The sequence below is a fragment of the Xenopus laevis genome, chromosome 8L (assembly GCF_017654675.1).
Source record: "Xenopus laevis strain J_2021 chromosome 8L, Xenopus_laevis_v10.1, whole genome shotgun sequence".
NCBI classification, from domain to species: Eukaryota; Metazoa; Chordata; class Amphibia; order Anura; family Pipidae; genus Xenopus; species Xenopus laevis.
Window position 1 is genome coordinate 123,688,381 of NC_054385.1, and position 72,089 is coordinate 123,760,469.

The 72,089-nt window shown below is 41.7% G+C and overlaps 2 protein-coding genes across 4 annotated transcripts; one reads left to right on the forward strand and one right to left on the reverse strand.

Annotated features, from left to right (window-relative positions):
- Positions 1 to 5,466: 5,466 nt before the first annotated feature.
- On the forward strand, positions 5,467 to 40,336 carry bcan.L (brevican L homeolog). Of its 3 annotated transcripts, none has more exons than XM_018228716.2 (14): positions 5,467 to 5,624; positions 24,416 to 24,500; positions 24,978 to 25,364; positions 25,942 to 26,116; positions 26,304 to 26,431; positions 28,061 to 28,354; positions 28,523 to 28,906; positions 29,411 to 30,724; positions 33,506 to 33,616; positions 35,098 to 35,256; positions 37,446 to 37,528; positions 37,731 to 37,875; positions 39,656 to 39,838; positions 40,023 to 40,331. In XM_018228716.2, exons 1-14 carry the CDS (start codon positions 5,619 to 5,621, stop codon positions 40,037 to 40,039), a joined length of 3,471 nt encoding a protein of 1,156 aa, XP_018084205.1. In that variant the 5' UTR covers positions 5,467 to 5,618; the 3' UTR covers positions 40,040 to 40,331.
- Positions 40,337 to 48,497: 8,161 nt separating this feature from the next.
- LOC108699118 (hyaluronan and proteoglycan link protein 2-like) lies at positions 48,498 to 51,020 on the reverse strand. The gene is made up of 3 exons (XM_041573980.1): positions 50,936 to 51,020; positions 48,902 to 49,255; positions 48,498 to 48,667 (listed from the first exon to the last, which is right to left on the reverse strand). The coding sequence occupies exons 1-3, from the start codon at positions 51,018 to 51,020 to the stop codon at positions 48,498 to 48,500; spliced, it is 609 nt and encodes a 202-aa protein (XP_041429914.1).
- Positions 51,021 to 72,089: the final 21,069 nt, after the last annotated feature.

A 72,089-nucleotide genomic window follows, 5' to 3' on the forward strand; every position in this document is an offset into this window, starting at 1 on the left:
GAACTAAAGCCATACTAAAGAAGTAGCTAGAAATGTTATACATTATGTTTTTGGCTTCTGTACCAGCCCAAGGCAACCACAGCCCTTTAGCAGTAAAGATCTGTGTCTCCAAAGATTCCGCAGTAGCTCCCCATCACAGACACTTTCCAAGATGGTGACCCCCTGTGACAAGTTTGAAGTCCTGGATCATTGCTGCTATTGACAAGCTGACACTTTAGGTTAGTGCAATAAGTTCATTATATAAAACATGGCTGTTTTACACATTTAAGGTTTAGTTCTCCTTTTAGCTAACTTTAAGTATGTAATAGAATGGCTAATTCTAAGAAGCTTTTCAATTGGTTTGCGCTTTTCTTCTGATTCTTTAGAGCTTTTAAAAGGGGGTCACTAACCCTATGTAAAAAAACAAATATTCTTTAAGGCTAAAAATGTATTGCTATTGCTACTTCTTATTACTCTTCTTTTTAGACAGGCCCTTTCCTATTCATTTTCCAGTCTCCTATTCAAATAAGTGCATGGTTGCTAGGGTAATTTGGACCCTAGCAACCACATGGTTGAAATTGTAAACTGGAGAGCCGTTGAATAAAAAGATAAATAACTCAAAAATCACAAATAATAGAACATGAAAACCAATTGCAAATTGTCTCAGAATATCCCTCTCTATATGATACCAAAATTCAACTCAAAGGTGAACAATCCCTTTAATACAAGAAACTGGGGATCATTAAGATGAGGCAGGCAGAGAATGGATTGAAGAGAGGGAGGAGGTCAAAGAGGCAAAATATATCTGGCCAGGTTTCTGTATGTAAAGGTTGGTGCAAATTTCTGATTGGTTGTTATAGGTTACTAGACCTAATGCAAAGTCTGGAACCTTTAATGTAGCTGGAAGATGATCTCTCCCTCCCACATATAAAATATTAACATTTTGCTGTAGCAGCCTCCAACATCATGAGCACCACCTTGTGGCTACTTCACATTACTATTGGTAAATTCCTTGTAATTAACAATAACCGTCCATGTAATTGCTGTAGAATGTGCTACATGTGCAATAAGAGTAACTACATTGATTGTGGAGTCACTGCTTGTACAGAGAGGTGAGATTAATATTGATCGGAATACATACAGCTCAGGAATTGCAAGGCGCTCATTTAATATTGCCACGGGCAAGTCATAAACAGCGTGGCTTGGGAAAATAATGGAGCTCTTTAGGCTGACTTACACGCATGAGCAAGTAGAAAGAATTTCAGTAGAACCTGACCCATTCTATTAGTGGTTATTAGACACATTAGTAATATACTACTTGTATATGTGCGAAGAATGCCTTTAAAGGGGTTGTTCAGCTTTAAATTAACTTTCAGTATGATGTAGCGAGCGGTATTCTGAGACAATTTGCAATTGGTTTTCATTTTTTATTATTTGTGGTTTTTGAGTTATTTAGCTTTTTATTCAGCAGCTCTCCTGTTTGCAAATTCAGCAATCTGGTTGCTGGGGTCCAAATTACCCTAGCAACCATGCATTGATTAGAATAAGAGACTAGAATATGAATAGGAGAGGGTCTGAATAGAAAGAGGAGTAATAAAAGTAGCAATAACACTACATGTGTAGCCTTACAGAGCATTTGTATTTTCGATGGGGTCGGTGAAAGGAGTAAAAAGAGAATTAAAAAAAGAGAAAATAGAAAAATGAAGGCCAATTGAAAAAGTTGCTTAGAATTAACCATTCCATAAATACTAAAAAAATAACTTACTCATGTGATCTAACACTTTTTTCCATCTGCAGGTCTGTTTCTAAGGACGATAGTATTCCTAGAAGGGCTGCCATCAGGCGGGCACTGGGGGGAACAATTGTTCCTGGCCCGGGGCTTCTAAATGTTAAGGGGGTCCAGCCGTGATGTGTTTCCTGGATTAGCTGCGCTCCCCTTGAGTCGCCGAAGTAGGAACCGCGAAGCGCCAATGTAGGAATCAAACGGCGCCGAAGCTGAAGCTGAAGTAGGAACAGAGCCAAAGCCGCCTCCAAAATAGGAGCTGAAGCCCGACTAAATTAGGAGCCACAACCACTGAAAGGAGCCATGGATAAATGCCAGGGCTTATTTTGACTCCCAGTCCAGACCTGGATGGTGGCCCTGATCTCTAGTATCCCATTACACCAATGTTACTGGACTACTAATTCCCAGCATCCTTCAAAATATAATCAAGCACCTGGGCTTGCTAAGCTTTGCGAACATCTAGGAACCCACAGTTAGAGGAGAACTAACCCCTAAAAATGAATGTGGCTAAAAATGCCATATTTTATATAGTGAACTTATTACACCAGCCTAAAGTTTCAGCTTGTCAATAGCAGCAATGATCCAGGACTTCAAACTTGTCACAGGGGGTCACCATCTTGGAAAGTGTCTGTGACACTCACATGCTCAGTGGGCTCTGATTGGCTGTTGAGAAGCTAAGCTTAGGGCTCGTCACTAATTATCCAGCAGAAAATGAGCTTCCCCTGTAATATAAGCTGATGCTACAGGTTTGCTGATTATTAAATTCTGATGCTAATTGCACTGGTTTCTGTGCTGCCATGTAGTAATTATCTGTATTAATTACTAATCAGCCTTATATTGTGACATTTCTATTCTATGTGTACTGTATATTGTGAGTAGGTCCCTAAGCTCAGTAAGTGACAGCAGCACAGAGCATGTGCAGTGAATCAGCAGAAAAGAAGATGGGGAGCTACTGGGGCATCTTTGGGGACACAGATCTTTACTGCTAAAGGGCTGTGGTTGCCTTGGGCTGGTACAGAAGCACAAAACATAATGTACAACGTTTCTACCTACTTCTTTAGTTAGACTTTAGTTCAGTAGACAGTTCAGTGTAAAAAAAAAAACCTGGTTAAAAAAATAGGCTGTGCAAAATAAAAAAAATGTTCCTAATATAGTTAGTTAGGCAAAAATGTAATGTATAAAGGCTGGAGTGACTGGATGTGTAACATAATAGCCAGAACACTACTTCCTGCTTTTCAGCTCTCTAACTCTGAGTTAGTCAGTGACTATAAGGGGGGCAACATGGGACATAACTGTTCAGTGAGTTTGCAATTGATCCTCAGCATTCAGCTCAGATTCAAAAGCAAACAGTTATGACCAATGTGCCCCCCCTAAAGTCAATGATTGGTTACTGCCTCGAAACCAAGAGAGCTAAAAAGCAGGAAGTAGTGTTCTGGCTATTATGTTAGACATCCAGTCACTCCAGCCTTTATACATTATATTTTTGGCTAACTAACTACCTGTATATTAGATACATTTTTTATTTTGCACAGCCTGTCTATTTACACAGGTTTTATTTTTGCACTGAAAAAAATAGGGCAACTCCTCTTCTTCCCCCTACAATGCTTTTGGATGGTCTCAAACTCAAAACCCCAGTACACAGAGAAATATTTGTAACCTCACATCACCATGTTGTCTAACATTTACAGTATTTGGTTCCTGTGCAGCTGAACATTGTACTTGATTTTTCTATTGGTCTATTACAAATTAAATCATCATTCTCAATTATCTCTTGGTAGAAACTGCAGCTAAATCATTTGCTGTGCATGTTGCTCATTTACATTTCGACCACTAGGGGGAAGACTATTCCAGCATTAAAGCTACTGAGAGAACAAAAAGAACAGGCAATCATCCATATGTTTTGATTGAAACGGCACGGTATAGTGTGTCAGTATATGTGCAATAAGCCATTACATTTGTGCAAGGTCAGATTGCCTGGTCCACTCATTTTACTACAGATTAGATTGTCAGGGCTGCTTTAAAGGTGTTGTTTGCCTTCAAATTAACTTTTAGTATGATGAAGAGAGGGATATCCTGAGACACTTTGCAACTGGTTTTTAAGTTTTATTATTTGTGGTTTTTTACTTATTTAGCTTTTTATTCTGTAGCTCTCCAGTCAACAATCTGGTTACTAGAGTCCAAATGACCCTAGCAACCATGCATTGATTTAAATAAGAGACTGGAATATGAATAGGAGAGGCCTGAATACAAAGATGAGTAATAAAAAGTAGCAATAACAATAAATGTGTAGCCTTACAGATTATTTGTTTTTTAGATGGGGTCAGTGACCCTCATTTGAAAGCTGGAAAGAGTCAGAAGGCAAATCATTCAATAACTATAGCGAATAAATAATGAAGAACAATTAAAATGTTGCTTAGAATTAGCCATTCTATAACATACTAAAAGTTAAAGGTAAGCCTTCCCTTTAAGGCAATGGGTGCCAGTGGCTTCCTTGCAGCTCCCCAAGGAATCATGGGATTTGTCTCACCCTACTTAATTCACATGCACAGATTTTGAGAATCACCTATATTTCTACCCTTAGCCAGGTTGAAGAAATGGCTGGATTGTAACTGGGCATTGTAAGTCGTCAAGGGACGTGATGAAAAATGGATTTTAGACAGGAGATTGACATCTCTTCCCTGTATGCATTAGGCCTGTCCGCTAGAATATCCTGGTAATAACCAAACTAATATAGTCAGGTTATTCTGGGGGAATGCTGGGGGAATTACATTTATCATGTCCAATCTATGTCCAATCAGAATTCTCATTGATGCTTAATACTCTGCCTCCAATGCTCTGTCTCCCTTTTTGTTTCTCTGCAGGTTCAAAGCCACCCCTTATCCATACCTCTCCCTTGTGCTGCCATTGCAACAGTCTTGGAGATCTTGATTGGAGGAGAGCTCACCCAATAAGCAAGGCATCAGTAATAGGACTAATGATAAAATTAAAGCCTCATATGTGTTTTTTTCTTGGTTGTCAAGGTTTTAGTGACCCCAGGCCCGGATTTGTGGAAAGGCCACCTAGGCCCGGGCCTAGGACGGCAGGACTTTAGGGGGGCAGCATGCTGCCCAACCACCCCCACATTGGTTCAAAAACACTGGGGATGTGCTGTAGATAAAATCATTTTTTAATTTTCAAAAACACTGGGGATGCGCTGTAGATAAAATCATTTTTTAATTTTCCCATGCACCAATCCCCATTGCTCTGGTCCAGATGATGAAAATTTGCACAAATAAAGGGCAGGAGACAGGGTTGAAGAAACGGCAGTGGGCCTAGGGGCACCCACTATGTAAATCCGCCCTGGGTGACCCCCATAACAACCATTTACCATTCTCTGCTAGAAAGAGCAACAACAGGAAGTCTTTTGAAAAGTTGCTTGGAATAGGTCCATCGATAACATACTAAAAGTTAATGTAAAGGTGAACTTCCCCTTTTAAATAAGGGATGAGCCTGAGTTTCGGAATACATTAATAATGGAGTTTCTGTAGAATATCGTATGGCAGAGGGAAAGAAAGGAATAGAGCTGTGCAAAACTGAGTGTCACAGTCAATGCAAGAGAATTCACACCCAAGCGAAGAAGGTTTGGTCAACATTCCTAGCGGCAGCACACTGAGAATTCCATAGAAAGTGGAAGCCTATAGGCCAGCGCAGAACAAGGAGAGGGTGGGTGTGAGAAGGCAGAGGGCACGTCTACTCAGCAAAAAGACCCTCACTGCTTATGTGGTCCCTGCTATTCATCTACAGACTCCAAGCCAACGGGGTGTCCGTCCAACCAGCCCTAACTAAGCACTGACTGAAGAGAGAGACTCCAGCCTTTATGGAGGTAAGGACAGTGCTGAGCTTGTTTGGTGACAATGTTTAAGGAGAACTCACACCAGACTGAATATTATTCGGGGATAAAGAAAGGGAAGGGTTCATGGTGCCTAGAGACTATGAGTGCCAGGGTGCTGAGCTTTATACAGGTCACACAAGTCACTCCTTCCAATATCCAAGAAGTAGGGGCTGCATTATTTATTAAGACATAAGTTACTAATTTAAAAAGAGCACATCGACTCACCCACACTTGCTTGCTATTGTTCATCAGAATACTAGAATCTAAGGCCTATTGGCCTTCCATAATGTCTGCAAGTCCTATGACTCAGGGATCTAGAGTTATATGGAGGCAGAAGTTGGGGCTAGAGGAGACTTTCAGCTCTGCACCTAAATGCTGCATCTTCTAAACAATACAGCAGCCCAATGAACTAATTAATGCATAATCTCTGCCAGGTGCTAAAGTCCCTCTTAAATTACTTTAAACCCAACTATTGACTTATGGGCTGTATGCCTCCTACTCATTTTACCAGGGTACTGTATCTTTAACTCTGGTCACTTGCCCAGTGTGGTCTAACTTCTATGCTCCCCCACCTTAAACTATGCTGGTAGGTAGGCATAATCTCCTTTACAGTGCTACACCAGTATTGGGGGCCTTCCAGACTTTGTCAGGTCCCCATTACTTATATAAAAGTGGGGCTGTCCCACCTATGGACTTCTGCTTCTGGTTTCTGCTCTATAAACTAATTAATGCAGAACATATGCCTGGTGCTTAAGCACCCCTTAAAATTACTTTAAACATAACTATTGGCTTCATGATCATATATGTGTGGGCTGTATGCCTCATGGTCATTTTACCAGGGTAAGTATCTGTACACTTGCTCAGTGGGGTATAACTTCTATGCTCCACCACCTTACATTGGTAGGTAGGCAGAATCTCCTTTACTGTGCTACACCAGTTTTGGGTACCTTGCAGACTTGGTCAGGTCTCATTACTTATATTATAGTAACATAGTAAATTAGGTTGAGAAAAAGACACACGTCCATCAAGTTCAACCTTGTAACTTTTTTTTTCCTGCCTAACTGCCAGTTTATCCAGAGGAAGGCAAAAAACCCATCTGAAGCCTCTCGAATTTGCCTCAGAGGGGAGAAAATTCCTTCTTGACTCCAAAATGGCAATCGGGCCAGTCCCTGGATCAACTTGTACTATGAGCTATCTCCCATATCCCTGTATTCCCTCACTTGCTAAACACCATCCAACCCCTTCTTATACCTATCTAATGTATCAGCCTGTACCACTGATTCAGGGAGACAATTCCACATCTTCACAACTCTCACTGTAACAAATCCCTTCCCAATATTTAGGTGGAACCTCTTTTCTTCTAATCAGAATGGGTGACCTTGTGTCAACTGGCAGGACCTACTGGTAAATAAAGCATTAGAGAGATTAGAGAGATTATTATATGATCCCCTTTTAATAGAGCTCAAGTCAATGGTGGCATTGCTTGCTACAGACAATTTTATGATCTATAAGGACTCCAAGCTCCTTTTCCATAATGGATTTGCCTAGTACAGTCCCATTAAGGGTTTAAGTGGATATTGTTACATCCCAGGTGCATGACTTTACATTTATCAACATTGAATCTCATTTGCCACTTAGCTGCCCAGATTGCCAGTTTGTCAAGATCCTGTTGCAATGATGCCACATAAGTGGGGACTATCCCACCTATGGACTTCTTCTGCTTCTGGTGTCCGCCCTATGAACTCACCAATATGGAATCTCTGCTTGCTGCTTAAGCCCCCTTAAAGACTTCAAACCCAACTTTTGGCTTCCTGTTCATATACAGTATGTATGGGCTGTATGGCTCCTGGTCACTTTACCAGGGCATCCTTAACACTGGTCACTTGCCCAGTGGGGTTTAATTTCTATGCTCCCCCACCTTTCCTCACCCCCCTGGTTAATAGGCAGAATCATCTTTACTGTGCTACACCGGTTTTGGAGGCTTTGCAGACTTTGTCAGGTCCCCTATGAACTAGCTAGTGCAAAATCTCTGCCTAGTGCGTAAGTCCCCCCCCATATTAAATGACTTTAAACCTAACTATTGGCTTCCTGTTCATATACAGTATGTTTTTCCAGGGTATTCTTAACTCAAGTCACTTGCCCAGTGGGGTTTAACTTCTATGCTCCCCCACCTTAAAGTATGCTCCTAGATAGGCCTTGCACACTTTGTCAGATCTCCATTACTTATATAAAAATGGGCAGTCATCATCATCATCATCATTTATTTATATAGTGCTGTCAAGATACGCAGTCAGTCCCACCTATGAACTTCTTCTGCGTCTGGTTTCTGCAGGTTGTAACTCAACGAGCAACTGAAGGGCCAGAGTTTTGGCAAAACTGCTACTGTCAACATCTTGCTCTGCAATACCTTCTATTCTTCACTCTCCCTGCCTACAACTGCTGTCTACTGCAACTGTCGGCCCTGCAGCAATATCAGTCTGACCCTTTACATACAATTACAGTCTTTCCAGCTGAAGCTCTTAGTGTGACCAAGTACCTAGTTGGGAAGGGGTTAAGTATGAGTATGTGTTTGGTTGCCATGGTCAGTTCATCTGGCAGTTGTGAGAGAGGAGTGAGAAATAGAATATAGGGTGACTGTGTAGGCAGACAGTAAATATAACATCTAACTGAGAGAAGAGTAGGAGACGGGGCTATGGAAAGTATTAGCCCAGCAGACAGATGAGCCATTTGCTTTGAACCAAGAGTTCAGCCCTGAAATGCGGCTAATTGCTAACCTCACAGCTAGACAGAGGGTTCAACTTGATGGACCCAAATCTTTATTCAGTTTCAGCTGCTATATTCCTATCTATAACCTAGAAATATGTTCCTATATATAAAACCTAGAAATCTAAGAAAATGTTGGTTTTTGGTTAATTTTTTTTTCTCGATCAGGTTCCAAACCTCAACTGCTGCAGAGCCTATTAGTAAATGGATCTGTTAATCACCTTCTCTTGTACCTGAGCCAAGTTGTGGGTCAGACTAACACCAGACACTGGGCCAGCTGCCATTTTGGTTTCAGGAAACAGTTTGTCTAACCTGCGGCAAATTGGAAACAGCTTCAAATTTTTTTTTACCTTTTTTGGGAGGGGGATTTGCAGATCAGTTGGTCCAGTTTGCCAATAGTACCTGGGTAACACTGTTCTCCCTTTGCCTCCTGTACCAGCTGAAGGGGCGAGTAAGTGAGTTTCCAAGTCCCACCCATGAGGTGCCTCTTACAATACACTAGAATTCTACTATTAAGTTGTGGGTAAAAAACATAGCAATATTCTTTTGTACTTTGCACTTGTTTGATAAATAAGCCCTGAGTGAAAATAGCATGGCAAAAGGGTTCTGCAGCAGCTTAGCCTGGTTGAGGTGATATAGAGATACATTCGATTATTAGATATTAGATTGAATCAGTATTAGATCAGTATTTCCTAAACTGTGCAGCTACCCCTGAGACTTGGAGCATTGGCTGGGGGCTCATCCTGAAGACCAGTTAGGGTGATAGTTGGGGATTTTCCCTCCTAGATACACCTGTATGCCCAGCTTAAAGGTCAGTTAGGATGTGATTTGGATGAATATGTGCGGGAACTATGATGAATGGGGGACACACTAATATTTTCCTATATCTGTACTCATATCATGAGAAAGGAGGGCCCTGACAAAGGGTTGGGCCTTGCAGTGTCGGACTGGGACACCAGGGGCCCACCCAAAAACCTTTGACCAGGGGCCCACCAATCAATCTTAGACCAGGGGCCCACTCTTAGTGCTGTTATTCTTCATCTCCTCACTCAATCTCTATTCTCCAAGTCTCTTTTCTTTACCTACTATAATCAATTATTCCATCTATTTAGCCTCTTTGTTCTCATAGAAATAGGAATGGCCATGAAATAGGCCAAATGTTTAGCAGCAGGAGGCCCACTGATACCTGGGCCCACCGGGAGTTTTCCTGGTATCCCGGTGGGCCAGTCCGACACTGGAGCCTTGAATGGGACCCTGATTAAAAGTAGGAGCTTTAACTGAGAATTAAACTGAAATTTGTATTAAAACCACTGCATAAGACGGAGAGTCAGGCTGTGGCTGCTGCAGAACTGATTAGCATGTCCATTAGAGACAGACAGCCTTTATCAGCAGCTCTAGACCATGCAGCTGCAGCTATTGGGAACTACATCACCCAGCATTCCCAATAACTGACTACAGCCTAACTGTCAGTTTTACCCCTTCTGCCGTAGACTTCCTCTCTCCCTGTTTCATTCTCTCCCTATCATCCTCAGCCGCTGCGGAACACTTCTGCCGCCATTCACTCATCCCTATAACACGTTGCAGAAGAATCCCATTAAAACCCACTGGCACCGAATCTCCTGAGAGATCATATGTCCTCCCCAGGCTTTTCCACCAAGTCGGCAGTTTGTAGTACAGCTCATGAATCAGCAGGCATGGCATTGATTCAATGAACACAAAAAATATAAAGACTTCTCTTTCCTTTTCCCCCCCAACCCTGCCTTCTCTCTCCCCCTGCACAATTGCTGTGATCCTTCCGCCCAGAGTCACCCCTCTGTTTCACCTCTGCCCCTACCCCATCACTCTGTCGCCTCTTGGCAACCCCTCTCTATAGTGTGGGAAGGGACTGATACAGGGTGGGGGGGGTTGGAAGGATGGTCTTTATTCCCTACGATTTGCCTACCAAGGGCTGATTGTATCATTACATTATTTAATGTTGGCTGCATCACAGCCTGATATATGTATAAGAGTCTCCCAGAAAGGGGAAAGAGACATTAGTAGGACATGAAGTCAGCACTGCAAGCTCTGTACTTCTAACTGCCGGCTAAGCTGGTGGCACTTGGATACGAGAGAGGAGAAAACCCTGCATTTCACCTCTGCATTGACTACTGCACCATCGACCAGAGCCTGCAGAGAAAGAGAGAGAGCGTAGACTCTAAAGTTCCTTTCCGCTGTCATCCCGTCCCATATCCACGACGCAGAAAAGTGAGTCTGACCCGCACGACAGTCATTTTCTACATACGAACCCTTTCCTAAAGCACTTTTTAACCACTTGCTTTTTATATGGTTGGCAAAGTTGGGGATATCATGCACTTGCTATCCCCAAGGTCTGCATGTTGACTTATATCCATCTGCATGTTGTTTAATCTCTTGAAAGGGATAGAATTTGTATTTTTTTTATTTTTTTTACAAGAAATCACCCGCTGAAAGCTCTGCAGTGGAGAAATGTTGCTCTAGTAAGGAAAGGATGCAAGCTGGGTTACTACAATCAATCAGCTATAGAGACCCCATTTGTAAATGCGTTGAGGCTTGTTTTTCTAAATGGCATGTGCAATTAAATACTGAACAGTTAATTGGTTACACTAAATCATATCCCAGGGGTCAGTTTGTTACCAAGTTGGAGATGCAGGGTAAAATACCATATACAGTGAAACCTCAATTTTACATCCCCTGATTTTAAGTTTCCCCCTCATTTTACATTGTTGTTTTGTGGTCTCACCTATATATTATGCATAATACAGTACATTTCCTGATTTTGCATTTTCTTGGATTTTACACAATTTTTTTTATGGTCCCGTGAAAAATTTAAAATGGGGGTTCTACTGTAGATACCAGCAAATGTGTTGCAGTCTTGCATGGGTGTCTGCACTTGCCCTTGCAGAGAAAGGGTATTTAATGGGCATAGGGAAACAGTGTTCGCAGTCTGCAGGTAAAGTTTGGTGGACAGTACAAAGTTCCACCAATTGGATTAGACCATGCAATGGTATTTCTAAACCAATGGCTGCACATCATGACCTGTTCTATAGCACCAGCAATTTTATGATGAATGAGGCTTATTATGTTTCATGCACGAGGTGTAAAGATTGGGTATCCAGCAAAGCTCCTCACCCTGCTGGGGGGGGTTAAGCTTCTTTATACAGTCCCCCTTTTCAGCTAGTGGCTAATTGAATGCAAAAGCAGAATGCACCATGAGTTGTGGGAACATTGTGCTACATTGGGTAAAACTGTATTCTGTTCCAGAGAAATGAATGGATCACTCGGTTTGCATTGATTAATCAATAGGTGTCCTCTAGCAATAACCTGATGTCCGTATCAGAGTGTATTATTTATTTAGTACCATTTCCTCTTGCTCCATTCATTAATCATTAAGCATGTGACCTCTGGAAGTTATTCTTCAATGCACGTTGACTCCTTCCCAGTCTAAAGCGTTTTTCAAAATGAATTAATTAATAGTGCTGCTCCAGCAGAATTCTGCAATGAAATCCGTTTCTCAAAAGAGCAAAATCTGACATGGGACTAGACACATTATCAGTTTCCCAGCTGCCCCCAGTCATCTGATAAACTTTAATCACTCTTTACTGCTGTACTGAAAGTTGGAGTGATATCCCCCCCTCCCTTTTTCCCCCCAGCAGCCAAACAAAAGAACAATGGGAAGGTAACCAGATAGCAGCTCCCTAACACACGATAACAGCTGCCTGGTAGATCTAAGAACAACACTCAATAGTAAAATCCAGGTCCCACTGAGACACATTCAGTTACATTGAGTAGGAGAAACAACAGCCTTTTAGAAAGCAGTTCCATCCTAAAGTGCTGGCTGTTTCTGAAAGCACATGACCAGGCAAAATGACCTGAGATGCACCTACACACCAATATTACAACTAAAAAATACACTTGTTGGTTCAGGAATGAAATTTTATATTGTAGAGTGAATTATTTGCAGTGTAAACAGTGTAATTTAGAAATAAAAACTACACCATAAAAATCATGACATACAGTAATCCTTTTAAATGGGCTGTTCACTTTATTATTTATTTATTATTTGCTGTTTTTAAGTTATTTAAAGTTTTATTCAGCAGCTCTTCAGTTTGCAATTTCAGCCATCGGGTCCAAATACCCCTAGCAACCATGTATTGATCTGAATAAGAGACTGGAATATGAATAGGAGAGGCCTGAATAGAAAGCTGAGTAATAAATAGTAGCAATAGCAATAAATGTGTTGCCTTACAGAGCATTTATTTTTAGATGGGGTCAGTGGAAGTCAGAAGGAGAAGAAAAATCATTCAAAAACTATAAAAAATAAAAAATTCCAGTTGAAAAGTTGCATAGAATTAGCCATTCTATAAATACTAAAAGTTAACTTAAAGGTGAACCTCCCCTATAAAATCACAGTCTAGAGATGCAGAGGGAGACCAAGATTCCATGGAATTTACAGTATAATAATATACTGTAGTTAGGGACCCTGCTCCAAAGAACTTACAATTTAGACATAAGTAGGGAGACCCAGCTCCAATACAAGGGGTTGCACTTCCAATGGAGCTTAAAGATTAGGGGGTTCAATGAGAAAACCTCATGCAATAAGCCTCACACTCTATTGACCTACAGTATCAGTGTAAGGGGGAAATTATATATAGAGGGAGGTTGGACCTTATCATGTGAGACAAGCCTATCTTAAAGGGTTGTCAACCCAAATATAAATGTAATGTAAGGCAGTCTCTTCTCATGAATGTAGATTTAATTCCAATCAATTTTACTATATACTGTATATATATATATATATATATATATATATATATATATATATATATATATTACCATTTTAATTATTTTAAAGATTGTGTCAAGCAAATGAAATTCCTGTTGAAAGCAGAATGTGTCTGTCCCTCTGCTCTTCTCTGCAAGACTCCATTTCCCATAATGCCTTGCACACTGCTGCGTTTCTTCATCACAGGACAGAGCAGGCGAATCATTGTGGGAAATGGAATTTGAAAATTCTTCTTGGAATCTGCTATTGCACAGCCACTAAATCTTCCTTTGGTTGTGTGCAATGATTTAAGGGTTTTCCGGAGCCATGAATACCCCATATATTTCTAGGCATAATAGGTTTCTGTGATTAATATCCAATGGATTCCTTCCTTGTCTTCTACTGGTGCAACATCACACAGTCAACCACTGTCTTCTTCATTGTGTCATAGAAGTTCTAGGACCTCCGACAATGACAATGGAAACTTGTGTAATAGCAAGTGCTGTTATAGCCATGATTTGCTTTATAGCCCCCTTATAATGAGTGCACGGCTGGTATTCTTACTTAAAAGGGACTTCACATAAATTTTCCTTTAATAGTGAAATAAAGAAAAAGAAAGAAGACATTGGTGGCCCATAATGGTCCCTTCTGGGTTTATCTGGGGGCCCTGCCTCCCACAAAGATTCTTATACAACATATTGTGACAAGCTGGCTGGCTGTACATGTAATTTTTGGGGGAAATTAGCTATAGTAGGCAGGTAAGTGTAGGATCAGGAGCATAGACAGGGACACCACATCTTCAAGCAACAACACAGTTCATTAGCATTTTAACATCACACATTCAAGACTTGTCCCCACTCTGGGGTTGTCACCATACACTTTGGAATATTCTGGACTTCTCACTGAGCCCTGCTGATTCTCCCCTCCAGGCACCAAGTCACCAGCTTCTGGCCTGTCTCACCTTCTGGTAGCACCTCAATCACCTGGTCTCCCTCTGCTCCTTGCAGTGGCAAACAGCACCCCAGTCCCTTTGGGAGTTCCTAAAACAGACAAGTAACCTCTCCTGCATGGGTGTGATGTCTGCAGAAAATTTTCCAGGGTAGGGAAAGTAAGCTAATATCACATAGGTTAACATCCCACTGAAGATTAACCTATTCATGGCAATGCAGAAAATAACCTAATTAAGGCTTGCTTTGGGTGGGAAGTATAAAAAACATTTTGCATTGTTGGCAATTAAACTTGCAATAGCTGGAGAATTCAGGGTGCCCCCTTCTGCAGACACCCATGCTCTCCTGTTCTGAGACCTTCCTAACACTTTCATTTGATTTAAATACCTTTCCACAGGGCAGCCTTTTTGTGGAACGTGAGCTCCAACATGTGAACTGGACCAATGGAATGTTTTGCCTGCTCTTTCCAGAACACTATAGCTTCTAGGGACAGACAGCAAAATTCTGTAAAGGAATACTGTCATGGGAAAGCATGTTTTTTTTCCAAAATGCATCAGTTTATAGTGCTGCTCCAGCAGAATTCTGCACTGAAATCCGTTTCTCAAAAGAGCAAACAGATTTTTTTATATTTAATTCTGAAATCTAACATGGGGCTAGACATATTGTCAGTTTCCCAGCTGCCCCCAGTCATGTGACATGTGCTCTAATAAACTTCAGTCACTCTTTACTGCTTTACTGCAAGTTGGAGTGATATCCCCCCTCCCTTTTTCCCTCCAGCAGCCAAACAAAAGAACAATGGGAAGGTAACCAGATAGCAGCTCCCTAACACAAGATAACAGCTGCCTGGTAGATCTAAGAACAACACTCAATAGTAAAATCCAGGTCCCACTGAGACACATTCAGTTACATTGAGTAGGAAAAACAACAGCCTGCCAGAAAGCAGTTCCATCCTAAAGTGCTGGCTCTTTCTGAAAGCACATGATCAGGCAAAATGACCTGAGATGCACCTACACACCAATATTACAACTAAACAAATACACTTGATGGTTCAGGAATGAAATTTTATATTGTAGAGTGAATTGTTTGCAGTGTAAACAGTGTAATTTAGAAATAAAAACGACACCATAAAAATCGTGACAGAATCCCTTTAAGCAGAGAAACCATGCTCTGTTTAGTAACATCTCACTTGCAGCTTTCATCTCCTATTGGGGAGAAATTAAAGGCAAAACTCAACTTTTTACAGTACATATTTCTTTGGTCATTTTACCACAGTATCCATAAAGACATAAGTTGGCAAGGCAAGCGTGAAACCATGTAAGAAAGGTGGGCAGGCAGGACAGGAATGTGTTATACTCTTGTTGTGCCAAGTGTGGACGTTGTGTTTCACCTTTGCTTGTTGTTGAACTACAAAGCAACATGGTTTTCTGTGCTCCTTTCATCCTTTACGCTGCCTCGGCTCCAAGCTCCATGTCCTTCATCTTTATCATGATTAATATACTTCTGGATAATAGACGCATCCTTGGCAATTCATATTAAATCTGTAATTTCAGTTGCTATGGATATTAATTCTCGGCCTTCCTAACCAGAAATATTATGCAGCTTGTGAGTGGGAATGTATTCAAGAGCACTTTCGTTCTACCTCCTGCATCAAGCTGTCTCCCATACTCCCATAACTCAATATTATCATGGTTCAGCAAATGCCACCCATGAGATAATGGGCAAGAACCAACCCAACTCCACACGGAGGTGCACAGTAAAATACTAGTTCTTCTTATGATCATTCCCATCATGCATGTGGAGTATATAGCTATGGGGCTAGATCTAGAAACCCAAATCAACCAATCACATGTTTACTTTCAGCAGCCTTGTCTTTCCAAAACAAGAGCATCTGCTGGAGAAGATGAAGCATAGTTAAGCCAAAAAGACAGGAATGTGCATAATATTTGCCACTCAATAACTAAATGGATGGCTGGATGATTGATGCTTTGGTTCTCCAAAGTAAAATTTTTTGCAGATTTGTTGGTCACTCTATGACATCAGATAATTGAAATATAAGTATTACTGATGTGCCCCTAAACTCTCCTCCTTCTCTACCTGGGCACATCTTGGCTCAAACTTTTAAAAGGTTTTAAAACCCCAGGTCTGATCTTCAAGGATGGACAACTCCCTGTTTCTGAGATATATTCAGGTACATTTTGGCCTTTTTAATGGCAGCAGTCAACATTATTTCAGGTGACAATTAAAGGGGGTTGGAGTGTTACTGTGGGTGTCTGGGAGACTCCAATATATCTGATTAGACATGTTTGCTTCATTGGTAGAGTTGCCACCTTTTCAATGTCTGAGGAGCGGGGCGGATGAAGTTGAGGGGAACAGCGATGATGTCATAGGGCAGGGTGATGGTATTAAGGGGCAGGGCTGATGATATAAGGTGGCGGAGCAACAGTGTGAAGGATGGTGATTGGCTCATCTGACCAAATTTTGTCTGGGTTTCATCACTTTGATCTGGATAGCCCAAGTAAAAACCAGACTATTCCGTTCAAATACGACAGGCGGCAACTAGTGATGAGTGAAACTGGTCCTTTTCACTTTGCTGAAAAATTACAATATTTCTTCAAAACGTTTCCAAATGCATTGGAGCCCATGGGAAGGTGTCTGTTTTTATTCTGTGTTTTTTTTCCCTGATGAAAAGTTTTTTAAGATGAATAGTGAAATTCTAATAATGTTGGAGTTTTTCCGGCAGAAAAACTATTTTTTTTTTTCACATGGCAAATGTTTTGTTGCTGGTAAAAATGTGAATTTCCCTGCAAAACTGTGCTGGACAAAAAAAAATTAAATCTAGAGACCTTGCTACTAGTGTGGGTCCTAGAGGTAGTATGTTTGTCTAAACCTACCTGGGTTTCAGGCGGACCCTCACATCACTAACAAGGATCTCACTGGTTATTTCCATTCTACTGTGAGCACTTGCCTCTTTCCTACATCAGACTCTATGGGCTTCAAGTCTAACCCTTTCTCTATATTAAGTGCAACGACTCATTTTCCACTGTGACTTTGGAACGGTTCCCTGTTTAAGCAGAACATCTCATGATCAAGGTGGATGGTTTTAACATGATGCCCTGGCCAGGAAAGCCTGTAGTTCTGCCCAATGAACGCTATAAATGTCAAACCATTTGCCCATTAAGTGGTCGGTCTGCGGCGTGTGAATGAATCACTTTGCTGACTGTGTATAAAACACTCGATCTGAAGTCTAATATTCTGCCCCTTAAAGCATGACAAAAAAAATCCCTGAATGTGCAGAAAGTTTGGTGGTGGGGGCAATGTTTGACCACCAGTTTCGGCTGAGGTAGATATATATATATATAATAACGTTCCACCTCACCTCATTCTAATTCATTGCACTTTCTTTCCACTGGAAATATTAAAAAGAGAAATGCAAGGTGTTTCACCTCACTCACTTCCATTCCCCGTCCTTATCAAAATAAATGTAATCGTTCATTGCCAGATGGGCCTGCTGCACATAACGGAGGTTAAATAGGTTTAGGTTTGACTAAGGAAGCATTCAGTATTCTGTATTTTTAAACATTATTCTTATTTCTGCTTGTACAGATCATACTTCCCATTGTGTTACTATGAGAAAAGCTAAGGCAGAAAGCAATACTATATTTATATCTGTGCCACTGGGACAGAATGCTCTGTTATGCAGATAGCTAGAATCTCAGCTGCCATAAAGCAGGACAGAACTGCTGCTTACAATGGGGATCAGATAGGATCTGTGCAGCCACTGGGACAGAATGCTCTGTTATGCAGATAGCTAGAATCTCAGCTGCCATAAAGCAGGACAGAACTGCTGCTTACAATGGGGATCAGATAGGATCTGTGCAGCCACTGGGACAGAATGCTCTGTTATACAGATAGCTAGAATCTCAGCTGCCATAAAGCAGGACAGGACTGCTGCTTACAATGGGGATCAGATAGGATCTGTGCAGCCACTGGGACAGAATGTTCTGTTATACAGATAGCTAGAATCTCAGCTGCCATAAAGCAGGACAGGACTGCTGCTTACAATGGGGATCAGATAGGATCTGTGCAGCCACTGGGACAGAATGCTCTGTTATACAGATAGCTAGAATCTGAGCTGCCATAAAGCAGGACAGGACTGCTGCTTACAATGGGGATCAGATAGGATCTGTGCAGCCACTGGGACAGAATGCTCTGTTATACAGATAGCTAGAATCTCAGCTGCCATAAAGCAGGACAGGACTGCTGCTTACAATGGGGATTTATTCTGAGCAGTAACCATGGAAATCGTGCTTGTGTATCAATAAAGGGTTACGCCCTTATGGGTCAACAACGTGGTTATTAAATGCACAGTGCTTCTTACATGTGGTTTCATTGTGATTTCCTGATCTGTATAATTAATAGTGATTTAAATATGACTCCTAGATACAGCAAACTATCACTTAGAGGCCAATTATCATCCCAGTCCAGACAGTCTATTGGAACCCTCCCAAACCACTCTGGTGTTTGCTAACCCCATCTGTAATATAGGCCAGGGTTTTTCAAGTGCCAGGGATACTGATTTCCAGGAATACATGGTGTATATACAGTGGTTCTGTATGACACTGGATAGTAATATACTGTACATGTAAGCAGGGCAGCCATCATAATGGGGCCTCATACTACACAATTAGCAGAGGCTTCAACTAACTAGAAGGGCTTCCTCTATATAGGACACAAACATGTCCCTTATCAGACAAGGCCACACCCCGTTAGATCCAAACCTACCAAAAACCCTCCCATTCTCCCAGAGTTCAAGATCTTTTTCAGCCCACAAATCGGACTGCTACATCCATCCTCAGTGAGTCTCCTCTCCTATAGTTTGTGTGTTCCCCATGGATTCAGTAGGACATAGGTTAAGTGTGTTTTTGGCTAAAGCCATGTTCTCATGTGTGTGAAACATCTTCATGTTCCCAAGACATTTAATAAAGCCATAAAATTGCTATTGCCCCAAGATGATCCATCTGTATTATCTTTCTCTTCTTCCAGTAGTCACCATACACAACCTTATAACCTTCTTGCCGTTAAACCGACCTTGGCACCTTGGAGGTACCCTTGTGCTAAGGTGGGACTTAATTACAAATTATTCACCAGAACACATATTCCTCAAATTATCTCCTTTAATATCAATGTCAATGTGCACAATACGTTGCATATGCAAAGTGATGATGCATCTAATAAAGTTGAGAGTTAGGCATTAGTAAGTAACTCTCTAATGTCTCATCGTCTAGACCAAGTGGAAACATTTTTGTATGGTGGCCTAGTCAGAGTGGTGAATGACTCAAGCTTTACTGATCTATATTGGGTAGAAGATTGACTTCCAACATTGGTGAAGAAGGTTGGCATTATTGGTCAACCAGACATTCTCCACTGATTCACAGTCATCTTTCTTTACTTGACATTCGATACAATCTTGGAATGTATTAAAAGGATTTCCCAAAATGATCATGTCAAATTGATAATTAAGACTTTACTATCTGACAGTTGGCGTGCTCCTGTCCATGCATCTTGAACATATTAACAACACTCTAAGATCTCGAGGCTACGGGAGGGTAGACAATTCCAGATTTCTGTTGGCTTTGCAGGAAGAGGAAACCACTGGATTTCTTTGGAGCAAAAGTGAATTATGTCATTTTGGGGAATTCAGGGCTATTTCACTTTCTGCCACGTTGCCTTGGAAAGATTGGTTTTCCCTAACAAAAGGGACCCAGTTTTTCACAGGGATTTTTTTTTGTCTTGTGGTGGGGATAGACTAGGCTGGAGTGCTTGAATTTAAGCCACGCATTCAGAGCAACAGGCTTTTGTGGTGTTTTATAGCTTGTGAGATACTGGGCCAGAATACTAATTGAAAGTCTCCATAGTTGAACATTCTTCCCCCTCTTTCCAGAATGAGTGTGGTTACACACCTCTGACAAGCCACAACTTCATTGACTGATAATCCCTCAGACTGCACCTCATTTACATTTTCATGAGCATGGCAGTTTACTTGGGAATGGTGGAACTATAATCTTTGTATCAGTTTTCTATTGAGACGTTTACCCAGCTTCTCCAAGGTAAGACTCCCGTTTTGTATTGTTAAAGTACTTGGAGCCCCCTCTGTGGTTTTGGTAAATGGTATTCAGAGCTACAGACAAAATGTTTCTGTTGTACAGAGTTTGAGACTAAAGGCAATGCATTATAGCTGTAAGGGAATGTGATTTGTCTTCAGGAAGCATATCAGGGGTCTTCTTGCTTCTAAAATAATATTGAGCACAACCCCAAACAAACAACATCAGGGCCTTGAAAACCCAATAACGATAGCATCTATACAGGCATTTAGCATAGGTTTTTGTTAATGAGGAGCCAGGGGCAATGCTGTAGAAGAAGGGGAGCTCTCTACTGACCTTTGACCAACCATTACACCCATGTTTACCACCCAAATATTCCCAGCACATTTGTGTTACCACTACATTGAGACACACACACACAGGGTTGGACTGGGCCAGTGGGACACTTACCCAGCCCTTGTGGGACCCTCTGACCCAGACCCACACCCTTCTGTGACCCTGTGCTACTCCGCCTGATCTTCTCCCTGGCCAAAATCATGGCTACAAATAAAGAACAGGTACACGTGGGGGATTACGGGTTGCAGATGGGGCAGGGGGCATAGAGGGGGGTTTTGGTTGGGGCAGGGGGTGTTCTAGGGGGCCTGTGGAAGAACTGGAAGAAGCTTCCAGTCCGACCCTGCACACATATCTCATACGCAATGATGGGAAGCAAGTGCAAAAAACGCTTCTATCCAGGGACTGGCGGCACTCTGCAACTAGTGGTGGATTGGAAATCCGGTGCTAGGTGCAAAGCACATTATGAGTCCTGTAGCGGGTCGGGTACCTGCAGGATGAGGGTAGGATTTTTGGGTGCAGGTATAGATGCAGGACGAGGGTCTGTGGGTCGGGTTGCGGGTCTCATCTAAATTTTTTTATGTTATGTTATATTGTCTATATTTTACTCCTTTTAAAATTTAACAAAACTTTTTTCTGTCCCCACATATCATCACACTTTTAACGAATAGTGATGGGCGAATTTCTTCCCGCGAAATTGGCCAAATTCGCAAAACGGTGAGAAATTCTCGAAAAAATCATGAAACTCGAAAATCGACGCCCGAGTCCAATTTTGGACGTGAGTCCGAAAAGTCAATTGTGTCAATTTTGACGCTCTTGTTAAAGTCAATGGGCGTCCAAATAATGTTGACATGCGGCGATTTTGACGCAAATTAATTTTTTGCGAATTTTCTACGGTGAATTTTCCTGGGAGATTTGTGAATTTATTTGTGTTATTTGATAATTTAAAGGTTAAATAACCCAGGTGGAAGTAAGTGTACAATGTGTTTCATGTGGTGGATGGTGTAATGCACTGAGACTGCTGTACCCTCAAATAAATGCAGCCGAAGCCATTTGACTAAGACACATTTAATAGCTTTTTTTATATAATGTGGGTGTCATGTTTAACTTCTGTCCAGGTTCCCATTTGTTTTAGAGCCCTTGTTCTTGGAAGTACTTTAAAGAGCACTTTCTCCCAGAAATCTTTTCAGTGAGAGGTTATTTCCATGGGAGAAGAGTCACTTGGATAGGCATTTCGGCTAGAAAAATAGATAAATAAAATAGACCTCATTCTAATGTGGCCTTTTGTTTATTGTTCGTCTAAAAGGAAGGACTTGTCTATAATCTTTGTTATCAAGGAGCATATAGGAAAAGATTTATGAATACGGGAGTATTTTTTTTATTCTTCTTTTCAAGCTGGTGTCTTTGTGGCCAGGCTGGAAGCTTGTTTGAGATATAATGGGCTACACAGAGGTTCACATAGAAAGCAAAAAAATGCAAGGACATTTGCCGTGAACAGAATCTTAAAGAATAGCCCACCCTTCCCTTCATAGCAGTGTAGCCCAGCGAGCTATTGAAAGATTTTGTAGCAAGGCAGGAAGGACTAGTGTATATGAATCAGGAGGTGAATGAAAGGAACCGGTATACAAGGACTTATGTCTTCTTCTGACTCAGGTGTTGAATTTATGCAAGGCATATCCTACTGCAGTGCTGTCCAACTGGTGGCCTGTGCACCTGATGCGGCCCTGTGTGCCTGAAAGTGTGCCTGCTGTGACTGCTTAGTTTGTGTAAGCTATAAAAGGTACTGAGATAAACTGCCCCCTGCATTGTTTAAACCTCAAATTTAGACAGTAAATTCCTGCATTTTTCAAACCTGTAATTCTCCCTGCATTGTTCACAGGTGTAACACCTTATTGTGCCCCCATTGTTCACCTGTTCACACTCATACAAACTGCTGGAGGGGCACCAGCACTGTGTCACTGTATGTTGAACATCTTAGAGTGGTCCTGATAGGTTTCCCTGTCTCCTGCTGTGTTCTGCCTGTCCTATGCTCCCTGTGTGTGCCATACTCTGCCTGTCCTATGCTCCCTGTGTGTGCCATACTCTACCTGCCCTATGCTCCCTGTGTGTGCCATACTCTGCCTGTCCTATGCTCCCTGTGTGTGCCATACTCTGCCTGTCCTATGCTCCCTGTGTGTGCCATACTCTGACTGCCCTATGCTACCCTGTGTGTGTCATACTCTGCCTGTCCTATGCTCCCTGTGTGTGCCATACTCTGACTGCCCTATGCTCCCCTGTGTGTGTCATACTCTGCCTGTCCTATGCTCCCTGTGTGTGCCATACTCTGCCTGCCCTATGCTCTCTGTGTGTGCCATACTCTGCCTGCCCTATGCTCCCTGTGTGTGTCATACTCTGCCTGCCCTATGCTCACTGTGTGTACCAATCTCTGCCTGTCCTAAGCTCCCTGTGTGTACCATACTCTGCCTGCACTATGCTCTCTGTGTGTGCCATACACTGCCTGCCCTATGCTCTCTGTGTGTGCCATACTCTGCCTGTCCTATGCTCCCTGTGTGTGTCATACTCTGCCTGCCCTATGCTCCCTTTGTGTGCCATACTCTGCCTGCTCTATGCTCACTGTGTGTGCCATACTCTGCCTGTCCTATGCTCTCTGTGTGTTCCATACTCTGCCTGTCCTATGCTCTCTCTGTGTGCCATACTCTGCCTGCCCTATGTTCTCTCTGTGTGCCATACTATACCTGCTGGAGGTGAACCTGGTGGGGGTTTGTTAGCATTTGGAAATACTTGTTAGGGGTCCCAAAGGTGTGTAATCATGTGCTGGGGGGTGCTGTGTTATCCACAGGGGGGGGGGGCATATGGATTTAAGGGTATGTTTTAATATGACTTAAAATTTTCACGAGTGATAAGTGATATCCCTGCAGTTAGCACCAGACATTTGCTTTTTTGGCATGCTACCACCATTAATGTGAACATGGTCTTAAAAGTTATTGTGGTAACATGGGTGTGTTTTAATGTGGGTGTAGTTTAAAAACAGGGAGTGGTCGCTGGTTTCCAGTGTCGGCCCTCCACCACATAGGCCAGAAAAATCCCGGCCCTCAGTACCACAGAAGTTGGACAGCACTGCTCTACTGTATAGTTACCAGGAACTGTAACACCGATTAATTAGTATTAGCAGGGATATCAAGTTGAAATATGTAATGCAATAAAAAGAAAATACTCAAGAATTTGACATTTTCATTTACAATTTTTTGGAAACTTGGGGAAAAGACATCAACATTTTATCATAGTATGATATTTTTCTTGAATGAAATCTTTATAGGGCTGCTTGGCCCAAAACATAAATCTACATTTTTAGAGCCAAATTGAAAGCAATGAACAGAGCTTGGCCATGTAGTATTGCCACCCACAGTGGTCCACACATGCTCCCTGCTGGCCAATCTTCTGTCACTCTCTGCTTTTTCCCCCTTTTTGTGACCACCAACAGGCTTGAGCCTCTACTGCCGCTCCCTAGTTCCAGCCCTGGGTGAGATGTTTTAAAGCAAATCAACACATTGCATGGGGTGGAAGCCTTCAGTAATACTGTTGCTCAACCATGGATTACTTAAATGTTGCCATTATACTCCATGGCCACATCAGCGATGGATTCCTACAGTTTCCTACAAAGTACAGTAAATGATAACTATCATCTCATGACAGTAAAGAAGATTCATAGAATAAATTGATGGATATACACTGTACTGACATGCCAACATGTATTCATGATTCCTTCTAGTTTATTCTCTAGCCATATAATATTAACAGGGCAGTGCCTGTGTTGATTGGAAGATCACTAATATACAATATGTAATGTTCCTCCAACAGTTGAACATGAGGTGGAACATGTTGCTGCTCCTGATACTCACTCATGCATCAATATTGCTAACTTCAGCACTGGAAGAAAACTCAGGTAAAGTACTGAATTGTAGTCAAGAACCTCATCCCTATCTTCTAAGAACCAAGACGGTTGGCCTTTAGGGCCTGGTGAGAACAAATTAATTGCTGGAGATGGACCATGATATAGTTGTTGCAGACATTGAGAGCCTCCTACATGGGTCTCCCCAGGATTGTGAGGTCACTTCTCTTGGATTTGCAGGGCAGATTGACTAAACACAGCATAATGCTCTGGTAGTTGCTGTGAAACCCCAAAGTACATTGTGATAAGCTATATAACTCGTTGAGGGTACTGTGTCCATGTCCGATCACCATATTTCATCTTTTAGCTAAGTATAGTGCAATAAAACTGGGTTTGAACTCTTCTTTTCTGGTGCTGTCAACCAAATGTACAAAGGCTCTCCAGATTCTTCCAGACTGGTTTTGTATGGTCTGTTCTCCCATGGTATTCCCTCCTAGGACATTGAATAATACTTTGCTTTTTACTAAACAGAGAACAGCAAGACATTGAAAGTGACAATAGGAAGCCATCCTGCCAGACCTGTGCTAACAGGGACCCTCACAATTCCTTGTCACATCAGGTACCAGTCACCATCTGAGGTCATCAGTGCTGGGCGTCAAGCAGTGCTGGCAACACCTAGAATAAAATGGAGCTTCATCTCCCAAGGGAAGGAGGTGGAAATACTAGTGGCAAGGGGCCGCAAAGTTAAAATCAGTGAAGGCTACCGTACCCGTGCCTTGATGCCACACTATGCTGAGTCAGTCAACGATGCCACTTTAATCTTGAACAGCCTAATTACTAACGACTCAGGGATCTACCGTTGCTATGTACAACATGGTATAGAAGATGACTACGACATGCTGGAGGTCAAAGTAAAAGGTAAAGTCTCTTAAAAGTCTCAGATATATTACTGTGCATGATAAGGATTTTAGAAGTCACTGGGGGTTCTGTGACCATATAAAGGCACAAGGCTGCAGGCTGAGTTATACAGGGAACTCTGAGTATCACTCATGTATTATAAGGGATAATGTACCCCCTACTGTAAATGATAAGGATATTAGAAGTCACTGAGGGGTTGTTCTGTGACCATATAAAGGCACAAGGCTGCAGGCTGAGTTATACAGGGAACTCTGAGTATCACTCATGTATTATAAGGGATAATGTACCCCCTACTGTAAATGATAAGGATGGATATTAGAAGTCACTGAGGGGTTGTTCTGTGACCATATAAAGGCACAAGGCTGCAGGCTGAGTTATACAGGGAACTCTGAGTATCACTCATGTATTATAAGGGATAATGTACCCCCTACTGTAAATGATAAGGATATCAGAAGTCACTGAGGGGTTCTGTGATCATATAAAAGAGAACACAGGTTCACTGTAGCACACACACGATTGAGATTTGTGCTTCAAAAGCGCTTTACTTTTTTTTTTGTTTTTACCCTTTCTTCTGTAGGGGTTGTGTTCCTGTATCGGGAAGGAACTGCACGCTACGCTTATACTTTCTCTATGGCACAGGAAGCGTGCAACAGAATAAAGGCCACCATTGCCACACCAGAACAGCTTTTGGCTGCTTATCATAGTGGTTATGAGCAATGTGATGCTGGATGGATTTCAGACCAGACTGTCAGGTAAGAAATAATGTAAACTTTATGGAGAGAATGGCAGGGGTAATATTTAAATATGTATTAAATATGTATGTTTTAGGATATATGCAAGGAGGAATGTGACTGTAAAGTTTTTTAGTATTAAAATAAATTAAATACTTTTTGTTCATGTTTAGAATAATTTCCATTAGGTTGTGTCTGCTTTCTTCAGATACCCCATCCAGATCCCAAGAGATGGTTGCTATGGTGACATGGATGGTTTCCCTGGAGTCCGGAATTACGGTGTGCTGGATCCAGATGACATGTATGATGTATACTGCTATGTGGAAGAACTGAATGGTAATGTATCTTTATATTATAAAGTTTAACAGCTGTTGTTTTAGATGATTATTTTTATATTGTAAGAGATCTATCCATCGACTTTTTCAACTTTTAATTCATCCCTCAATTTCTGCAAATTCCTCATCTTCAGAAGACCTTTACAGGTATGCCAGAAGACTGAAGAGAGGGCCATATGGTCATGGGTTGTCTTGCACAGTCATTCGTTGAAGGAAATCATGAGTGTTAGGAACATAAGTGTTATTTTAGGAATGAATTTAGACTGGTGAGGCACAGCATGGGGTTCAAAAAAATATATCTATGAAGAAGATAGAACAGATGTTAGAGAGAAGTTTCTAACAATTTCTACTACGTGGTGATGGGAAAGGCTTCAGTGCACATAGTAATGAGCAATGAAAGGGACATCAAGAGACCAGATCACTTAACAAGTAATGCAGCATAGGGTTCCTCTAAGGCTAATTAAAGAAGGTATATATGTGAACCACGGCGAGTTTGTGAATCACCTGGAGGTTAATGATGCAGGGGACAACTGACTAGCCCTAGAGGTGAGTGTTGGTGGTCCATAAAGATTGCAATGAAAGAAGCAGCAAGACACCCAGAGGTGAGGATGAGGCAGCAGTGTAACTTGAAGAGTGATGTAGGGGATGGTAGGACATCTAGTAGGGAGTTGTGCAGAGCAGTGTTTTTCAGTCTCTGTTTTGAGTGGACCCTGTGCTTCTCAATCTTCATCAAAGAATCTAAACTATCTTTTTTCTCTTCTGCTACACATGAAATTCTGTCCCATGTTTGTAAGTTAGAATGTCATCTCCAAGCAACAGTAGCCCACCAGTTAGAATTTACTTTATTATTCTGCATGTGGACAATCTACCCAAGCTAACAGATGATTGGTTGCATTAGGTTACTGGATCCATGGGACATTGCAAACATTGGTGCCATTCACTATGATTTTTAAATATAAGGCAATTTTTTCCTAGGGTTCCAGGGTCTTTATGCAGCAGGCAACACTTTATGATTTATGATCATCTTTAGTAAAATAGTCAGACCAAATCATCACAGATTTTTTATCCCTTATTTATCATTTTTCTTAAAATTTCCTGTATCGGGAAAACATTTGATAAAATAGTGAAAAAATTGGAATCGTACAAAGTTTTCGGATTTTTGCCCAAAAAACACAAAATCTTTTGTATTATTGCACAAAGCCCAGCACATATCAGGGTAGATTTGGGACTTCGCCCATTAACTTCTACATGAATTTGGCAGGTCTGAGTTGGGGTACATTTTTATTCTGACTTTTAACACCTTAGGGCTTTCACAAATTCAGAAACATTCTAGGTTTTTTTCCCACTAAAAATTTGTATATTTGTATTTTATAATAAAAAAAATCTCGAATGTTTCGAGTTTTTGGCATTCGGGCTTTGATAAATAACCCCCTTTTTTTGTGTAGTCTAGCTTAGAAGCACTAGATGCAAGACATATGACAGTTAGTACAAATAATTATGCTATAAAACTTTTCTATAGAAGGTGTTCAATTGCCCCATTTTTTGCAGCTAGCATTTCAAGGTAATTGGATAATGAGGTTATTGAATAAACATCTCCTAATGCTCTTTCCTACATTTTCTCGTCTTCTAGGTGAAGTATTTTTGGGTTCGACGCCTAATAAGTTTACCCTGCAAGAAGCAAGGGACTACTGCAAAAGGTTGGGAACAAACATTGCAACCACAGGGCAACTCTATGCTGCATGGAACCAGGGGTTTGATCTCTGTAGCCCTGGGTGGCTCTCAGATGGAAGTGTGAGATATCCAATTGTCACTCCAAGAGAAAGATGTGGGGGCAATGCTTCTGGCGTCAAAACTATATTTATGTTCCGTAATCAGACTGGATTCCCAGACTCCATGGCCAAATATGATGTTTACTGCTTCAGAGGTAAAGCCTTTCAGATCAATCACCTTACAAAAAGTTTATTAGGCTATCATCCCCTTCATCTGCATGTACCCAGCTTAATTTCTGATACTAATTGTTACCAACAAATCATCATTTTTCATATGACTAATTTATTCATGACCCAGGCTGAAATTTAGACATGTTTTGCAGATAAGAGCCGGATTACACCACAAAATCTGGATGATGGTCAACCTGCTCCTGTTGAGAAGGTCCAGAATATTATAACTTTAACAGAGAGCTTTAAGAAGCTAATGTTTCCTGAAGGCATTGCCGAAAATGAAGCTCAGGGCTATGTGGACACCATACCACTAAACAAAACAAAGATGGCAGACAGTCAACAGATACTAGAGGAGCTAAGGGAAACCATTACGAAGGAGCAAGAATCAACTCTCCAAGAGTCAACACCAACTATAAAGAGTTCCACCAGCAACTCATATCTATCTTATTCCCCTGTGGTTATGGAACAAGAACAAGAAGATGACAAGGAAGCAGAAACAGCAAAAGAAGATGCTAGTTTCACCCAAAAAACACCAGGTGACATTTCAGTGACTGTGCTCTTGGGTTTGGTTGTACATTGCTTTAACAATAACCTTACCATCGCTTTCCCTCTAGTCTTGCTCCCCATGTATGATGCTCCTCCTATCTTGTGTTACCAATCCCCCCATCTTTAGGGTAAATTAAAGCAAAGCAAGAAGTTACAATTTCAACCGATTCCCCTTGTCTCTGTCCCTTACTTTCCAACCATCCATTTGAACCAGAATAGCACTGACAGTTCCTTTCCCCTTAACCACAACATTATAAAGGCAAGTGGTACATATGTATCAACCTTTCAAAATTGTATTCTTTGCACTTAAACCACAATGCAATTTATATATATGAGTTTGCACTAAATCATGGCTTCTGGCTTCTAATTTAATATAGCAGTTTTAAAGAAGAGTAGAGTAGAAACAGAGCTGTAAAGGGATTGAAAATCTGCCGTTGAAAGATCTGCAGCTGAAATATCTTGATAACATATGTTGTATTATTTTTATCTGGCAGAGACCAAGGTTGCGTTCATCCCACAAAACAAATCTGTTTTCACTCTCCAAGAGACGACAAGCAGCATGTTGGAGGAAAGTGTTGCCGTTCCTACGCAGCAGGTTCCAGGTGACTCCACCACCGAAGTAGTTCTTGTAAATGTAGATGCAGAAAGCGATTACTTTTATGACAATATCACCAATTTGCCAGATGAATTTGGCTCTGAGGAGTCAGAAACATTAAACCAAACTTTTAATACCACTACCCAATCACCAAAGAGAAGTCTTGAAACCGACCAATTAACGAATAACCATGGTGAAAAGGAAAACGAGGAAGTTTATAATATCTCAGTGACCACTACTAAGCAATCTGAAGCTTCTTCTAATCCAGTTTACCCAACACAAGCTGCTTATGTTACCAGTTTAGCTGGTAGTGGCATAGAAAACAAAGATGGTGGTAATCTTCTATTACATTCCACAGGCGATATAGATGATACAAGTTCTGGAGGGTTTCCTAATTTAGTTACACCTGGTGAATTTTCTATTAGTAGCTCTGGTGCCGGAGCACAGGTTTTTGAAGCATCCGGACATGGAGATAATTTGTTTACAGAAGATCTGAACATCAGTCCAAAACCCTTTGTGAGTTTATTAAAAGAACTTGTTACCAGCGAGTTCCCAGTATCGACAAAACCTCCCATGTATTCTGTGGACACTAGACTAGATCGATCTAAAGATGCACACACAAATTTGTTCACAACACAAGTAGATTCATCACTGGAAACCAGCGGTCAGAGCAGCTCGCAAGCCACTTTGGAGGAAGCAAGTGGGGACGGTTCTGGTTCCTTATGGGCTGAGTCAAGTGGACAAACCAACAGCACACAAGATGCATCCACTAACATAGTCGAGCACTCAGGGAACCCAACCAGCCATCCTGATATAACACAAATTACACAAAGTGTGGCCCATTCTACAAAGTTCTTTGGAAAGAACCCAGTTGATAAAAAGGATGAAAACCTAGAGACTGCAACTGTACAAATCTCTCAACTAAAAAGTTCTTCTGTTATCTCTACGGAAAGGCAAGAAAATATCAACGAGAATAGCCTTTCTTCAACAGCCTTACCAAACTCCAATTCAAGGGAAGTTATGACTGTATCACCAGTCTATTATGTTCCTCTCAGGCATACTTTATCCCCATCACCTACTGATGGGTCTGAAGATTCTACCACTCATATTCTGGAGAAAACAGCCAACCCAAATGTGTCTATGAGTGCAACCAGCCCACCACCTGCAATGCCAACAGAGAGAGCAATTCTGGGAGCCTCAATAAATTTGTCAGGTAACCTTCATTTCTGCACAGCCGTTCTCTTTTCATTGGCCATCTGCATCAACCCCTTGCACTGAATATTCCTCTTCTTCTGTACTTTCCTATCTCACTATTGCATTAGAATCAGGAGAATCAAACTTATTTTCACCACTTGTCAAACCAGTTCAGTCTGCTCATGCAAGAGTGCACATTGGGCTTTTTTTTTTTACTTCTATGAAGTAATTTTTTTATGAATGTTTCCATGAAAAATAAAGCAAACAAGAAGCTTTTTTTTTAGAATTAAAGCAGTTACATTAAGTTCTATAATCTTTATTTTCTGGGCTTTCTCTGTGTGTTCTTTGTGTCTTTGTCTGTCTCTCGCTTAACATCTTCGCTACCTCAACTGTAACACCAACTGCTTTATTTTAAACATGCAAGCAAACCTAGAGTAGTAAGTCTGTAACTAAAAAAAAGTCATAATATAGTATCCCATGAAAAAAGTCTCTAAGGGGCGCCCCATGTAATGACAGTCCTCTGTGCCTACATGTTTCCCCACTTTCCTATAAATATATATATATCACAGTCTTAAAGGATTATAATACCGATGCTCTTTAGTAGGGAGGAAGTAGATATTAGTCACATGACATCCAGACATACAAACAGTAAAACTTCATATACGTTTTTAGGATTTAATTGAATTAAAATTCAGTTATAGTAGAATGTAAATGATTTTTTTTCAGCACCGCTTTACTCATTATGGCTTGTTTCATAGCAAAAATACCAAGATTTCATCATGATGGCAAAATCCTTTTAACATGAGATACTGTATCAGTCATACAATTGTAGGTTGTATGGACATTCTTCCATTCACAGTCTTCTGCACTGGGTTGAGAATCAGTGCACCATTAATAACGAAGAACCCCAGAGTGATTATAATTTCAATTATTCTAGTTTACTATATTCAAGTGAAAAACCTTTCATGAAAATGTTAGAAGACTTCCTGGCTCCACCTTATTAGCTCATTAGGTCTCGTTAGTATTCTCCTTCTTCTCTGCAATAATGGTGCAATAAAGTTCAGCTTGCTACTTCATTTTTATATTCTCTTCCTCTGGAAATAGTTTTCAGAAATCACTTTGAAGCTGGCCTTCCTGGGGGGGAAAGATTACAAAGTAGTCAATTGGGGGGCAGCCGAGTTAGAATGGGGTAAAAAATAATTGTCTGTCCTAGATAATCTTGGAACTATAGCAAGATCACTGTTCCACCAATGTTTTAAATATCCGTGTTAGTGGTGACCAGATAATGGACTCAATTGGGAAGCCAAGCCCAAGAAGTCTGAAAACAGCTGGTTTTACAAAGAAAAATTACCGTATATACTCGAGTATAAGCCAAGTTTTTCAGCCCCCAAAATATGCTGAAAAACTCTACCTCGGCTTATACAAAAACGGTCGCCGTCTAAGAATAGTCGCCGGCATCCAAGAATAGTCTCCAAGAATATTCGCCGGCGTCCAAGAATGGTCACCGGCATCCAAAAACGAGACGCCGGCACCTCAATTTTTTGATTGAAACTTACCAGAAGCTGCTTCATTTCTCACTCTAGGCTTATACTCGAGTCAATAAGCTTTCACAGTTTTTGAAGGTAAAATTAGGTACCTCGGCTTATACTTGGGACGGCTTATACTCGAGTATATACGGTAATACTGGAATAAAAAGTGGAGCAGAATAGAATACTCAGCTCACAGAAAGAGGCTGCAGGGAATCTATAAATTAAGCAGAGTGCTGGACTACAAAACTGCTTCTAGTGAGTGGGAAAGATCATCTTAATACCAAGATCAAAATGCCAGACTAGAAGATTCTAATGACCTCCTAAAGCAGAGTTGTCGAGTTTTTTCCCCCCTGTTGTGGTCCAACATTTGCTCAAGCCTCCCTTAGCATATCAAATGGTATCAAATATCTAAAACATTGTTGTGTCAGTAATTCAGTAATAAGCTATGACTTTTGTGATGTATATGAGCAATGCTGTAAATGTTCACCCTTAATTTTACCTTTACTGACGATCAGACTGACATGCTAGAAGGGCAAATAGACATTCGCATCAAATCTCACCATTATCTAAGATTTAGCTTTAGCCCCCCCCCCCAGCCACTGTTTGGAGACCTCCAAGGGGAAGTTATTCATGAATTTAGGGATACTTTATGAATAGTTCAAGACATCCTGCAGCTTTGAGTAACTGAAACAATGGAGTCAATACTTTAAATAAATATATTTACAGGATATTATTTCCATTTAGTTTAGACTCAGATTAATATTGTTCCTTCTGCACAGCAATTAAAATAGCCCAGACTGAGTTCATTAACACCCTTTTTCTGTAGAACCATGACAGTATGACTGAGTGTCTTGAGAGACACTTGGTCCTTATTCTAGTTTCAAGCAACAGTATAGAAACCATTGAGAACTCAATGCAGTGCTCCTCAGATGGAGGTTGTGTTGGTATAACTTCTCCATGTGAAATCAGCCTTTTTCAGCAGCTCAAGATTAAGGAAACATCATGGAAAATTATTGTGAGAAAGGGGCTTTAAATGACTCAAAACTTGAAGTCCTCATGGACTAATCATAAGAGAGATAATGTAAGTGAACAGTCAATTTGGATTTATAACAAAAACAAATGTTTTACCAAATGGCTTACCAACTCAATAACTTCAAAGAAATTCCCCTGACGCCCTAAACATCAATAGTTTATTGTCAAACTGCGGAATGTTTTAGTCATTTGAAAATGATGAGCAATTCAGTAGCTTCCCTCTATGCCTTGTGTTGTAGATGTCTGCTACCCAAACCCTTGTGGAAATGGAGGGACTTGCATTGACGAAGAAGACGGAGACTTCCTCTGCCTGTGTTTGCCAGGCTATACTGGGAAAATCTGTGAAATAAGTGAGTGTGATCTAGAACGTCTTGGCATTGATACCACAGCTATGGCCCATGGGTGGGACTAATCTATATGCTGAAAGTGAATTTTAGGTCAATACAAGATAATTATCATGCAGCAAAGAGTTTCTAATATAATAATGGTGTTGAAGTGCCGGGGGATTGAGTAATTTACTTAAATCTCCATAAATTTGCTCATATGCCAAACCCAGCATAGGTGGTTTGCACAGTTAAGCAGCAACTGCTCCCTAAGGTTGCACCTAGCATGTCCTAGATGCCTTTGTCCATCCTGGCTGGACAAACAATTTCAGGAAGCCATTGTAGCTGGTGCTTATGCAATTCCTTTGGCTACTTCGACTTCTTAGATAGAACCATATGGACTTAATTTACTTCATAACGTCAAAGTGCATCTGGACACAGATTGGCAGTAAGAATGTAAGGAGCTACAAGTTTTTTATTCTTGGCTTTTGAAGAACAGTGTGAAGTGGTTTGGGAGCACAAAACTCAAACAACTCTACTGTGCGTGTATGCATTATGGCCTAGACATAGCAATTAGGGTGAGGGGCCGTTGATACAAGTAGGTACAGATTCCTACAACACCACCAATTGCGATTTGTATCTGAAATACAATACCTATGCAATGCTGCATTAAATTGTGGCGGGCTTTGTCCTATTTTTCCACAGGAATATTTACTTAGCATTCAACATTTGTTGCCTATTCATTAAAATGATTACTGTTGTCATAGTATTAGTCTAAACACAACAAAGCATAAGGACAGAAGGGAATAAAAGGTGATGGAAGATAAGTGGTCCAGAATTATTTCAAAATGAAGCCAGTTTTTTCCTCAATTTTCCTGTGTATGCCCTAGCAATTGGGGACTACTTTTATCTTATTGAGGTTGGCCAGTGGATAATAATCCTTCTGAAAGGCGAAGGAAGGACTTATGGTGTCCATGTGTACCTTAGAAACTAAGATAAGGTTGAACCACCACAGTCCATGTTTATTATTTAAACCTTAAATATTTAAGTCAATATTAGCATCAACCATACATTTAAGTTAACACTAGAACCATCAACCATTCCCCAGCTCACAATGCCAGATGAGCAAGGTAAATAGATGTACCCGACTCCTGAACCTGTGACTCAAGAGTCACACCAGCACCTTTCTTCCACCAACCAAAAGGTAGCATACCTCAAGCAAGCATTCCCCACTGACCAGTAAAAATGATAAACAAGTGCATGAAACACAACGTATACAACTACAGGTAGCAATTTATACCCCAGGGGTGGCAAGATGTTTTATTCTCCTCATAACCAGACAAAAACAAAGCTAAAATCACTTCTCCTACTGCTCCTCTAGCTCCCCTGTCCACTAGCTACCAATGACAACCTGGAGCACCCAACAAGCTTCATACAGAAGCCCAAGAGCAGACTAAGGAACCCTAGTCCTTTCTGCACATGATCTAATGTCCGTGTCTCTTGCTTAGATGTAGAGAAGTGTTTGGGCGACTGGGATGCCTTCCAAGGATTCTGCTACAAACATTTCCATGCAAGACGAAGCTGGGAAGAGGCAGAGAACTTCTGTCGAGAGGCTGGAGGACACCTAACCAGTATCATGACCCCCGAAGAGCAAGAGTTTCTCAGCAGTAAGTGTTTATTATAATAAATGATTTAAATACACCTGACTTGTGCTAGAGCCACATGATATCACTAAAAACACCTGGGATTAGGGGAAGCAGGGGGCCTGGGCGCTTGAAGTTTAAAAACTGCAACTTAGGTTTTTTGGCACAATATTCATTAAAAAAGTATATAAAAACTTAAAAATTCTGTACCATTTATGAAATAATGAAGTTACTCTTCACTCTCCCCCTCTGAACAACCTGTCTTTCTTCATTCTGTCTTCATGCAGTAGGTGTGAGTTTTTGATTGACAGTTAGGTCTAATACATGCTTTGGGGGGGGTTGCACCCTTAACCTAGGTGCTCACTCTTTAAAAATAAAAGGCTCTAATGGAAATCCTGTTTCTCTGCATGCAGGGAGTCTGTTATTTTGTTACCATTTGTTTGTGCTGGAGTTGGTTATTTGAGTTATGCTGCTAAGAACGGGAACTCCCCTAAAAGACGTATGATACCTACCTGTCAATCAGAATCTGACTCAGACCTCAGCATACTGAGAGTAACTTGATTATTTCTTAAATGGTACAGACTTTTTAATTGATTATATTTAGAAAGTGTCTTATTTCAGCAAGATGAAGCTTATATTACATTTTTATTTTTGTGACAGTTCCCCTTTAAGGCTGGGCTTCCAGCTAGAAGAGCAAAGAACCATCCTACCCAAATTTCACCCTACAGAGCACTGGCCTAGGCACAACCCATCTCCTGCCCCCTCCAACAAATTGGAGGTGTATGTGCAATACAGTCTATGCACATGCATGAATCAAATAATGTCCATGCCGACAGGTTGTGTAGGACATTTCCAGTGACAGGATGGGGGGACTAGAGAAAAAAGAGGTCTAAGCACCCACTGATTGCCCTCCTGAATCTGCTGCCCATGTCACAGTCCCTCGGGTGGCTATATATAGAAAATAAGGCTCTGCTGCAGGTCTAGTAACCTATAGCAATCAATCAAGTAACCAGTAAATACTACCTTCAGAATGATTGCTATAGGTTACAAGATCTGTACTTGTTATATTCTTCCTTGCAATGTTGCAGAACTACAACTTTGTGTAGATTTGATCAGGGTCTATGCGACTACCCCAAACCCCCGTTGCCTAGTCAATCCTTGTACCTCCTCACTCCAGAATTACCTGCACTTTGTTAGCATCCCTTGTCCAAAATCTGCAGTTTACACTTGGTTTATGGTCATTCTGTATCCAAATTTACTGTGACAGGTCTAGCTATTGCTCTAATGAATGTTTTTGTACTGCAGGGAATGTCTGCAGTCAGTACATCTGCACTGCAGTATGGAGCTTCTATAGCTTTTCCACTTGGAAGCACACGCAAGCTGAGTTGTATTTACACAGGTCTTTTCTATACTGGCTGTGGAGTTTTGCACCAAAGCTGACTTTATGGGGATATAATCATGGGCAATCACCATGCAGAGCAAAAGTGCCCCATGGATTTATCTGGGATGAGCTGTAAATATAGGATAGTGTGTAGTAAGTCAAGGTGTCTGTCCCACCTGTTTTTGAACTACAACTCTCAATGACAGCCAATGGAGCAGGATACGTTGGGATACAGTTTTACCCTGAATATATTTAAGGAATAGGGCTGTTGCACAGATTACCATGATCAGAGGGCCCATAACTCATACAATGTTACTTTAGGATTCTACCAGAGCTACCCTCCTCCTCCTCCTCTTGGGTTATACATGTGTAGTTGTCAGTATATCAACAAGGCACTAGAGGAACCCAGCAAGTTGGGATGGACTAGGGGCACTATCACTACCTTGGAGAACAGCAAAACATCCCTGGACATTATTTTGTTGCCCTAAACAATAAAATGTATACCTTGTAAATGTTTTGGGGGCCCAGCATCCAATACCCCAAAACATGCACTCTGAGTAAGAGGACGGAGAAACCAGGCACAAGATAGAAAACAATGGGGCAGAATCATTTAGGAGGCCAAGGCTCTTCAATGGTCACTGGCTAAGGTAAGGTATTATAAGAATGCTGTTGCCCAGAACAAATGTCCTCTATGTCCCAAATATGCAGCCCTGACTATGAGCTTATACACAGCAAGACTTGAGTAGATTCAATGTCTCTTAAGCTTCTTGGTTCAAGATTTCTTTTATCTAGATCTTCCTTCTCTCTATTGTGATTTTCCGTCTCCTTTCAGACAAGTACAATGACTATCAATGGACTGGGCTGAATGACAGGACCATAGAAGGGGACTTCCAGTGGTCAGATGGGAACCCCCTGGTAAGACTTTGCTAGATCATCATTAGCAGCAAAAGAGATGGAGAGGGGGTCATTCTTATTAAACCACCTTTATGGGTAATTATGGCTATAGTATCACTGTAACCAAAGTGGAAGCAAAGGTTGTCAGGTGACCACCACCAGCAATTGTTGTTTGCAATAATAAAAAATAAAAAATTTTTCCTGTTTTTTTTTTTCGTTTTAGCTCTTTGAGAACTGGGCCCATGGGCAGCCAGACAGTTATTTCCTCTCTGGAGAGAACTGTGTGGTGATGGTGGGACACAATGAGGGCAAATGGAGTGATGTCCCATGTAATTACCACCTCCCATTTGTCTGCAAGATGGGACTAGGTAAGGAACAGGAAACCCCCATTTCTACTAATTTAATTATAATCAGATGCTGTAATGGCTGAAAAAGGGGAAATATTTAATACAATAATAATTTGGTGTTGACCTTTTTGGCCACAAGGTACATAATATTCACACTTAAGAGCACACAATACACACTGGGGAATAGAAATTGCAACAACCTACGTGATCCAACATTGATACCCATGCTCATTCCAGCACCTACCAGCACCTTTTTAAATCCATATGTGACTTATTAGAAAATATTTAATCCAATCCATAATGACCTACACACACACACACACACCATTATAGGGCAATATAGGAGTGCCTCCAACATTTCTTAAACAGCAGGCTGAGCATTTTATGTCACATCAGCATTTTATAACTTAGTGCCCCAGCATTTCATGACACAGTGGCCCCAGCATTTAAATGACACAGTGGCCCCAGCATTTCATGACACAGTGGCCCCAGTATTTTATGACACAGTGGCTCCAGCATTTCATGACACAGTGGCCCCAGTATTTCATGACACAGTGGCCCCAGCATTTCATTACTTAGTGCCCCAGCATTTCATGACACAGTGGCCCCAGCATTTAAATGACACAGTGGCCCCAGCATTTTATGACACAGTGGCTCCAGCATTTCATGACACAGTGGCCCCAGTATTTCATGACACAGTGGCCCCAGCATTTCACACAAAGTGGCCCCAGCATGACACAGTGGCCCCAGTATTTCATGACACAGTGGCCCCAGCATTTCATGACAAAGTGGCCCCAGCATTTCATTACTTAGTGCCCCAGCATTTCATGACACAGTGGCCCCAGCATTTAAATGACACAGTGGCCCCAGTATTTTATGACACAGTGGCCCCAGTATTTCATGACACAGTGGCCCCAGCATTTCATGACAAAGTGGCCCCAGCATTTTATTACTTAGTGCCCCAGCATTTCATGACACAGTGGCCCCAGCATTTAAATGACACAATGGCCCCAGCATTTCATGACATAGAGGCCCCAGTATTTCATGACACAGTGGCCCCAGCATTTCATGCCGCACTCTGAATGGAAGATAAATCTCTGAGGTGAGAGCAGACAAGTAGACAGGTCCAAATAACAAGCCAGTGGTCAAAACCAGGAGGTTAGCATGTACAGAATAGGAATGAATCAGAAACTTACTCACACAATAGCACAGAGCCCAGAAATATAGGTTCTAGGGATAAATCCCCAAATACACGCAATGATCCACCAACCCCAAAAAGCCACTGGCAGCTCAAACAAGGGGAGGACACTCTAACCAACACAAGACCCAAAGACCTGACAGTGGCCCTACCATTTCATGGCACAGTGGCCCCAGTATTTCATGAAACAGTGGCCCCAGCATTTCATGAAAAAGTGGCCCCAGCATGTCATGGTATACTGACCTGAGCAGCATACAAAGGTTATGAATGAATAATGAAGACACACAGAAAACAAGAGGATTGTTTTGTTAACATGCAAAAGGTGGGTACATTCAAAAGCAATCATGGAAGATAGAAAAAGTATCAGTATTCCTACCAGTCGCTCACTGTGTCTTCTAAAATCAATGTATTTAGGCCCAGCCCATGTTTTTATTTTATCATGTCATGTTAAATTTCATTGTCAGGGTCTTGTGGTCCATGACTTGAGACTTTACTAGTCTGGTAGGCTAGAAAACCTACTGAACTGCAATAAATTATTTAGAAATAAGTCCAAATATTTGGGCTTGATGAACTGCAACATCTTTACCTTTACCTCTTCTCTAGTGTCCTGTGGTCCTCCTCCAGATGTCCCCAATGCCACCATGTACGGCAGGCCAAAATCAACCTATCAGATCAATTCGGTGATTGGATACGGTTGCAAGGATGGTTTCCTTCAGAGGAACTCACCAATCATTAGGTGCCAAGCAGATGGTTTTTGGGAGGAACCCCAACTAAGCTGCATCCCCAGTGAGTAGAATCAAAGACCAACCTTGAGCTTTTCAAACTTCATGATAGGAAGGAACCAGAGGAAATAATAACATTTATAGTTAAATTAAAGGCATTGGCCAACTTGATGCAACAGAAATACCAAAAAAAATATGGCCTTGTATCTAATAATTGATCTCACACCACCTTCCCTTTCTTTTCACAGATGCCTCATTTCAGTAATCAGATCGTTTGAGATCCTGTGTCCTTCCAATCTTTGCTCTAATATGTTTCCCACCTGGCCATAAGTAGCCTTTCTGAAAATATCTCCAGGACCCAACAGCTGCAGGATGCGGCTCCAGACCAACAATGGGTTCAAAACACAATTAGTGGCACCATAAGGGGGCGGAGGTTATTTCTGTGGACAAATTAATGTATAGACTGCAGCCAGATCAAACGCAACCTAACTGCTTCACTTCCACTTTACTGCAGCAAAGACATGCTCAACAGCCCCCAATAAATGGAAACGTGCCAAAAATACTGCTGAGTCTCTTCTATTTATATGATCATAGGGAGGAGGGAAGGAAACAGTATAGTAACTCTTGCCATCCTTGACTATTCAGGTTAATATTAACTGTAATATTTGTCTTTTATAATGTTAGTCTGTATATTATAAATGAGGATATTAGAAGTCACTTTGCGGTTCCATAACCTGAATGACCTTGGACCTGGTCATGGAGCTTCTCTCTGACTTACGATATCCTTATATTTTGTGATAGGGGGGTATATAAACGCTGGTCTAACAGTCACCCTGCTATAGTTCCAGGGGTACCCAGGGTACAAATAAGCACTCACCCCAAATCTCCCCCTAACTGACCTTCAGGCTGGGCCCCCTTAGCTCATAACAAGGTTACAGATATATAGAAAAATTGGGGTAACAGTCACCCTGCTATAGTTCCAGGGGTACCCAGGGCACAAATAAGCACTCACCCCAAATCTCCCCCTAACTGACCTTCAGGCTGGGCCCCCTTAGCTCATAACAAGGTTACAGATATATAGAAAAATTGGGGTAACAGTCACCCTGCTATAGTTCCAGGGGTACCCAGAGTACAAATAAGCACTCACCCTAAAGGCATTCAGCCTTAGCCAATTGTGACCCCTCCTCTATTAATGTATAAGTAAACCTTTAAAATAAGTGAATGTAAAATTGATGAGGGGCTATTCTTTTGCAATGTACATTCATTATTTATTTATTTTTTAATTCCAAGATAATGAGGGACACATCTAAATGAATTTTGTTACAACAGCACCACCTGCTGGTCAGTTTCCCACCAGTCTGACCACCAAGTAGTCAAGGAAGTTGTCAGGAGAAAGAAAGAGGCTGCCCTGATGTTCTTCTGCTTAGGAAAGGTGTGAGAAAGGTTTCTAATTGTTTTCCTAAGCAGAAGAACATCAGAGCAGCCTCTTTCTTTCTCCTGACAACTTCCTTGACTACTTGGTCGTCAGACTGGTGGGAAACTGACCAGCAGGTGGCGCTGTTGTAACAAAATTCATTTATATTAACAGCACATGTATCCCTTAATATCTTGGAATTAAAAAAAAAAATAATGAATGTACAATACAGGTGTTGTAACACAATGTATTTATATTAACAGTACTTGTATCCTTTAATATCTTAGAATTAAAAAGTAATGATTGTAAATTACAAAAGCTCTTAGAATAGTACTCGCAATCGAAATGTGACAACATTAAACCTCAGGGCTGACTACAGGCAAGATAGTTGCAGGCAGGCAACCTTAACATCGGTTTTGTCACAGACAGAGGAAGTGGTTTTACCTGTGTTTTAAGGATATTTCCCCAAAAAAGTTATTTTATATTGCAGTGGATATTATAACCCCCAGTCATAATCATTAAGGATATTAGAAGTTATCATGGAGCATTCTCAGGCTTTGTATTGAAGGTTTATGGAACTCTTTAGCAACTTCCCTGTAAACTTTTGGGTTACATTTACCTCCTACATATCCTGGTGCTCTGTATTAGCTATTAATATATAGTATCATTACTATTTAGATTGCAAGCCACCTGGCCAGGCCTTTCTGTAGTGCACTTTAACACGTTGCGCTCCTATTGGTGCTTTGTTTTAGTTCTGCTGTAGTTAGTGTTGTAACAAGAACAATCATCCTAATGGACAAATTGGGCTTCTAATGAATGTATTTTATATTTATACTTGGAGTGTGGCCTGAGAAACAGTGACACCAAGTGGACAAGACTCATTAAAGCAGGTTGTTTTACAAGTCAAGGAGTTTTGTGTGCAATCAATTAAAGGGATACTGTCATGGGAAAAAATGTTTTTTCAAAATGAATCAGTTAATAGTGCTGCTCCAGCAGAATTCTGCACTGAAATCCATTTCTCAAAAGAGCAAACAGATTTTTTTATATTCAATTTTGAAATCTGACATGGGCTAGACATTTTGTCAATTTCCCAGCTGCCCCAAGTCATGTGACTTGGGGCAGCTGGGTTTCTTTTTAACAGTGACACCATGTGGTGAAATCTAGTTAATGCACAGGTTCAAGCAGAGAGAATGGGAAGGTTAAAAACACAGACGAGAGATTAAAAAAATGCAATTTTTTGACCAAGCCTGTTTTTGTATCCACACCCCCTAATTACCACGTTCATTTTACCAAATTAGGCAGATTCTGAAAGTTTGAACACATTTCTGTGGTTTTTATGTGTTATTAAAGTTTTGCTAATGAAGGTGAATTTCCCTTTAAGCTGCAAGTCACAGTTTCCCCAAGAGACCTGCTTATCTTAAATTGTGACAATTGTTTCTTTGCTTATCTTAAATTATTAAAAAAGTATTTAAGTGCAGCTGCCACGTATTCTGGGCTCTCTGCCAAAAGCCAATTAAGTTTTAGAAACTTTTTTTTTTTCTGGCTGTTCAGTGCAGGAAGATTAAAGAGAAAGTCAGGAAATTTCAGTAACAATCTGGGACTGTGGGTTGAGCTGCTAAAATCAGGACTGTCCCCTGAAAAACGGGACAGTTGGGAGGTATGGGAACACTGCAGCAATTCCATTACACGCCCTCCAAGAGAAACAGGGAGCAGCATGGAGGGATCCCTGGACTTGCTCCTGGTTAATAATTAATAGGTAGTGATGGGTGAATTGGTCCCGTTTAGCTGAGAATTCGCTAAAACACAGATTTTGATGCCAGCGAACAGTAAAGTCAATGGGCATCCGATAATTGTCACTGGTGTCCGAATTTTCGCTACATAATCACAAATTTATTCGCAGGCGGCAAAACTCGGAAATTCGCCGTGAGTTTGCGCCTGGAAAATAAATTGGCCCGTCAATATTAATAGGCAAAAAGCCAGAGGCAGTGCAATATTAAAGGGCATGTAAAGGCAAAAACATAAAATCCCATTTTTACTTTCTTTAATGAAAAAGAAACCTGTCTCCAATATACTTTAATTAAAAAATGTGTACTGTTTATATAAGAAACCAGACTGTATGCAGTGAGATTCTCCCTTCATTTACTGCTGTGGATAGGAATTGTCAGACGGTCCCTAACTGCTCAGCAGGGAAACAATCATACTTATGAACAGCAGGGGGAGCCCCCGCCTTACTTCCCAGCCATGCAGAACTCAAGCAGCTTTGTTTATGACGATCCCTAAGCAGCCCAGGTCTTGCAAAGATGTATAACAAAGTTACAAGATGGTGACCCCCTGTGGACAACTTTGAAAGCATAAATCATTTGTTTGATTAGGCTTGTGGTGCAGTAAGTTCATGTTTATATTTAGTGTACAAAATACAGCATTTCTAGCCTTATTCTATTTTAGACTTTACATGCCCTTTAACTTTGCTCTATATGGAAGGGATTTGCTGCCAACAACAGGTGAGATGTGGTACTGCAAGTAGCATTAAATCAAGCATTCTTCCATAACAGTGCTTCCTTTATGTCAACCAACAGGACCCTAAGCATAGTCTAAATGGGGGTGGTTCACCTTTAAGTTAACTTTTAGAACGTTATAGAATGACTAATTCTAAGCAAATTTTTTAACTGGTCTTCATAATTTATTTTTATAGTTTTTTTTAGTTATTTGTCTTTTTCTTTGGCATCCTCTCAGCTTTCAAATGGGAGTCACTGACCCCCATCTAAAAACAAATGCTCTGTAAAGCTACAAATGTATTGTTATTGCTACTTTTTATTACTGATCTTGTTCTATTCTACTCAGGCCTCTCCTATTCATATTTCAGTCTTTTATTCAAATCAATGCGTGGTTGCTAGGGTAAATTGGACCCTAGCAACCAGACGGTTGAAATTGCAAACTGGAGAGCTGCTGAATAAAAAGCTAAATAACTCAAAAACCTCCAATAATAAAAAATGAAAACCAATTGCAAATTGTCTCAGATTATCACTCTCTACTTCACATAATTATTACTTCCACTATCAGCAGGTAAACGAGGAGAGGACACATATAATGCTTCCTGATCATTCTTCCTTTTTATATTTCATTAAAGGGGATCCAACCCTCAATGTTTTTTGTTTTAACTGCTAGACCCTCCCTTCTACCCCCAACCCTGCCTTGAAACAGAAGTGACATGGGCAAACCCCACTGGGCAGGTTATAGAGGAATTCATCTTTTTTCTCCTATCCGGAGGGTGCAATAAGATGCCATAAGGTGGTTAGTTCCCCTTTAACTTATGCAAATTTAATATCTGATATTTTAATGTTCATTTTTAGTATTCAGGTTAAATACTCAATTCAGCAGTTAACCAGACACCCTATTATTATTATTTTCTCACCTAGTAACCCATAGTAACAGGGAGAATTTACTGCTCTTTATTTTGAAACATATGACTGGTTGCTGTGGGTTACTAGACTCTGTTAATATCTTTTTTAGTAAACAAGATAATTGAGAAGGGAAAAAACGGATTCAACAGTGATTTTGAATACTTGGCAAGTTGGCAGCAAAAGATCGAATTCAAGTGATTTTTTTTTTTAAGATTCTCTAAAATCAATGAACTCAGTTGGCAGTTCCATTTCTCTTCAACAGGGGGCAGTGCTGTACAGGAGATCTCTCTGCACAGCCAGTTTATTTTCACAGCTGGAATCACTGCTGGATCTGCCTCTGGAGCTGAATATTTGTATTAGCAAGAGATTTAGCGCAGTTATTAACATTCCCCTCTCCTAAGCCCATAAAAAATGGATTGGTGGTCCTACAACTGGACGTGCAATGAGCAGCTTGATAAAGGCAGTTCAAACTTGAAAAAGGAAAAGTGACGTCGGAAATTTAAATTCATTAAATTCATTTGTCATGGAGATCAGTGATAATTCATCTTAGGCGTCTCCACCTGGGTTTGAACTTGCAGGATCTGGGGCGACGGAGGGATGCTGTAACTCATGGGTCTCTTGATGGTCGCAACTTTGCGCAAGTTTGGGGCAGATTTGGGGGTGTGGTCAGATGTAGCCGGGCAGGTTGTGACCGATTTGGAGAATGGCCTAAGGTCCTACTATTTTGGTTGGTTACATCAGGTGGTATCTGAGCAGGATTATTCAAATGCATCATTAAACCTTGTTTGAAATGCTGTTAAGTCCTCCTCATTTGGTTAAAAAGTTACCAATGGCGTAAAGCACCAGCCGATATAAAACTAAATGTCGCCCTTAAGGTCTATAGCAATACACTCCGTACAGTGGCTTCTCCTGATCTGGGAAGCCAAAACTCCTAACCCCGGGATCTGGAAGTCCTCCGCACCTTTTGCGAGGTTCTGTGATAGGGAAAGGAACACTGCCATCGGATAACCAGCCTCCATCGCAGTGATCCAAGCCGAGGAACTTCCATGCAGCATAGAGGTGCCCAACCTTGGCAATATTGGCCTGTTGGGTTTTGCATATATCAATGACTCCGTTGTAGGTCAAAGGGTCATGGACAAAGAAGACAATCCCTGGAGGGCATATAAGCAATGAGCGGTATAATTAGATCGCACTGGGCTCCACAGCAAAATAATTTTAGGACCTTCTAAAAGGCATTAGGTCTTGTTTGTGAAGATTCTCATTCATCCAGGTCATGGTATGTCTGTTGAAATAAATCAACTGGACTTCTTGTGTTTTTCTTGAAGACATTTCACCAGTCATCCAACTGGCTTTCTCAATTGAGAAAGCCATTTGGATGACAGGTAAAACGTCTTCAAGAAAAGCACTAGTCCAGTTGATATGACTTATTTTTACAGGCATTAGATCTTCTACATAGTGTCTTACCTTGAAGGAACTCGTAACAAATTAATTTCTATAGGGCTCTTCCAAGCACTTTTACAATTTACTACGTTTTCAGTGATGTAATGAACTTGAAACAACAGCACCACCTGCTGTTCAGGCCACGGTTGCAGAAAATTAACTTAAAGTGAAAAGAGTTAAGACCTGTGAGGTTGCTCTTCTCAGAAATGGAAGTGAGCAGGGAAGAGTCACCTGATATTTCACTTGTCAGTTCTAAGCAGAGCAACATCACAAGATTTTCTTGTGCTCATATGAGTATGAGATCATTTATAGGGTACAGTATATCCATATAATACACACAAGCCATGAATATCTTGTAAATGATATCCTTCGGCCTTGTGTTTTTGTATGGCCATGGAACTCCTCGGTAACATAATATCCTTGTAATTTACAAGAGGGGGTACTTTATTCACTATATAACACACATGAATATCCATGAATATCCTTTAAATTGTATCTTTATAAATGGTGCTTAGTGATGTCATCTGTTATAATCGGAGCTTAGTGATGTCATTTCTGTCACATGACTCACTGAAACTTGTGTATTATAATAAATAAAGTACCCCCTGTTGCAAAATATGAGGATATTAGAAGTCACCTTGGTAACTTATAAAATCCCTATATTTTAAAAGAGAAGGTAATTTATTTACTATATAATTCAGATGTAAATACATGGACCGATAAATGAGTTATGTGACTGGTGCATCAAGGAAATATACTGGGCTCTTACCCTTCAGATCCGAAGTGAAGCAGAAGGCATCAAATTTGTCCTTGAGTTTGTCCTTGGGGCCATAGCTGCGTATACCAGGAGGGAGGTTTCCCCCGCACGGCTCACGGGGGATTATCATACGATAGTGGATGGATAGTGCCATCTATGAGCCAGCCAGCATTGCACCAATCCAAGCCATCGGTCCATGCTGGAATATAAAGCAGAAATAACTAAGCAACAGTGGTTTACAATCTGCCTCTCTTAAAAGACACGTCCATCAAGTCCAAACCTTTGCTCAGAGACTTCAGAATTATAGATTTCTATGGAATCCTTTGGATGTTGTCTCCTGTTGGCTTGATGGTTATATATTCAGACACCGGGCAACATATTTATAGTCCAATGGTGTTCCTTGGCATCCACCCATCCCTTCCCAAAGGGGGAGCTGCTAACTAAAAAATAGTTGGGCTTGTGGTGGGCTGGACAGTGTTTGGGGTGTTCAATTTTTATGTTGGGAACAATGCATTATTGTATTAGAGAAGGTCCAGAGAAGAACAACTAAACTGGTAAAAAGTATGGAAAATCGTAGCTATGAGGAAAGACTGGCCAAGTTGGGAATGTTCACACTGGAGAAGAGGCGCTTAAGGGGTGATATGATAACTATGTATAAATATATAAGGGGATCATATAATAATCTCTCTAATCCCTTATTTTCCAGTAGGTCTTTCCAGCTGACACAAGGTCACCCATTCCGATTAGAAGAAAGTAGGTTCCGCCTAAATATTGGGAAGGGGTTTGTTACAGTGAGAGCTGTGAAGATGTGGAATTGTCTCCCTGAATCAGTGGTACAGGCTGATACATTAGATAGGTATAAGAAGGGGTTGGATGGTGTTTAGCAAGTGAGGGAATACAGGGATATGGGAGATAGCTCATAGTACAAGTTGATACAGGGACTGGTCCCATCTTGGAGTCAGGAAGGAATTTCCCCCCCCCCTCTGATTTAAATTGGAGAGGCTTCAAATTGGTTTTTGGGTTTTTTTGCCTTCTTCTGGATCAACTAGCAGTTAGACAGGTAAAATATAGACTTAAAAGGTTGAACTTGATAAGCGTGTGTCTTTTTTCAACCTAACTTACTATGTTACTATTTTTGCCATGTAACCCATCGGGTAAATTGGGTGGTTATCTTTAAGTCGTCACTGAAGTCACTGACCCCATATAAAAACAAATGCTCTGTAAAGCTACATATTTATTGTGATTGATACTCTTTATTACTTATATTTCTATTCAGACCTTCTCCTATTCACATTCCAGTCTCTTATTCAAGTCAATGCATGGTTGCTAACCAGACTTCTGAAATTGCAAACGGTAGAGATGCTGAATAAAAAACTCAAAAACCACAAATAATACATCATCATAATACATCATCATCTCTACATGATACTAAAAGTGAACAACCCATTAAAGGTTGTATAGACACAAGGGCCAGCAAAGTAGAATATGTGGGGTACAGGTGCTGAAATTACCCAATGGACGTTGGTACAAATAAACCCAAATACTTGGCACAGTGAATAATGTGTAAGCTGAAGAAGAAGCCCTGCCATTTGCTCTTCAACTGATTTCCAGCCTATCAATGGGAACCATCTACACCCCACTCATTTTTGGATTTGCACAGGGGGTAATAAGCAGCACATAATAGGCTAATTCTAATATATTGACCAATCTACTACTGCTGCCCAGTCTTAGACCTTTGTTTCCAGAACAAGACAAGATTCTTACATTGGTAAAGCTGTGAAAACCTGGCTAGCCTGCTGTCCTGCTCCTCACAAGCCTGTTGGGCCTCCGCGTAGTTGAATTTGTAGCGCCCTCCACTGGACTGATATGGAAAGACCACCCCTATAAAAAGTAAAGAAGGGTCATCAATGAGAATAAGTATGGGTGTAATCTTGAGGTTAGCACCCTGTGACCCTGGTGATATTCCTTACTTGTATCAGCTCTTTTAGGAATCCAGAAGACGCCAACATCCTTACTACTTGCATATTGTTTTAGATCAACCTCATTTGTTATTATTATTACATTTCCAAGGAAAATATTCTTATTATATTTGGGGGGAAGAGGAAATGTTATTACCCTCCAATTGTAATGATAAAGTTAAACTTTGATCTTCAAGACCATTCACCAGCTCACATCGGTATCGTCCTTCATCCTCTAGAGTCACATTTCTGATCACTAAGGAGGCATCGAGGAGGTGGTTCCGTCTCAGATAAGCCTGACCTTTCAGCCTGTGATAGTTCTTGTGGTGCCGTCCATTAGATATTAATATGAGGTTCTCCAGAGGGTCAGCTGGATTGACCTTACTCCATTTCACCCTGTAGATCAGTGGTCGCATGTGTAGAATACAAGAGAGGATGACATTGGCTCCTCTTTGGGTCAGAATCACAGGGTGGATTGGATCCAGCAGAAATTTTGGCGGCACCAAATCCACTGCATGCAAACAAAGGAAATTATATGAATTTATGTCCCTGTATCATCATCAAAAGTCTCCTGCTTTTTAGAACAAAACAAAAACATATGTTTAGGGTGGACGCACATCCTCACTGAGAATTTTGGAGCAATATTTTCTAATGGACTGATAACATGGAATAATAAGTATTTTGGGAAAGGAACTCTGAAGTTGTGGTTAAAACATCACTGGGAAGAGTTGGCTTTCTGCTTAGGATCTCCGGTCATAAAACATGGTCTCCACCCTAAGGTGGATCATCTGGAGACATGTGTGTGTGTAAAGAATTGAAGTGAATTTATCTCAAGCCAGATTTTAACATAAAAGATAAAAAAATGACATAATCCTAAAATCATGTTTAAAATATATCAAGGGCTGCCTTATTTTATCCAGATGTGTGTGTGTGTGTGTGTGTGTGTGTGTATATAATATATATATATATATATATGTATATATATATATATATATATATATATATATATATATATATATATATATATATATAGAAATCCATCAGTAGAAAGCAGCGCACACTGGAATTTTTAAAAGTTTAATTTATTTATCAAAATTTTTAAAATTTTACATGTATCGACGTTTCGGCCCTGGTCTTGGACCGTTCTCAAGATACACCATGTGTTTAAAACTGGGATTTTATACCCTCCTCTATCACCAAACAGGAAGTGAAATCACCAACACACATCACACAAGGACATAGGAAATAGCTATCACCCCACTGAGTGCTGTTCATTCGCTATTTGCAACAAAGTTGCTCATCTGGATCCTTTTTTGGCAACATATTATAAAAACATAGTTGCGCATTTGTATCGATTCATCCCTTATGATACTATAACAGCAGCCCAGTAAGGTATTATACGTCAAACCTAATGTCCCATAAAACAAAAATGCAAAACATAGCAAGATCATAATAAATGTACATAAACATAAACATCATCTCTGATTAAGGAAGCAAGTAAGGGACAACTGTTCATTAAGACCATTCGGCGCCATAGTATTAAGCTTTTTTATCCAAAAACATTCTCTCTGCAAAAGTAGTTTGGACCTGTCGCCTCCTCTCCGAAGGGGCGGTATATGGTCTATGCCAATATATTTAAACGTGGGTAAACGGTGTCCCTTATCCAAAAAATGTTTGGCCACAGGTTTAGTTGTACGATTGTCCCTAAAGGCAGTGCTTATAGCCGAGCGGTGGGCATCCATCCGGAGCCGCAAAGTAAGATCAGTCTTTCCCACATAGGAAAGACCGCACGGGCAGGTGATTAAATAAATGACATGAGTAGTAGTGCAAGTGATGTGGGATCTAATAGCAAATCGTCTCCCCGTGTGGGGGTGTGTGAAACTCTGACTAGGATACATATACCGACAAGATGTACAAGTGGGACATCTAAAACATCCCATCTTCCTGTTAGCCAGCCATCCTCTCTGTACCTGTTGATAACTCGAAATGGGATCTGTCTTAACTAAAAGGTTGTGCAAACTCACACCTCTTTTATAAGCCATCAAGGGGGGACTGTTTATCACTGATTTCAATCCATTATCCGCCTGTAAAATATTCCAATTTTTATGTACAACTTTTTTGATTCTTCCAGAAACCCCAGAAAATCGTGAGGAAAAGACGAGTCTATTAAGGGCCCGATCATTCTGTTCACCTTCCATTACCTTCTTTTTGGCCTTATAGAGGGCTTGTTTAAGCAACCTGCGTGGGTATCCCCTAACTCGAAATCTGTCCTCCATCGCTTTAAGTTGTATAGCTCTAGTGTCTTCAGAGGAGTTATTACGTAAAACCCTACAGAACTGAGAAATGGGAAGAGAAATTTTCATAGTTTCTGGATGCTGGCTTTTAAACTGTAACAAAGTATTCCGATCTGTGGCTTTTCTATACAAAGAATATTCAAATTTGTCACCATTTCGGCTTATTTCTACATCTAGAAATTGTATACGGTCAGTACTGGTCGTGGCGGTAAATTTCACAGGACCCCCCAAATATATATATATATATACTAAAACTATAATATAAATATATATATATTAATGGCATTCTGTGGCAGAGGCTTATAATTATTTGATATAATTATCAAATGTTTTCGAAAAACGTCAAATTAAAAAAAATGAAAACTTTCAAACAAAATTTTGAAAAAACATTCAGTAGTAGTATTTGCCACGGAGACCATGGTGAATGCCATACTCCAAGTCTGCCTATGCCACACCCCTGGACTTGTTGTCTAAAGATGGCCAGACATGTAGAGATCCGCTGGTTTGGTGACCTCGCCAAAATGAGTGTTTTACTCCTCAATATGCCCACTTTGAGGGGGGCGATATTATGCTGATCCGATAGTGGGCCCTGGAGCCCAACGATTGGATTACAACATTGAGTATGGAAGTCGGATCAACAAACTGATCCAAAGGGATTTTTAACCCTGCCCGATTGACATCTGGCTGACTTTTGTCTAGATATCAATTTGGGAAGCCCGTCAGAGGGCCCCATACACTGGGCAAACTTAATCTGGGGTTTAACCCAGTTCTGCATTTTTATAATGAGATTATAACACAATAGGAGAACTCTGGGAGGTAAAAAGGAAGCTGGCGGCCACCCAGCCAGAGAGATATTAGATACAAGGCTGAAACTTTGGGGGCGGGGGGTGAAAAAAAGCAACAGCAAAATCTTAAAATCTTGATGGACTGAGCCTTACAGGGGCTTATTTTGTTTATAACCTGGGGACATTTGCCACCAGGGGAGCAGCTTTTTAGGTGCTCTTATGGGATACAAATGCTTTTAAACCACCACCCCTGACACCTTCTGCCTCCTTGGATATTTAGTTGCACTGGGTGGTGGCACATGTGCTGATTAGGATGGGGACAGAAGGCCAGTAATTATGCACCTCTAAATACAGAGTTGGGGGTGTTCAAGATAGAAATGAAAAGCTCTTTCTATAGTGCGTGAATGGTTTGCTTAGTTAGGCCCTATCCTATCAACCCCTAAAACCTAGAGGGTTACTAATGGGAGCAATTCCCAATGCTTAGTAGAACTCACCCTAGCATACCATCTAGGACAGGGATCCCCAACCATTTTTATACGTTAACCACAAGCATGAAACACGTTCCCCAGGGTGCCAATTATGGGATGTGATTGACTACTGGTAGCCCCTATGCAGCCTACAGGAGGTTCTGTTTGGCAGTGCACTGGTTTTTATACAACCAAAACTTGCCTCGGGATTCAACCTGCTTTGAGGCCACTGGGAGCAACATCCAAGGGGTTGGTGAGCAAAATGTTGCTCGGGAGCCACTGGTCGTGGATTACTGATCTAGGGTGTGAGTGAGCAAAAGAGAAATCTCAGACCCTGATTCCTGTCGCCACTTCAGTAGGTGCTGGTGCCTTGAAGAGAGGAGGAGAGGCAGGAGAGCATCAGAATATAGAGCAGGAACATCTTGGGGAGGTCTTGTTGGTTTTGTCTATAATGATAAGATAAGAGAGAAGCGTATTTTATATAGAAAATTCAGAATTAAGCTACTCGTCCCAGAATAAGCCTTGTTATAAAGGGTGGGGAGGTGTTACGGACACCCTGCAGGCTCATGTTGAGCCTTCTCAGAACCAAAACTCTATTTGCTAGGAGAAAACCAATCCAAACTGGAAACGTGTTGACACCAGCTGTTGTGGCAGAAGCCTCGGATATCAGGGAAACATTATGAATGTAATTGCGGCTTTTTGCTTTCTAACCAGCCAAACAACATGCAGCTCCAAAGCATTTCCTAACAGCTCATCATCTCTAAATAAAACAATGTGTGCTCAGTAGTCATGGCTTTGTTCCCCTTTATGTTTGGCTTTGACAAAGATAGCATACGAGTTACAGGCAAACTCAACTTCCGCTGAACAGTTCAACCGGCCATGAACTTGTAAGAACTTGTCAATTGAGACAATCCAATAATCCAATTGAGGCTGCTCTGATGTTCTTCTGCTTAGGAAAAAAATTAGAAACCTTTCTCAAATCTTTCCTAAGCAGAAGAACATCAGAGCAGCCTCTTTCTTTCTCCTGACCACTTCCTTGACTACTTGGTGGTCAGACTGGTCAGAAAATGACCAGCAGGCGGTGCTGTTGTAACAAAATTAATTGACGTTAACAGTACATGTATCATTTAATATTTTAGAATAGAGGTTAGAATAGAACCCTCATCAATTTTACATTCACTTATTTTTAAGGTTTACTTATCCTTTGACCAAAAGCAGTCTCTTATTTTTTACCTACAAGCATTGTAGATTTAGAAGGAAAATGTACCAAATTAACAGAGCGGCAAATGAAGAAAATATTGATTAACCACCACATTTTAAATGGGAAAAAAAAGTCTTTAAATAAAGCAGCCTATAAAAAATCAGCATGAAACGCGTTAAGCTACAGATGATGTTTTAAATAAATAGCAGAGGAATTTTTTTTCACTATTTTTATATAAAACTTGTGGATTACCATCAGCCATAAACATCTTTATGTTTATGGATTATGGATTTCCGTTACCTGTCTTGGATTAGGGTCTAGGGTTCCTGCACCTGGGCTACTTTTCCTTTTTTGGTGGGACATGCTTCTGTGTTCTGATCTTTGGCATAAAATAAAGGCCCAGCCTCTGTATTTTGTTGTGCATTATGCCAAAGGACTGTTGTATTATTTCCAAGAGGCAATGCTTAAATTACAGCTCTCCGTTCTTCCCCCACTTATTTTCTGTATTCCTGTAGTGTTGACCATCTGATTCTCTGCTTAAGCAAAAGTGCAGCGTGCCGACCCCTCTGGTCAAGGTGTAACCATTTCTAGTTCAATTAATAGAAGCCATTTATTCTCTTTGCCTTTGTTCATAAGAAGCAAAGTTGAAATGGAGTAACCCAGAACATAAGCGGGGAGGCTTGAGAAGTGACCCAGTTGCATGTGCCATATTTTGCTGAGCCTTTACTTGTAGTGATGGCCAAATTAATTCGCCAGGCACGAATTTGCTGCGAATTTGCAAGTTTTGCCGCCCCCGAATAAATTCTCGAAACTGCGGCAAAAATTTGCCTGTGAAATATAAAATAGCCAGAATAGTCGTGCGCATAAAATTGTCAAGCGTCAAAAATATTCGGACGCCCATTGACTTTAATGCATTTGGACAAAATAGTCATGCGTATAAAAATTGTTGCTCGTCAAAATTATTTTGACACCCATTGCGTTTCACAAATTTTTCGCCGTTTCTCAAATTTTTCGGTAAATTCTAATTTTTTTTGGCACAGATTTGCCCATCACTATTTACTAGCTATTTAAAGGAGATATTTTGTGTAAAAAACAAGAATGTACCAGTGCATTATACTCATTTAGAATTGTGTTTAAAAAAAGTAGTGTTTCAGACTGCATTTCTGCAAAAACCCTAATAATCCCTTTCTCTTCTCTTCCACTTCCTTCTCCCTAGATTCCTAGGCTGTGCAGCCCAGGCTCTCAGCTCACTGCACTGTAGGACAGGAACCAATCAGCAGCTAGCAGGACCTGATAGGGAACTGAAGCCTGTCTGTGCTTGTGTAACTGCAGGGCTGTGATTGGCTGTCCCCCTCCTACTGTGCTTCTGGCAGGGACTGTTAGGACACGCCCACCCTCATTTGAAACACAGACAGGGACCAGTGAACATCTATTGGGAGCTCCAACAAAGGGGCTATTTTTAACGATAATATAAATTTTAGCACAATGTGATAACAACATATATTACTTATAATTGCCTACAAAATTAGTGTTTTTTTCATTTATCCTATATGTCTCCTTTAAACCGGCTTGTAAAAGAACAGAGAACTTTATTTTAGGCCACAAAGTAAATTACAGTGGAACCTCAATTTTACATCCCCCAATTTTACGTTATCCCTCATTTTACACTGTTGTTTTGTGGTCCCACCTATATATTATGCATAATACATTTCCCTGTTTTTATATTTTCCTGGATTTTACACCATTATTTTCTGAAAAACGTAAAATGGGGGTTCTACTGTGCCTAAAGGCATGAAAGGAAAGGCTATGTATTACATTTACTTTGTGTCCTAAAATAAAGATCGGAGAGTGTCTGCCATTTTCTCCTTTGGTTGGATACCTCCACCTTGGGCTGTAGGTCTGGGGCATGAGCACCCAGACCCCATGTACTACCAGTAAGATCATAAACCTATTGGCCTTACTTTAGGATTTGTTTCTTTTTAGATCCAACTTCAACCAACCTCCATCACACCATGAAACGTTTCCCTCTTTGCCTTCATATTGTGATATCTCAGTTGGGTATCCCAGCTAGACACCAAGCATAGGGAAAGACTTACCTCATGAGAATATATTCCTGGTATAACATCTCCTCATTATCATGATGTATCAGGGATCATCTGATCTTCAAGAGCATCGCACAGTCGTCATGGCATCCTATAGGCGAATTCTTCATGAACCTGTTTGATGCCTCCTTAGCTCTGCTGGTGTCTACAAGGTGACACTTCCTCTGGACAATAACACGGGGACACTGAGTATTTCTTCTCACGCTGCCCTTCTGTCTCGGACTCAGTAAACAGTTTGTGTGCCTGTCATTCACTTCCCTTCTGAACTCATGAGAACGTCAGTGCACACAATCTGCCATTGTTCTGTCCCGAGGATGTCAATGCCTAGTCTGTGTTGTCTCGCTGATGCAAAGTCTACGAATCTCAAGCGAAATGTCAACATGGAGTTTTCTGGACACCCCTGGTCTTTCAGCCTCTAATCCTACTTTCCATCCTACACCAAGAGACACACAAAAAAAGGCCTAGTGTCCAGTGTAACCTTTGGGCGGCCCTTGAAGAAATAAAGCTTTATCCAATGATCAGCACCTGTAACTTGTAACTAACTGAAGACAATTCCCATTAAACCTTCCAACATGCCTTCCCCATAAAATCTTCCTACACACACACAACGGTATCCATTTAAAGGAGAACTAAAGCTTAAAGGGGACCCGTCACCCAAATAAAATATATAAAATCCTATTTTATCACATTAGTCAAGCAAAATGAACTTTAATTACACTATATAAATTATTTGAATCTTGTTTCCATCAGTCTGGGAATTCATAATTATAACAAGCAGGCAGGAGCCATTTTGTGGACATTGTTATTAAGGCAAGTCTTGTATCATCTCAAAATTTTGTTTGTGCACCAGAATGGGGGACCTGATGTCCATCCCCATGCCCTGGTTACACAATTAAATGGTGAAGAGATCGGGGGAATGTGGGGAGAGCAGTGACATCTAGGAAGTGCTGAATGGAAAGTGAAAGTAATTGTCTGCCCCGCCTCTATGCCCAAGGCATAGAGGAGGGATAGACAATATTTGATTGACAGTTGAGATTTTTAAATGAGCTTACAACAGCTACAAATGCTTTAATAAAAAATAGAAATTTGTTTGCATATTATGTTTTGTGCTTCTGTACCAGCCCAAGGCAACCACAGCCCTTTAGCAGTAAAGACCTGTGTCTCCAAAGATGCCCCAGTAGCTCCCCATCTTCTTTTCTGCTGATTCACTGCACATGCTCTGTGCTGCTGTCACTTACTGAGCTTAGGGACCCACTCACAATATACAGTACACATAGAATAGAAATGTCACAATATAAGGCTGATTAGTAATTAATACAGATAATTACTACATGGCAGCACAGAAACCAGTGCAATTAGCATTAGAATTTAATAATCAGCAAACCTGTAGCATCAGCTTATATTACAGCCAGGGAAGCTCATTTTCTGCTGGATAATTAGTGACGAGCCCTAAGCTTAGCTTCTCAACAGCCAATCAGAGCCCACTGAGCATGTGAGTGTCACAGACACTTTCCAAGATGGTGACCCCCTGTGACAAGTTTGAAGTCCTGGATCATTGCTGCTATTGACAAGCTTAAACTTTAGCCTCGTGCAATAAGTTCACTATATAAAATTTGGCAATTTAAGCCACATTCATTTTTAGGGTTTAGTTTTCCTTTAAGGGGGCAGTTCGCCTTTAAGTTAACTTTTAGTATGTTATAAAATTGCAAATTCTAAGAAACTTGTCAATAGGTCTTCATTTTTTTTAAAGTTTTTGAATTATTTGCCTTTTTCCTCTGACTCTTTCCAGCTTTTAAAGGGGGGGGTCACTGACCCCATCTAAAAAAAAGCAAAAGCTTTGTAAGGCTACGAATGTATTGTTATTGCTACTTGCTGTTACTTATGTTTCTATTCAGGCCTCTCCTATTTATATTCCAGTATCTCATTCAAAGTAAAACATGGTTGTTAGGGTAAAATGGACCCTAGCAACCATATTTTGCCACTGTTCAGTGATTACTGCCTAATGATGACGGATCTGATCAATTCTGCCAATGTGATCACTGTTATCACCCAGAGATCTCTGTTTCTATTCACTTATTACAGTTTATTGATCACTGCAGTCATTATAACAACCAGAAAAATCTTGAAGTTCTTTAAAATCAGCGGAATAGAGGGACGTACGCTGGATCACGGTGTATCGTTTGTTATTTCTGTTTTTCTATTTATTTTTAAGAATTTGGGGTATGAGCTAAAACAACTACAGACATATCGCGGTTTAAATACACCAGCGGGAGGGAATATACGCACATATATACGGAGTTAAAATAATCCGGAGAACTGCTGGAACTCATTTTGTGACATATTTTTGGAAGTTCTACAAAGAATGTGCAAAAAATAAAGAGCAATCATGGCTTATATGAAAAATAAAATATTATAACAACATAGATGGGGATCGTCAAATATAATTTGAATAACTTGGATTAACACTATGTTTGATTATTCCCATCTATTAGAGTTCTTGATTAGAGTTCTTGTTCTTAGCTGTTAAATTCATTTTATATTAAAGACATGGGGGGTCATTTAATAACACCGAACAAATTTGCCCATGGGCAGTAACCCATGGCAACCAATCAAATAACTGCATTCATTTTTCTAGTTGCAGGTGGCTTTAAAAAGCTAATCACTGATTGGTTGCCATAGGTAACTGCCCATTGGCAAATTTGCCCAGTGTTGATAAATGAGCCCCCATAGCAATAGTGAGGATTTTAGTGTCAGAATAGATTCAATATTATATTTAATAAATATATATTTTATTCAAAGAACTCTAAAGACTGAAACTGCAAAGTGAAATAGTGAACCAATCAAGAACACATTTACAGGCACCTTTAGGTTACTTAACTGACCACAAGAGGGCGCTCTGATACAGGTGTGTATTTGCGTATTTTCAGGTGTGTGGCACAAGCAGACCAATCACATACAAGCAGTTGGATTTATTTGTAATGAATTAAGATCATTGCATCACGGGATGATTTGTGCCAGGTCCCCAGGGCAGGGCTGTCTTCTTCCAGGTATTTCTCCTGACATGCAATTCTGGTTTGTGCAGCACTTTCAAAGAAAAGCCCATTTGCTGGCACTGACTTCATATTGATTGGTTTAAAATGCTAATGATTTCATGACAGGTATGTTTGTGAAGTTTCGAAGTTTGTTTAAGGCCACAGAGGGGATGTATCAAGGCAAAAACCCTTAAGGTGACCTTTCTGCTTTAGACAAGAATCCAAACTTCTGTAGTAGGGAGAGATGGTGTCTATAGTAACAGTGGCATAATATTCTCTGGGAAGGGAGTGTGACTGTGGGATAGCAGGTATAGTAGGGAGAGATGGTGTCTATAGTAACAGTGGATAATAGTCTCTGGGAAGGGAGTGTGACTGTGGGATAGCAGGTATAGTAGGGAGAGATGGTGCCTATAGTAACAGTGGATAATAGTCTCTGGGAAGGGAGTGTGACTGTGGGATAGCAGGTATAGTAGGGAGAGATGGTGTCTATAGTAACAGTGGGATAATAGTCTCTGGGAAGGGAGTGTGACTGTGGGATAGCAGGTATAGTAGGGAGAGATGGTGCCTATAGTAACAGTGGATAATAGTCTCTGGGAAGGGAGTGAGACTGTGGGATAGCAGGTATAGTAGGGAGAGATGGTGCCTATAGTAACAGTGGATAATAGTCTCTGGGAAGGGAGTGAGACTGTGGGATAGCAGGTATAGTAGGGAGAGATGGTGCCTATAGTAACAGTGGATAATAGTCTCTGGGAAGGGAGTGTGACTGTGGGATAGCAGGTATAGTAGGGAGAGATGGTGCCTATAGTAACAGTGGATAATAGTCTCTGGGAAGGGAGTGTGACTGTGGGATAGCAGGAATAGTAGGGAGAGATGGTGTCTATAGTAGCAGTGGGATAATAGTCTCTGGGAAGGGAGTGTGACTGTGGGATAGCAGGTATAGTAGGGAGAGATGGTGTCTATAGTAACAGTGGCATAATATTCTCTGGGAAGGGAGTGTGACTGTGGGATAGCAGGTATAGTAGGGAGAGATGGTGTCTATAGTAACAGTGGGATAATAGTCTCTGGGAAGGGAGTGTGACTGTGGGATAGCAGGTATAGTAGGGAGAGATGGTGCCTATAGTAACAGTGGATAATAGTCTCTGGGAAGGGAGTGAGACTGTGGGATAGCAGGTATAGTAGGGAGAGATGGTGCCTATAGTAACAGTGGATAATAGTCTCTGGAAGGGAGTGAGACTGTGGGATAGCAGGTATAGTAGGGAGAGATGGTGCCTATAGTAACAGTGGATAATAGTCTCTGGGAAGGGAGTGTGACTGTGGGATAGCAGGTATAGTAGGGAGAGATGGTGCCTATAGTAACAGTGGATAATAGTCTCTGGGAAGGGAGTGTGACTGTGGGATAGCAGGAATAGTAGGGAGAGATGGTGTCTATAGTAGCAGTGGGATAATAGTCTCTGGGAAGGGAGTGTGACTGTGGGATAGCAGGTATAGTAGGGAGAGATGGTGTCTATAGTAACAGTGGCATAATATTCTCTGGGAAGGGAGTGTGACTGTGGGATAGCAGGTATAGTAGGGAGAGATGGTGTCTATAGTAACAGTGGGATAATAGTCTCTGGGAAGGGAGTGTGACTGTGGGATAGCAGGTATAGTAGGGAGAGATGGTGCCTATAGTAACAGTGGGATAATAGTCTCTGGGAAGGGAGTGTGACTGTGGGATAGCAGGTATAGTAGGGAGAGATGGTGTCTATAGTAACAGTGGGATAATAGTCTCTGGGAAGGGAGTGTGACTGTGGGATAGCAGGTATAGTAGGGAGAAATGGTGTCTATAGTAACAGTGGCATAATATTCTCTGGGAAGGGAGTGTGACTGTGGGATAGCAGGTATAGTAGGGAGAGATGGTGTCTATAGTAACAGTGGGATAATAGTCTCTGGGAAGGGAGTGTGACTGTGGGATAGCAGGTATAGTAGGGAGAGATGGTGCCTATAGTAACAGTGGATAATAGTCTCTGGGAAGGGAGTGAGACTGTGGGATAGCAGGTATAGTAGGGAGAGATGGTGCCTATAGTAACAGTGGATAATAGTCTCTGGGAAGGGAGTGAGACTGTGGGATAGCAGGTATAGTAGGGAGAGATGGTGCCTATAGTAACAGTGGATAATAGTCTCTGGGAAGGGAGTGTGACTGTGGGATAGCAGGTGTAGTAGGGAGAGATGGTGCCTATAGTAACAGTGGATAATAGTCTCTGGGAAGGGAGTGTGACTGTGGGATAGCAGGAATAGTAGGGAGAGATGGTGTCTATAGTAGCAGTGGGATAATAGTCTCTGGGAAGGGAGTGTGACTGTGGGATAGCAGGTATAGTAGGGAGAGATGGTGTCTATAGTAACAGTGGCATAATATTCTCTGGGAAGGGAGTGTGACTGTGGGATAGCAGGTATAGTAGGGAGAGATGGTGTCTATAGTAACAGTGGGATAATAGTCTCTGGGAAGGGAGTGTGACTGTGGGATAGCAGGTATAGTAGGGAGAGATGGTGCCTATAGTAACAGTGGGATAATAGTCTCTGGGAAGGGAGTGTGACTGTGGGATAGCAGGTATAGTAGGGAGAGATGGTGTCTATAGTAACAGTGGGATAATAGTCTCTGGGAAGGGAGTGTGACTGTGCGATAGCAGGTATAGTAGGGAGAGATGGTGTCTATAGTAACAGTGGCATAATATTCTCTGGGAAGGGAGTGTGACTGTGGGATAGCAGGTATAGTAGGGAGAGATGGTGTCTATAGTAACAGTGGGATAATAGTCTCTGGGAAGGGAGTGTGACTGTGGGATAGCAGGTATAGTAGGGAGAGATGGTGCCTATAGTAACAGTGGGATAATAGTCTCTGGGAAGGGAGTGAGACTGTGGGATAGCAGGTATAGTAGGGAGAGATGGTGCCTATAGTAACAGTGGATAATAGTCTCTGGGAAGGGAGTGAGACTGTGGGATAGCAGGTATAGTAGGGAGAGATGGTGCCTATAGTAACAGTGGATAATAGTCTCTGGGAAGGGAGTGAGACTGTGGGATAGCAGGTATAGTAGAGAGAGATGGTGCCTATAGTAACAGTGGATAATAGTCTCTGGGAAGGGAGTGTGACTGTGGGATAGCAGTATAGTAGGGAGAGATGGTGTCTATAGTAACAGTGGGATAATAGTCTCTGGGAAGGGAGTGTGACTGTGGGATAGCAGGTATAGTAGGGAGAGATGGTGTCTATAGTAACAGTGGATAATAGTCTCTGGGAAGGGAGTGAGACTGTGGGATAGCAGGTATAGTAGGGAGAGATGGTGCCTATAGTAACAGTGGATAATAGTCTCTGGGAAGGGAGTGAGACTGTGGGATAGCAGGTATAGTAGGGAGAGATGGTGCCTATAGTAACAGTGGATAATAGTCTCTGGGAAAGGAGTGTGACTGTGGGATAGCAGGTGTAGTAGGGAGAGATGGTGCCTATAGTAACAGTGGATAATAGTCTCTGGGAAGGGAGTGTGACTGTGGGATAGCAGGTATAGTAGGGAGAGATGGTGTCTATAGTAGCAGTGGGATAATAGTCTCTGGGAAGGGAGTGTGACTGTGGGATAGCAGGTATAGTAGGGAGAGATGGTGTCTATAGTAGCAGTGGGATAATAGTCTCTGGGAAGGGAGTGTGACTGTGGGATAGCAGGTATAGTAGGGAGAGATGGTGTCTATAGTAACAGTGGATAATAATCTCTGGGAAGGGAGTGTGACTGCGGGATAGCAGGTATAGTAGGGAGAGATGGTGTCTATAGTAACAGTGGATAATAATCTCTGGGAAGGGAGTGTGACTGTGGGATAGCAGGTATAGTAGGGAGAGATGGTGTCTATAGTAACAGTGGACAATAGTCTCTGGGAAGGGAGTGTGACTGTGCGATAGCAGGTATAGTAGGGAGAGATGGTGCCTATAGTAACAGTGGATAATAGTCTCTGGGAAGGGAGTGAGACTGTGGGATAGCAGGTATAGTAGGGAGAGATGGTGCCTATAGTAACAGTGGATAATAGTCTCTGGGAAGGGAGTGAGACTGTGGGATAGCAGGTATAGTAGGGAGAGATGGTGCCTATAGTAACAGTGGATAATAGTCTCTGGGAAGGGAGTGTGACTGTGGGATAGCAGGTATAGTAGGGAGAGATGGTGTCTATAGTAACAGTGGATAATAGTCTCTGGGAAGGGAGTGAGACTGTGGGATAGCAGGTATAGTAGGGAGAGATGGTGCCTATAGTAACAGTGGACAATAGTCTCTGGGAAGGGAGTGTGACTGTGCGATAGCAGGTATAGTAGGGAGAGATGGTGCCTATAGTAACAGTGGATAATAGTCTCTGGGAAGGGAGTGAGACTGTGGGATAGCAGGTATAGTAGGGAGAGATGGTGGTCTATAGTAACAGTGGATAATAGTCTCTGGGAAGGGAGTGAGACTGTGGGATAGCAGGTATAGTAGGGAGAGATGGTGCCTATAGTAACAGTGGATAATAGTCTCTGGGAAGGGAGTGTGACTGTGGGATAGCAGGTATAGTAGGGAGAGATGGTGTCTATAGTAACAGTGGATAATAGTCTCTGGGAAGGGAGTGTGACTGTGGGATAGCAGGTATAGTAGGGAGAGATGGTGTCTATAGTAACAGTGGATAATAATCTCTGGGAAGGGAGTGTGACTGTGGGATAGCAGGTATAGTAGGGAGAGATGGTGTCTATAGTAACAGTGGATAATAATCTCTGGGAAGGGAGTGTGACTGTGGGATAGCAGGTATAGTAGGGAGAGATGGTGTCTATAGTAACAGTGGACAATAGTCTCTGGGAAGGGAGTGTGACTGTGCGATAGCAGGTATAGTAGGGAGAGATGGTGCCTATAGTAACAGTGGATAATAGTCTCTGGGAAGGGAGTGAGACTGTGGGATAGCAGGTATAGTAGGGAGAGATGGTGCCTATAGTAACAGTGGATAATAGTCTCTGGGAGGGAGTGAGACTGTGGGATAGCAGGTATAGTAGGGAGAGATGGTGCCTATAGTAACAGTGGATAATAGTCTCTGGGAAGGGAGTGTGACTGTGGGATAGCAGGTATAGTAGGGAGAGATGGTGTCTATAGTAACAGTGGATAATAGTCTCTGGGAAGGGAGTGAGACTGTGGGATAGCAGGTATAGTAGGGAGAGATGGTGCCTATAGTAACAGTGGATAATAGTCTCTGGGAAGGGAGTGAGACTGTGGGATAGCAGGTATAGTAGGGAGAGATGGTGTCTATAGTAACAGTGGATAATAGTCTCTGGGAAGGGAGTGAGACTGTGGGATAGCAGGTATAGTAGGGAGAGATGGTGCCTATAGTAACAGTGGATAATAGTCTCTGGGAAGGGAGTGAGACTGTGGGATAGCAGGTATAGTAGGGAGAGATGGTGTCTATAGTAACAGTGGGTAATAGTCTCTGGGAAGGGAGTGTGACTGTGGGATAGCAGTATAGTAGGGAGAGATGGTGTCTATAGTAACAGTGGGATAATAGTCTCTGGGAAGGGAGTGTGACTGTGGGATAGCAGGTATAGTAGGGAGAGATGGTGCCTATAGTAACAGTGGGTAATAGTCTCTGGGAAGGGAGTGTGACTGTGGGATAGCAGGTATAGTAGGGAGAGATGGTGCCTATAGTAACAGTGGGATAATAGTCTCTGGGAAGGGAGTGTGACTGTGGGATAGCAGGTATAGTAGGGAGAGATGGTGCCTACAGTAACAGTGGGATAATAGTCTCTGGGAAGGGAGTGTGACTGTGGGATAGCAGGTATAGTAGGGAGAGATGGTGCCTATAGTAACAGTGGATAATAGTCTCTGGGAAGGGAGTGTGACTGTGGGATAGCAGGTATAGTAGGGAGAGATGGTGCCTATAGTAACAGTGGGATAATAGTCTCTGGGAAGGGAGTGTGACTGTGGGATAGCAGGTATAGTAGGGAGAGATGGTGCCTATAATAACAGTGGGATAATAGTCTCTGGGAAGGGAGTGTGACTGTGGGATAGCAGGTATAGTAGGGAGAGATGGTGTCTATAGTAACAGTGGGTAATAGTCTCTGGGAAGGGAGTGTGACTGTGGGATAGCAGTATAGTAGGGAGAGATGGTGTCTATAGTAACAGTGGGATAATAGTCTCTGGGAAGGGAGTGTGACTGTGGGATAGCAGGTATAGTAGGGAGAGATGGTGCCTATAGTAACAGTGGATAATAGTCTCTGGGAAGGGAGTGTGACTGTGGGATAGCAGTATAGTAGGGAGAGATGGTGTCTATAGTAACAGTGGGATAATAGTCTCTGGGAAGGGAGTGTGACTGTGGGATAGCAGGTATAGTAGGGAGAGATGGTGTCTATAGTAACAGTGGATAATAGTATCTGGGAAGGGAGTGAGACTGTGGGATAGCAGGTATAGTAGGGAGAGATGGTGCCTATAGTAACAGTGGATAATAGTCTCTGGGAAGGGAGTGAGACTGTGGGATAGCAGGTATAGTAGGGAGAGATGGTGTCTATAGTAACAGTGGGTAATAGTCTCTGGGAAGGGAGTGTGACTGTGGGATAGCAGTATAGTAGGGAGAGATGGTGTCTATAGTAACAGTGGGATAATAGTCTCTGGGAAGGGAGTGTGACTGTGGGATAGCAGGTATAGTAGGGAGAGATGGTGCCTATAGTAACAGTGGGTAATAGTCTCTGGGAAGGGAGTGTGACTGTGGGATAGCAGGTATAGTAGGGAGAGATGGTGCCTATAGTAACAGTGGATAATAGTCTCTGGGAAGGGAGTGTGACTGTGGGATAGCAGGTATAGTAGGGAGAGATGGTGCCTACAGTAACAGTGGGATAATAGTCTCTGGGAAGGGAGTGTGACTGTGGGATAGCAGGTATAGTAGGGAGAGATGGTGCCTATAGTAACAGTGGATAATAGTCTCTGGGAAGGGAGTGTGACTGTGGGATAGCAGGTATAGTAGGGACAGATGGTGCCTATAGTAACAGTGGGATAATAACCTAAGAAGGTACTATGACTGTGAGATAACAGGTAAGGTGCTGGTCACAGATGTCACAGGTCATTTCGAGTTTGCTGCCACTAGAGATCTTGCCGTGCCGTAAGAATGTGAGTGGCTAATTTAAGAGCTTGTTTTGATTGTATGGCTCTGACCTTCATTCCTAAAAGGAAAGTGTGTGGAGTTGCTTGGATAGTGCAGCGCAGAACTTCAGAGAGCCAATATCCTTATCATTTACAGTAGGGGGTACATTATCCCTTATAATACATGAGTGATACTCAGAGTTCCCTGTATAACTCAGCCTGCAGCCTTGTGTCTTTATATGGTCACAGAACCCCTCAGTGACTTCTAATATCCTTATCATTTACAGTAGGGGGTACATTATCCCTTATAATACATGAGTGATACTCAGAATTCCCTGTATAACTCAGCCTACAGCCTTGTGCCTTTATATGGTCACATAACGCCTCAGTGACTTCTAATATCCTTATCATTTACAGTAGGAGTACATTATTCTGTATGTAACAGTTGGGGGTACTTCACGCTGTATAATTTTCACATTGTGCCATATTTCAGGAGCACAAATTCTGGTTACAGCTGTGCGTGAGACTGAAGAGAAACACGTTTTCCAGACAGACGAGAGCTGAGTGCACTAGAAATAATAAGTGCTTGGGGAGTCGGGGCGGGGGAAGAATTAATATTTAGGCTGCCAAAGGCAACATCCCCACTTAGGGTGTTATGTTACTGATGTGATCTCTATGTGTAACCTCCCATCATCAGCTTCCCATCTAATGCAGGAGGGGCCCCTTCTCATCTGCCCCTCTCTCTCCCGACCCTGCATTATTATGAGACATTCCTCCCTGCCACCGAGCGCTTCTCTACTTCACGGGAAATTAATAGTCACTTTCTGGCATTCTGCAGAACAAGGAGCTGGGCTGGGTCACTGAAAGTTGAGGCCTCTCCCCCATATCACAGCATGTTCCTTCTTGCTTTGCGTGTCTCAGGCCTTCTTCCTAGTGAATCTCCCTCTTCACAGACTATAGGCAAAATAAATTAGGGTTAGATAGGTCACCATATTCTTTTCCTTCTTTTCCCAGACAGTACAGTATAAAGCTTCAGATTACTGTGTGCTTAGAACATTCCAACTCTGTGTATCTGGATTCATACATACATTGTACATATGGGTAGAAGCTGCCATATTACTTCCCTTAGATGGTACAGTATGAAGGTATAGTTTATTGTGTGCTGAGTCTTTTTAGTATATAATGTATATATTAGCCCTTTGCTTGGTTCCCCTTACATGGTACTGCCCACTGGTAGTAGTTACATTAGGACCAAAAGGGCATGTGAGGGAAAGTGATAAGTAAAACATATCTAAAATAGAGACAGATTGTGGATTGGACAATAGAATCAAAGCTTATCTATGTCCGTGCTATCTGTGTGAAAGGGACGCTGTGAGCCCTGCTTTTGCGTGAATGAGACACTGTTAGCCCTGCATTTGTGAGACTGAGACACTGTGAGTCCTGCATCTGTGTGACTGAAATGCTTTGAGCCATGCATTTGTGAGACATTGCAAACCCTGCATCTATAGTATACGACTGGGACACTGTGAGCCCTGCATCTTTGTGACTGAGACACTGTGAGCCCTGCATCTATAGTATACGACTGAGACACTGTGAGCCCTGCATCTGTCTGACTGAGACACTGTGAGCCCTGCATCTGTCTGACTGAGACACTGTGAGCCCTGCATCTGTGTGACTGAGACACTGTGAGCCCTGCATCTGTGTGACTGAGACACTGTGAGCCCTGCATCTGTGTGACTGAGACACTGTGAGCCCTGCATCTGTGTGACTGAGACACTGTGAGCCCAGCATCTGTGTGACGGAGACTGAGCCCTGCATCTGTGTGACTGAGACACTGTGAGCCTGTGAGATGGTGACCGAGTATTGGACAAAAATGTAACTGTGGAATTAGTGTGGATTGAAAAGTTGTGGAAAGTTGTAAAATGTTTGTAAATTAAAATGTAATTTGTAAGTGGCACCACAGGAGGGCAGCAAAGGATAACTTTTGTGTTTAGGTGCAGTTCCTCCCCCAGCCACTAGAGGGAAGTGGAAAAGAAGGGTATTATATGAGCCAAGGCTACGCCAGTTAGGGTGGAAGTGATAGTGAGGCAAAAGAACATCCTGAAGGAGGGGTACAGAAAATTCCTATCCGGAGTAGGCCAGAGGGGGCATAGAGCGTATGCCGGACTGGTAGGACCGGAAAGTGGGTGAGTAACCTTGGAAAGGTATGCCTCAGATGGGGTACCTAACGATAAAGAGAAGATTTGCTTAGCAAGTGTGGGAGAATTTTCTTAAGTAAATTGTGGTGTGAATGCCTGTTTGCCCTGGAGTTTGAAGTGAACCAACTGATGTAAGGAAGTGTACCAAATAAATAATTCTTTATTTAGACCAGTGGTGTGGACTTCTATTCTTCAGGAGGACAATCAGAAAGACCTTTAAACATCTTTGGGAAGCATCAGGGGTAACCATGGTAACACTGATAAATTAACCCATTGGTACCCTTACAAGCCCTGCATCTGTGTGACTGGGATGCTGTGAGCCCTGCATCTGTGTGACTGAGACACTGTGAGCCCTGCATCTGTGTGACTGAGACACTGTGAGCCCTGCATCTGTGTGACTGAGACACCGTGAGCCCTGCATCTGTGTGACTGAGACCCTGTGAGCCCTGCATCTGTGTGACTGAGACACTGTGAGCCCTGCATCTGTGTGACTGAAGACACCTGTGAGCCCTGCATCTGTGTGACTGAGGCCACTGTGGACGCCCTGCATTCTGTGTGACCTAAGACGCTGGAAGCCCTGCATCTGTGTGACTGAGACACTGTGGAGGCCCTGCATGCTGTGTGACTGAGACACTGCGAGCCCTGGCATCTGTGTGGACGGAGACACTGTGAGCCCTGGCATACTGTAGTGACTGAGACACTGTGGGGCCCATGCATCTGGTCGTGGGACTGAGCACTGGCGGCCCTGGCATCTGTTGACGGAAGACGTGTGAGCCTGCATCTGTGTGACTGAGACACTGTGAGCCCTGCATCTGTGTGACTGAGACACTGCGAGCCCTGCAAGGAGCTGTGAGCCCTGCATTCTGTGTGACTGAGACGCGGAGCCTGTGCAGGCCCTGCATCTGTGTGACTGAGACACTGTGAGCCCTGCATCTGTGTGACTGAGACACTGTGAGCCCTGCATCTGTGTGACTAAGACGCTGTGAGCCCTGCATCTGTGTGACTGAGACACTGTGAGCCCTGCATCTGTGTGACTGAGACACTGCGAGCCCTGCATCTGTGTGACTGAGACACTGTGAGCCCTGCATCTGTGTGACTGAGACGCTGTGAGCCCTGCATCTGTGTGACTGAGACACTGTGAGCCCTGCATCTGTGTGACTGAGACACTGTGAGCCCTGCATCTGTGTGACTGAGACACTGTGAGCCCTGCATCTGTGTGACTGAGACACTGCGAGCCCTGCATCTGTGTGACGGAGACACTGTGAGCCCTTCATCTGTGTGACTGAGACACTGTGAGAGCTGGGGGTACATTTTCTAAACCCCACCTGTACTGAATAGTTTTAGGCAATTTGATCAATGAAAATTCTGTTTTGGCTGAAAAATATTTAAGTAGAATAAGTTCTGTTTTTTCCTTGTGAGAAGGACCCAAGGGGAAATGTATTCGGCTGTATCTACAGACAAGCTGAGCACATTCCAGACATTTTAAATCTAATTGCAAAAAATACTGGTTACACAGTTCTGGCCAAATTCAGATTCAGACTGCGGAAATACTAAGCTGCTCTGTATTTAGGCAACACATTGGCCGTTGCAATTTAAACATGAGTGGGTTAGGAAATGAATAAAGACACTGATTATTGTGGTATGGAACATAGGGGAACTTATAGCAGGCAGGGAAGTGATGAATCGTCCCATATAGAGAGATGTGATCTTTATATAACAGAGCTTTCCCTACCATCCATAATATGATACATGAATATATTTTTCACATTTCAGTGGTTCAAGTCCCAAAATTCTCTGATAATCAAACGCTTTGATTCTCACCTCAAGATGGAGCTATCCAAATGGAGCTATACGTTCTACAGAACTGTGAATCGGAGGCTGTTGTTAAAGAAGCGGACCTTGGTGGTAATTTCAGCAAAAGAAACACCTAGAGCCAAGAGGGTGCCATAAAGCCTTAAAAGGGTCTTGAAATAACAGGGTCATCAATTCAAGTATAGCCTTATCTGATATAGCAAGCTCTATTTAGGAGCAGACTAAAGGGTACAGGTGCACCATGGACAACAAAAGGGGTTTGGCCAATTTCTATTGCAAGCCCATGGCAAGCAATGGAAGCCCAGTAAGGGATTCTAAGGAATTTTAAACAGTTCCCCGTGGTAAGTAAATCTCCCAACTAGCCATATCCTTTGCCCCAGCATGTCCTTTGACAGAGTCATGAATGTCCTTTGTAGGGCCGGGCCATAGGGGAAAAAAGACTCAAGCTGGCCATGCACTATAAGATCTGCTTGTCACCAAACAAGTGGATCTTCCACCTAAGGCAGCGATATTGGGCTAATCAGATCATTGGCTTCTTAATTCATATAAACTTAGACTGTCCAGCCTATGACCCTTTCACAAAATCTGATGGTCAATACTTATTTAGAGCACTACAGTTGCCATGTTGTCCTTCTGTAGCCATCTTGCCAAACTGTCCCTATGTCCTTTTTACCTACATCTGCTGGGAACTTTTGGAAACAAAAACATTTGCTCAGCGTGTGTTCGGAGAGGCTTTCATCTTTATATGAGTTCTAAACCAGAGGGCAGATTCTTGACATCTGTAATGTTATTTGATGCCTTTTTCTGCTTCTTCAGCTGCTTTTTTGCACAGCTTCCAGTCGTTAATCCAAGATTCAGGTCTAGAAGGTCCCGTTGGTGGTTCTGATTAATCTGAGGAAGAGCTACATCTGGAGATTTACTTTCTGGGTTCCGTTAGTTTTCCACTTCGGGCACTGTGCACCACTTCAAGATGTAGAAGACCTTCTTTAGCATTTATGCCCCCACACCCCAGAAGACCTCTCTGCACATGACCTTTCTACTTTCATGAGTGTCAGTGGGGATTTCATTAGCACAAAATTCTTCTACCATCACAAAAGGTACAGCGGTGTTATCCACAAGTCCCTTTAACAGAGAAACAGTATTTGAAGTCCATTCTTTCCTCCTCCCCACCTGTCGAGCTGCTTTTCACCATCCTCTCCCTCTCTTAATTTTGCAAACACCAGAACTGATTGAAGGCCCCCTCGAGTCATTTTCTCACGCTGTGCCAAAAATTCCAAAAAAAAGCATATCCTTGCAGGAAAATTTCAGTCTGCAAAAACATATTCAAGGAGGAAAAATACCTCCAGCCATTATAGAGGAAGATGATGAAGGGCTAAAACAGTGAGGGAACTTCAAAGTATTATTTTTCCATTCCCCAGAAAGAGGTATTTGTGACCCATTGGGGCCCAGGGCTAATGAATGGTTATTTGTGTGTATAACTCTTTTCCCAGATTCCATTCATAGTTCTGAAGCCCACTCTATAGCTGATCAGTCTCCTAAAGCAAAATCAGATGGTGAGGTGCAAGAGTAGGGATCAAAGCCATAGGATATCTCCACCCTGCCCTGGATTCTATACGTTTATTTGGATTGTGTTTATTTGGATTGGGAAACCTTTATCTCCCCTGAGGGCAACTGCACGCTCACTTTGCTACTCTAAGCAGTTTTTAATAAAAAGCACCATAGGTTTGCAAACATTGAAATGTGGTGTCTACTTGATGAGTTCCTTTTGCGATATGCAGTATGCTTCATATATGATCCAACCATGTGTTTTTGATTGTTGTAAAATTGCTATTGTGTCCTCCACCCATGGTGCGGGTGGGGTCCCTTCCATAAGTCGCACATGCAGTGTAGGTTGGGGCTTACAACATCTGCAGCATTTTAAGGGATTCAGGTAGAGCAGCCGGCTTTATAATGATCGTATTACATTAAAAGAATACCATATGCATGAAGTGCGTTGTCTTGGCCCAAAAGCTAGAGACTAATTGCATGAAATTTGTCATCCAGGAGAAAATACATGGCTCATAAAGAGAAGCGCAGGGTCTGGGGCAGGGAAGGTTTATTGCTGGGTCAAGCATGTACACTATGTTATATTCTGAAGATAGGAACTATTAACCATTGCTAGTTAAACAGGGATTTCAAATCAAGATCACCTAATTCAATGCACAGACCAATACCCTTCTAAACCCTTTTGCTTTATTACATCCCTCATAGTTTTACTTCATATTCTTTTTTTTTTCCATTCTTTCTTTTCCTCTACTCCAACTGCTCCATTCTCCTCTTGCCTCCTCCATACTCTGCTGTAACCTTCCTCCTCACCTTCTACTTCA

Bases quoted from the DNA above. Each gene is read 5' to 3' on its own strand.
- bcan.L (XM_018228716.2), top strand. The intron at 26,117-26,303 runs GTAAGAAATAAT...TGCTTTCTTCAG, and splicing joins ATTTCAGACCAGACTGTCAG to ATACCCCATCCAGATCCCAA. The intron at 26,432-28,060 runs GTAATGTATCTT...CTCGTCTTCTAG, and splicing joins CTATGTGGAAGAACTGAATG to GTGAAGTATTTTTGGGTTCG.
- LOC108699118 (XM_041573980.1), bottom strand. From the start codon at position 51,020: ATGGAGGACAGATTTCGAGTTAGGGGATACCCACGCAGGTTGCTTAAA. The intron at 49,256-50,935 runs GTGAACAGAATG...GTTTGCATGCAG, and splicing joins CAAAAAGAAGGTAATGGAAG to TGGATTTGGTGCCGCCAAAA. The intron at 48,668-48,901 runs GTAATAACATTT...TACTTTTTATAG, and splicing joins TTTATCATTACAATTGGAGG to GGGTGGTCTTTCCATATCAG.